This window comes from Tinamus guttatus, unplaced genomic scaffold (genome assembly GCF_059628265.1).
Source record: "Tinamus guttatus ecotype Peru unplaced genomic scaffold, ASM5962826v1 Tinamus_guttatus_pri_ptg000117l, whole genome shotgun sequence".
NCBI classification, from domain to species: domain Eukaryota; kingdom Metazoa; phylum Chordata; class Aves; order Tinamiformes; family Tinamidae; genus Tinamus; species Tinamus guttatus.
The window spans coordinates 1,421,199-1,489,604 of NW_028288651.1; the positions used below are offsets into that span (position 1 = coordinate 1,421,199).

At 50.1% G+C, this 68,406-nt stretch overlaps 4 protein-coding genes across 4 annotated transcripts; all 4 read right to left on the minus strand.

Annotated features, from left to right (window-relative positions):
* Window positions 1-32,453: 32,453 nt before the first annotated feature.
* On the minus strand, window positions 32,454-37,083 carry LOC148595322 (uncharacterized). The gene is made up of 11 exons (XM_088521341.1): window positions 37,005-37,083; window positions 36,666-36,727; window positions 35,979-36,135; window positions 35,503-35,759; window positions 35,013-35,098; window positions 34,381-34,734; window positions 33,918-34,050; window positions 33,309-33,446; window positions 33,064-33,134; window positions 32,730-32,855; window positions 32,454-32,553 (listed from the first exon to the last, which is right to left on the minus strand). The coding sequence occupies exons 1-11, from the start codon at window positions 37,081-37,083 to the stop codon at window positions 32,454-32,456; spliced, it is 1,563 nt and encodes a 520-aa protein (XP_088377467.1).
* A 2,161-nt stretch (window positions 37,084-39,244) lies between these two features.
* LOC148595323 (uncharacterized) lies at window positions 39,245-43,888 on the minus strand. The gene is made up of 10 exons (XM_088521342.1): window positions 43,810-43,888; window positions 43,471-43,532; window positions 42,784-42,940; window positions 42,308-42,564; window positions 41,818-41,903; window positions 41,197-41,539; window positions 40,100-40,237; window positions 39,855-39,925; window positions 39,521-39,646; window positions 39,245-39,344 (listed from the first exon to the last, which is right to left on the minus strand). Exons 1-10 carry the CDS (start codon window positions 43,886-43,888, stop codon window positions 39,245-39,247), a joined length of 1,419 nt encoding a protein of 472 aa, XP_088377468.1.
* A 2,161-nt stretch (window positions 43,889-46,049) lies between these two features.
* LOC148595324 (uncharacterized) lies at window positions 46,050-50,693 on the minus strand. The gene is made up of 10 exons (XM_088521343.1): window positions 50,615-50,693; window positions 50,276-50,337; window positions 49,589-49,745; window positions 49,113-49,369; window positions 48,623-48,708; window positions 48,002-48,344; window positions 46,905-47,042; window positions 46,660-46,730; window positions 46,326-46,451; window positions 46,050-46,149 (listed from the first exon to the last, which is right to left on the minus strand). The coding sequence occupies exons 1-10, from the start codon at window positions 50,691-50,693 to the stop codon at window positions 46,050-46,052; spliced, it is 1,419 nt and encodes a 472-aa protein (XP_088377469.1).
* Window positions 50,694-52,854: 2,161 nt separating this feature from the next.
* LOC148595325 (uncharacterized) lies at window positions 52,855-57,498 on the minus strand. Its single transcript, XM_088521344.1, has 10 exons — window positions 57,420-57,498; window positions 57,081-57,142; window positions 56,394-56,550; window positions 55,918-56,174; window positions 55,428-55,513; window positions 54,807-55,149; window positions 53,710-53,847; window positions 53,465-53,535; window positions 53,131-53,256; window positions 52,855-52,954 (listed from the first exon to the last, which is right to left on the minus strand). The coding sequence occupies exons 1-10, from the start codon at window positions 57,496-57,498 to the stop codon at window positions 52,855-52,857; spliced, it is 1,419 nt and encodes a 472-aa protein (XP_088377470.1).
* Between the last annotated feature and the right edge of the window lie 10,908 nt (window positions 57,499-68,406).

Consider the following 68,406-nt stretch of genomic DNA (forward strand, 5'->3'; position numbering starts at 1 on the left):
ACAAAGCTAGCTCAGTCTCCTTGATCCTAAGTGTTTCAAAATGGGAAACATCCCATCCAAGCCTGAGCACCATGCATACTCCATATAGAAATGATTCTTCAGAAAGCAGCACAGTCCTGACTTGGAAAGAATCCATATCCAGGAGAGCCCATGTTCGTATGCTGAACTTTAAGGACATGCCCAATCTGTTAAAGCCAGCCCCTGCTAAATAGGGATCCAGCTCACCTCAGTTGGTATCAGCACAGAGCTGGGTATAGAAAAACAGTTACCGGTACACAAATTCAGTCTGCACCTTTCTCACATGCCATCTCCAAACTGAAGGACATTTCTCAGTCACTGCCACTTCACTGCTTCAATGAACACAGAACACTGAACATCTTCTTCTGCTTCTTTTTTCTTTGCATATTTAGAAATGAATCAGCCCAGGGACTCTTTGAGGAGTTTGCAAAGCACAGTTTTCCTATTTCATCCTATTTAGCTACTCTAACCACATACAGTGAAAACACAATATATGGAGAAGATGTAATTATATTTATATTATTAGGATAATAGTTATTAATGTATTTTAATGCTCTCCATATATGACGGTTTGCATGTCTTCTTTATTTTTCTTTTTTAAATAATCAAGGAATGCAACTGAATCTCTCAATACTAGGACTACTTCAAAGCAGGATTTGGAAAGCAACAGATCAGATAGATAGACTCGAGGCCATTGGGATGATGGCAGAAATCTTAAGTTAAACTGTACAAAAATTAACTGTGAAGAAAACCATGGAGTAAAATAGTTAAAAATTAATTGGAGAGAAAGGAAAGGGGAAGAAAGTCATCAAAATATTAATATGCTGCAGGGATTCTAAGCTTTTGCTGTCACTTTCCCTGTGATTAGTACTTAGGTGGTCAGAGCTTCCAGGATTTCTTGCTTCCTCACTTCAAACTGAATTGCCTCATCCCACCTCAAGGCCCTTAACTTAAAATCCGTCCACACTTTTCTTTTATCTTTTCTTTCCTCCCCCCCCCGCCCCTGAAAATTACAAAATTACAACCCTTAAACCATCCAAATGTGTGAGGCATTTCTGGTTGATTAGATAGTAACTTTATGGTGTGTAGCTACTCAGTATATTCCTTCCCTTCTACTCAGTAACTGAACATGAGTGCTAAATAGGAGTATGCCCTACAGAGCATGAAATCTGTTTGGCTTTCTATGCGTATTCCAGGCATAGCATACTTTAATTGTTCCTATACACTAGTTCAGAGGTTACAAAGAGTACAGCTACCCCTTTTCTCATAGATCTTTACCAACGATCAATTCCCAGGAGCATCTGACTGAAGAAAATGAAAAATCAAACTAAACCCTAATAACAACCTTAAAGAAAATATAAAGACACAAAGAATAACTTTGTAGAAAGAATCATAGAATCCTTAAGGTTGGAAGGGACTTCCAGGGATCATCTAGTCCAACCCCCCCGGCAAAAATAGGGTCACCTAGAGCATGTGGCACAGGATTGCATCCAAGCAGGTTCTGAATACGTATATTGAAATATATATATATATATATATATATATATATATATATATATATATATATATATATAAAACCTAGTCTACTGAAATTTAAGATGTCCTGGAATAGTTTCCCTAGTCCTGAATATGGAAAATATACAGCACCACCTTGTGAGCTTCCCCTAAAAATGCTCTTGAAGGAACTAAAGATTCATTAGGAAGCATTCCAATCTGCTTTAGGCAAAACAGGACTAGTAAAATAAGTAAAAGCTCTGAGCTGCTCATTTAAAACACAGAGAGCACACGGGGTCACTCAAAAAAAAAGTGTTTTTTTGCTGTTGTTTTGAAAAGATAAGTGACAAAGATAATTATACAATGTACAAAACAATAACATACGTTAATATTCTATAATAATTATACACTCTATATCAGAGAGTTTTAATATTTTGTACAAGAGTGAAGTAATTTAGTATTCCCTATCTCTACTGCAATAGTGTTTAATATAGCCTAGAACTACATGTGCCTTTTTTCCCCCAAGTACTGTGTTCAAGTACTACACTTGAGTAATTCCTCAAGTAACTGTCCAGATGCATCTTACTTTTCCTTTCAGCAAAACCCAGTGCTGTGTTGCCCTTTACCCTTCTTGTAAGGCCCTTTTCTACCTCATATCCCCTGTAAATTAGCTAGTAACTCTTCATCATACCACATCCTTTATTGAAGTAATCATAAATTACATTTTCTCATTTGCTTTTTCTGCGTTAGTGGTTTTCTGAAACGAAGAAAAATAACAGAACCCCTGTGGTAAACTCAGACTTCTTTTATTCTGTTTTCCGTGTCTTTAATTGCTCTTTGGTTTAAAATTTGCTCTTAAACTTTGTGCCATTGAGGCCAGACTGAAAGGCCTTTAGTGGCGCAGAAAATATATCATCAATAACACTGTCACCCACTTTACCTTAAAGCGAGAAATGTATTTAGATGCATTCAAATTCACAGGACATAGAGGGTGCTGTTGCACTGAGCATTTAAGAGTGTTCTCAGTGCAGCTGTGTTAAAACTCAGAAGTTGTCTGCACATTTTTATTGGATTTTATGGCTGAAACTCAGGATATTTATTGTAATTTGCTAAAATCTAAATATAATTAAACAAACAAAAAAAAGCTCATTTTCAGTCCTGTAAAAGTCAAGACCAGTTGATGGCAGTTTTATGATGTTACTAGCAATTCAGTTTCTCTTTTATAAGCCCCCAAGTGAAACACTGATTTCACTGCCAAATAGCAATTGTAAGTTTTATGATTCCTTTGATACTAAAAAATCAAGTTGCATTGCTACAGAGGGTCTTGGCATGGAGAATTTTATTTTGGTTAGTCTCTTTTTTTTTCATGAAGTATAAGGGAAAAAAAAGGCATTTTCCATTTCTCTTATAGGCACTGATGTTTTTAATACTGCACTTAAACAGGGAAAAGTGGTGAGGAAAAGTAATCACATTCATAGCTGGATCAGTAAAGAGGAAAGAACAATTTAAAATATATTGAACCACTTTTCAAAAGAGCCTAATTTTAGCTTGAGTGTTACAAATATGCGAGTTACCTTTTGAGCTGTCTTACTCATGTTTCCAATATATTTTTTTCCTTATCAATGTATCACTGCAGACATACAAAGGGAGACGAGGACAAGCCTTGCTTTTGCAAGGCAAATTCTCCATTTTCTGTTTTTACGCTTTGTGGGCAGAAGATGGCTGAACCAACATCTTTCTTCTAGATGCTGTTTTTAGAAGGCCAGCACTTGGAAGCATTAGAAGCAATCTCTTCTTCTTCTTCTTTTTTTTTTTTTTTTTTTTTTTTGAGAATCTAAGTTCCTCTTATCTCCTCAACCCTAAGTAAACTTGGTGGGGAAGAAGCATCTGAAACCTATAGTTGGCAAATGTGAAAGGCTGTAAAAGGAGTAGCAAATCAAAAACTTGTCTGAATATGATGCCCCCCACCTTCTCCTCATGCAATTCTCAGGTTGGCTTTATGACAGGTAGGCAGGAAAAACTGCTCTCTGAATATTAGAGGAGACTGAAAATCCAACCCTCTCTCTACTGATGGACTTACTTTATTTTTATTTATATTTATTTATTTATTTACTTTATTAATACTTACTTTATTTTTTTCCGTCCTTCTTTTTAAAATCAAAACATTCCATTTCTTTCCATCATGGACATAATTCTAACCTCGTTCTTGAGACAGTGCATGCTCATATGTTAGTTTAGGTAGTTTAAATAACAGACTTTTGCTAGCTTCACCTACAAACTTGAGACAGGTGAGTTCACAAGCCACTCAAAGGGCGATCCGGATTAAGCAGAAGGATGTGGGATGAAGTCTCTGCCTCTTGAACAAAAATCTCACGGGAGGCCCAAGCCTTTTGTCCATGTCATTCTTAACAATAAGGTAGGGGATCAAACTGTTCTGGAACCTGAACTATAGAAACAGACCTCTCTTGGAGATGGACTTTCCTAGCCTGCAAAAAAGTCAGCACTCATTCTGTACGCTGTCTTTGCAGGAATCAGCGACTGCAGAACCCAGAGGCCAAACCCTGACATCAGCTATTAATCAGTTTTCTCTCACTGGGAAAGATGTGCTTTGATTATCTTAGCAAGCACAAAATTATACAAATGATTCCCTTGTTGAACTGACTGCTAATCTGCATTCAAATAACGTGGTTAAAAAATATGTATTTCCCACAGGAACAAAATTCTCTAAACAATTCCAAGTTTAATCTGTGGCATATATACAACAAGACTGAGACTTCTGTGATGTTAGCACCATATCAGCTTTGCCAGACTTCTACCACTGCACTCACTGCAGTGGTATTTTTTAGCTAAATGCCATGGCAGAAGAGTGTGGGCAGAAGGATCTCATCCCCGCATGCCAAGGGCTTCATCCGCATAGGTTTAATTAGGTAATACCAACATGTGAGAAATGTACATATACACATATGTGTGTATGTGTGTGTGTATAACATCTCAGAAGGCAGGGATATGACTGTTGTGCACTGTCACAAACTAATGACAAACAAGTCACTTCCCCCCCACGCACTATGCACTTTTTTTTTCTTTTTTGTTTTAATCTGACTCACCTGGCTTGTCTTTATGGCTTTTAGAAATATGCATTTAGAATAACAGAATTTTGCTCGTATGTCAGCACACTACTGATATATCCAGATGAAATTAAAATGAAAGCCCAATGTTATTTCCCAGACAAATGCTTAGAACAGTACCTAAGATGACTCATGTGTTTCTTATTTTGTTATGGATAATTCAGGCTCTGAAAAACAAACAAACAAACAAACAAAACAAAAGAGAACAAAACCTCTAAGACCTCTAGATGGATAAGGAGTAATTCTATAGAATGATCTGGCATATATATATGTTCAAAATGTGCATATCCTCAAAACATCAGATGTGAAACATTGTGAAAGCATCTAAGGAGCAATATGTAGAAGACATTGTTCTTGTACCAGCAGAAGATGATGTAGATGCTACAGAGGTTTACATCCTAAATGAAGATACGAAAGATAGCTTCTTATTCCTAGGGGTAGCTTATTTACAAAACATAAAACACACAAAGAAACCCTATTTCCCTGAAGAGCAGTGGTAACAAACCGTTCTGGTAGCTGGGATGAAGCACCTCAGCATCACTCAGGGTCCTGTGGGAAATAACAGCTCTCTCCTCTACACAAAAGCATACACACACACACACACACACACACACGCACACACCACCTCTAGGATTGATACTGAAACTTCATGCATCATGAGTTTTTTTTTTAAAAAAAAAACATTTCTGTATTATTTTTTCCTCCTTCAACTCCTTACCCAATCTCCTTTCACATGAAGGGACAATCTGGAAAAAAATCTTAACTTCTCCCAGGAGAGGAAACCAGAAAAAGCTTCAGGGAGTAAGAGTGGGAGAATGGATTGAATTGCACATTAATAACTGTCTTCAAATCTTACTGCTGGGAAAATTGAATCCGGAATGTTTCAACCACAAGCAATCTATTCACATCTTCATTATCAAATATAGCTTGCATCTAGCTAAGAAAGCTACTCAGCAGTATGATATTCACTTTATGTCCACTGTCTCTGGCTGTAGCTGAGGCTGAAGCTGTTGATGGGACCTAAAGCTATGCCAGAAGTAGAGATACAAAATCTAAAGAGGAGGAAGAAAATGACAAAACACAGATTAAAAAATCTAAAGAGGAGAATGGTCTTCACATCCTCTAAATTAAGAAAGTTCATACTACCACTGCGTGACCTTTTACAAGTTTTATTTTATTCTATTTTTATTTTGAAGATTTGTAGCATCAACACATGAATTCAAAGAAGGAAGGTAAAGATTGTGTACAATGTTTCTCATGGCTCCTCTGTCCACATTCTATTCATTCTCCTCTGAGTTAATATACACTGACGAGAAAGCCGAGAAGACTTCGACTGGATAAATGAACCAATGAAATGAACAATGAAATTGTCCTGTTGAATTACTTACTGAGTAGCACTTTTTTGCCTTCAAGACACTAGTTTTTGTTTGTTTGCTTTTAAAGGTAGATAAATGTCAAACTAAAAACAGATTTTAAAAAGATATTTTTGAAGCAATAATTTTCTCTTCCATGCTGTAATATATACAAGAAAACAGCAAAGCGTCCTAACTCTAACTGATGATAAGAAAGCTGAAGTACCTGCATCTAGCACACCAGGTGTTGAGGGACCTTCACAAACCTTTCTTAGACTACCTAGCATGATGTGAGAACATCAGGGAAGATTATCCTCTTTGGTACGCTTTTTAGTAGGCATATGCTCAGGGCTAAGCATTTTAGACTCATCTATATTTACCTCACTGTCTTGTTACTTAGATTATAAACTCTACAGGACATCAGTTTCACCATTTTGAGTCCCTTGCATAACATTCAACTGAATGATGGCAGAAACTAAGCTGCAAAAAAAATGAGTTAAGTACGAAAGATTCAATTCAGTGAATTCAGGGCCAACATAGTCATTGTATTAATGCAATGGCTAAAGTTCTAAGCAAATATTCTTAAAATGCTTGAAGTTTTTTTTTTTTTTTTTTTTTTTTTGACTAATCCCAACAGCAAGTTCAGCTTGCTGGAAGGAAAAAAAAAAAAAAAAAGGAAGTTCAGCACTATGGCTTTGCAAAGTCGACATTTTGAAGTCTGTTTGCTGGGGACAGGGGAAGTGGAAAGATGGCTCACTCTGCAGAACTAGTTGCTTATTAGTTTATTTGGGGAAAGCTGAGATGACAAGCCAAAAAGTCCAGAAAATTGAGGTTTGTCCATCAAGGCAAAGGATGGTTTTCAGGATAGTGGAAGAACACAGGCAGCCCTACAGATGACAATTTAGCAACACCTGGTTTCTGAGGAATCACAATTTAACACACTGAGACCAGCATTTATTAGTTTATAGATACTTTACTTGTAATAAGCTGACTCACTAGTAGCTACACATGCTTATCTACAACAAATCAGGAAACAAAGGTCAGTACTCTTCTTATGACAGAACTGTCATAAGAAGCCAAAAGGCTCTGTGAATATCCCCTTTCAGTCGTGCTAACTTCACCCCAGACAATTTTCTGAGGGTGAGTCAATCCAGCCAATATGCTCTTCTAGAGTTCAATTTGACCTGCATGAGAGAGGATCAGCTGAATCAGATCACTCATTTGCCTTGTGAAACATCCAGTCCTTCACCTCTTTTAACGTCAGAGTCCGCAAGCAAGGTTCACTTGTGGCCTCTTCATCTGGTCTCATCTGATGCACCAATAGGGATACGCAGCCTGAAACTCTCTCTTTCTGCTGTGCGTGTGCATGTGTATGTGGAAATTCTAGTTTCACCCACTTTCATAGCAGGGTTTCAGCTGGAGCCTCTTGGTTCTCCCCTATCAGCATTAACACAGCAGGCCTAGGTGGAGCTCCTCTTCTGAAATCTGGACTGCAAAACCAACTTATTTGAAATGCGCTGCTGTACCTTTTTTTTTTTCTTTTCTTTTTTTTTTTTAAAAAAAAACTAGAAACGCAGATTACACAGTGCCGAGATCTGAAAACTGGCAGGTTTTTTTTACCTCTATGGTTAGCACAGGCTTGGTTCATTGATCTGATCTGGGACAACAGCCAGCCTTGCTAGCCTTTCTCTCCCTCTTTGAAGACGTTCTCCCAGAATGGCAATTCCTCCCTAGACTTTAGCCCACAGATTATAGACCTAATTGGAAACAATGTCTGCTCTCAGAAAAATTCCCTTTCCTCCATTTCACTCCCAGGTCTGTGAAATTTTGTACACAGTGCTTCTGATCAAACACAATTTCAATAACTTATGCAAGCCACCGGATAGAAGTATATGAAACTGAAGCTCGTTTTTAATCACTAGGCTTCTGAAGAATGAGGTACAAAATGAATTCATGTATTAAGCACAGGAGGAGGAGATATACAGTACACAAGGTACAATTGCTACAGTGCTGAAGGTAAAAAATCTGCTAGTGTAAAAAGACAACTATTTCTGACAGTGAAGGCTGGTAAGCATGAAAACAGATTATGGTATCAGAATCCATTTTTATCATTACTTGAAAACTTTTTATTTGATAAGGATGTCATCCAAGACATATGCTGTAGCTCAACAGCACTGTAGTGAGCCCAAACTGAGTGAAATTTTATACTGGCTATGTTGAAGCAGATTTTCAAGATTTATTGTTATCTGTGAACCTTTCCTGAAATCATAGAATCATAGAACGCTTAAGGTTGGAAGGGACCTCTAGAGATCATCTAGTCCAACCCCCTGCATACACAGGGTCACCTAGAGCACGTGGCACAGGACTGCGTCCAAGCGGGTTTTGAAGATCTCCAGAGAAGGAGACTCCACAACCTCTCTGGGCAGCCTGTTCCAGTGCTCTGTCACCTGCACTGTTAAAAAGTTTTTCCTTAAGTTCCTGTGGATATTTCATGTTTTACCAACTGTAACAAAAACATCTCTGTCTAGAAAAAGTAGACTGTTTCCTCATCCCTTTCCCACTGCAGGAAGGGAAGCGAAAGCTCGAGATGATTAGCATCCTACCTAAATGGAATGTATTTTGTTTTTCTCAGTAATACTGCAGAAATAACTCCCTCCTAGCTTGCAGCAGGGAAAAGTCTAGGCTGTTTCCCTTGGAGATGTCACCCCTGTGAGCTTGTGCTGGAAGAGCACATCAGAGTCCATGTTTCCAAACACAGATGCCTACATCTGCTGCTGTTTCTCCCAGTGGCTGCAGCTCACTTGCCAGAGCAGGCAGATTTCATACTGCAGCATCCCCATGAGTGTTCCTAGCATAAGAATGGCCTGTGGATTTTTGTCTCTGTAGAATGAGATACATTTGTTTCCCTTCACTTAAGGGCAGCTCAGTAAAGCTGGAAACAATCTTTAGCGTTAAATGTATTCAAGTGACTCTAAGCATTCTTTAATTGTATATATTTTATCTAAACAGGAAAGGAAAGTAAACATAATTCCTCAGATTAAACTTTTCAGTGAATTTTGTTTTGAGTGCAACAACTGGAAACTGTTCTGGATAAAACAAAAGAAGGGAGGCAAGATATCAAGAGAAAAATGGAAAAGGAAGAGAGGAAGAAGAGATGAGAGGAGCAGAAAACTTACGTGGGAAAGAAAGACCATCTGCACTTCAAAACTGATGTTAATGAATTGATGACATCAGCTACCCAAAGCCATTCATATAAGAATGTTTCTGTCACTCAGAAACTCATATTTTTCTTTGTAGCACACCTCTATGGGGAAGGGCAGCTTGCTGGGGATGACCTGAAGAAATTCTGCTAAATAGAATGTTGCTTGCGAACTATTCAAGGGCAGCTTGGGAGCCAAGGATCGCGCACAACAGCATAAAATGTATGAAGAGCCGTATGGTGCAGGCAAGCTGTCCTTCTCTTATTTATTTATATAAGGCTTCATCTATTTTCAATCCAAAATTGAAATAGCATTGCATAAAGAAGTTCTCAGAAGCTAACAATAAGAATCCCTTTTTGTCATTGCCTCACACTTTGTTAACAACCTATCTTTTTAAGTCTTTACATAGGCTAAGTTTGAGACACAATAACTGCCCCACACCTACAGAGCATGCTGCAGTTTTCTGACCTGCTGGGAATGCTTCAGATTACCTGCTTCCTCCTCCTCATCACCCTTTTCCTCCTCCTCCTTCTCTACTCTGAGGTTGCAACTACTTTTTTGATTGAGATTCAGAGCAAACAAATAACTAAACCCAGTAAGTCTGGTGTAAAAAGAACACTACATTCAATAAATCACACATGTGTTAGGGATATCTGGCTTTTTAGTACAAAAAGCATGCATTCTTGCTGTAGACAGTTTGACTTCCCATCTGCATTACTATCCTGTCTATCAGAGCTAGCCACAAGAAGTCTTCTCACAGAAGCGCCTATCACTTCATCCTGCCTCTAGGTCTTCAGCTTTGCTATAAATAATGCTGATAAATCTTATCTAAATCAATACAGTTACATTTTAAGTGTGTTTCTGCAATTAAGAGAGCATCATTTTTTTTCCTGCTTCATTAGTTGATATCTTTGAGAAATGGCCCTAGAAGTTTTACTTCCTGACTGGAGAAAAACTCCTGCTACATTATATGCACAAAGAAGCAGAAAGAGGCTCTTCCTATATAGAAAACTGTTTAGGTTGCCAGTAGTGATCACAACAGTGAGCTGAAGTGCCTCAGTCTCCTCTTTATAGCCATCGGACAAGCCTACACTGTGGGTGCTCAGCAGGAACCACATGGCAGCACATGGTTAGTTATGGAAATGAAACACTCCGCCGAATGCTTCAACTTGCTGTCAGCTCTGGGAAGATTAAGTATAAGCAAAATTAGACTTTTAGTGGCACAAGTTAGTTAGCTATGAAGCTATTCCTTCTCAAATAGAAGTCTTATTATAGCTGTATTGGAGCCAGCAGGGTGTGAAGAGCAGCACAGCATTTTGGGGGTCACACGGAGCAGGCGACTGATATGCAGTTTATGCATGGCAACAAACATTCACAGCATTTTTTTCCAATGTGATAGAAAATTATTTACAACATGATTAACTCAGTTTATGAAGTTCAGTGAAATCTGCCACAAAACATTGGCAAACATTCGCCCCTCTGCAATTACAAAGCCTGCAATTTCAAGGCCAGAAAAGCAGGAGTCACGCTCTTTCCCTAGTCATGAAATGATTCCCTATTCCGTGCAGTCTTCAGAGAGCATCTTGCTTATTTTGCTGCCCTGTTGACCACTCCAGGTCAATGCCAAGGTCTTGCCTACGTTAGAAAGGCTCCAGATAGGGCACGTTTGCTCTTCAGTGAGCCTTAGGTCTCTGCCCTCGGTCTCCCTTACCACAGCCTTGATTTTTTCAATGTGGAAATGAGTGGAGAGAGTATGCAACGCCATCTAAATCTTTCTGCTTTCAGTCTTCAACTCCATAAAGCTTTGCTGTTGAGTCTCTTTCATTAGAGCATTCATTTGACAAATGATCCATTTTTTTATTTGTACCTGACATCAGACATCAGGATGTTTCACATGAATGAACTAGCCTATTTCTTTTCTTCAAAAATGTTACAAAAAGCTCTAATAATTTCATAACAGGAATAGGTTACTACTGACTTTTAAATCATTTCACGGGATTCTGCAGCATTAAAAACAAGAAATTAGCAAACTATTTTTCCAAAGTATTTGAACAGTTAAGTTTTGTTCCAGATAAGGAATTTGGACACAATGGCACATTTACATCTGGACACACTTAAATTAGAAGCAAGACTAATTATATTTCCTGAAGATTTAGAAGAAATGAGAAAAATATTTCATGCATGGGAATTGTCTTCCTTTGTATAAGAACACTAAGGTCCTAATATCTTGTGAAACAAACATATTTTTAGTAGTTAAGCCACCAAAGCTTTTTTAAATTCTGTGATAATGCAGTTTCCTTACTACTTATTTTTTTCACTGCTGTTTTAGACTGTATTAACAACTGTATTAACAACTGAGAAAGAGGCAGAAATTATTGACAAAATGACCTAAGTGGTCATAAAAAGGAAGCTTAATAGATTGCATACCTTAATTCCTCAAAGAGAAATCAAGGACTGATTTTAAGTACTCAGTATAGAATTCTACAGTAATAAAATAATAAAGAACATAGAATGCAAAATGTTAGTTTATACTTTTCCGAAAAACCTTTCGTTAAGCAAGCTGTTGCACTGAGCCCAACAGCGAATCACAACAGTCTTTGAGCCAAACCGCTCAGAGGTCAGTATCTGCTGTTTATTTTTGTGTACAAAAAGAACAGAGCATGGATTTCACTGGTTTTATTTCTGTTTTACTACCCAATTACAGTGGTACATGCTGAACTAACAGCTGGTTTCCTGTGTACCGGCTCTTACAATCAGCTCAGAGTGAACCAAACTTCTTTATTACAGTGGCTATTTGACAAAAACATATCAAATCTCTGCAACCACAGCTAACTTCAGCCTACTCTTGGATAGTAACTGTCTATACAATCAGAAAGATGGACCAAATAAACTAATACTCATTAAAATAGACACATACATGCAAAGAAAACAGGTCACATTACAATTAGTCTCCTTGGACTCTAAAAGAATTCCATGCTCAGGGTAACTTTGAGCTTGCTCTTGCAAGTTCAAACACAGATAGCAAATATCCAATGCAGTAACTTTCTTCTTAGAAAAAAAAATGAACACCTGATACTGCCTCCCACTGATGGCAGCTCTGAAAGAGTGTTTATTACTTGTCTTATTCTGACTTTTTCCCACTGGGCATACAACAGATTTTGGACAGAGTTCTCCTAAATATATGAGAAAGAATAATTTAGATTACTGATTCATTTGATGAAGTATTAAAGGGTTTCTTTCTCTATTTAGGCATAAGGAAAGTGAAAGAAATGCATTTAGAAATAGTTTACCCCAAAACTGGATCAGGTTTCTCATGAACCTGGTTCACATGAGGAAGGGGAAAGTGATTGGTGAAAAGAGAGAGGGGGAAGAAGAGAGAGAGAAGGAATACTGCATTTTCTGCACTCATAACTGTATTGATTTCAGCAAGATGAAAAAAACTCAAAAAACAAATTGTCTTTAGATTAATATATCTTTTTGTTGTTATTTGCCTGGTGTAGTGTATGTCTGAATCATTCTGAATGAAGGAAATGAGAACATCCTAGCAATTTAAAAAGCATCTTCTTTTGGCAGTTGTCTGAGGATCCCTCCCCCCAGCCTAAGGTCTGATAAATCACATGCAGACTGTAACAGATGTTCAGTTATAATCCCAAAGAAGAAGACGAAAGCAGAGAGTGGGCAACCACATGCACCAGTGTAGCTAAAACTGAGCCACAGGGATGCCCCTAGCAACCCATCCCAATCTCATGAACTTCATGTTAGATATTAGGAAGAATTTCTATATGGAAAGAGTAGTCAACCAGTGAAACAGGCTGCCCAGGGAAGCAGTGAAGTCACCGTCCCTGGCAGTGTTCAAGAAATATGTAGATGAGGCACTTATGGATATGGTTTAACAGGTATGGTGTTGACGGGCTTATGGTTGAACTAGATGATCTTGAAGATCTTTTACAACCATAATGATTCTATGATTCTGCTTCAAATCTCCCTTGTGAACTTTTTTTTTTTTTTTTTTTTAATGATTCGGGTGAGCTCAAATATATCTGCTGTTTGGTCAGAGTCCAGCAGCTGAGGTTGCTGCCCAGTCTCCCTGCTGCTCCTTATTGAAGATCCTTCCTGCAGGGAAGCAAGGACAGAGCTATAGAGCTGTTAAACCTAGTGAAATTTTTTTATGAAGTACAAGTCTGGCAGGTAGACAGCATTCAGAGATGGAAAAGTGACCTAAAGCACTTGAATTGTGGTTCTTACTCATGTGAATACTTAGGGGCAGTTTTTATACACTTAGGGTACGTTCTGCCAAACTCAACTGAAAGGAAGTGTTCCATTTCACTTCAGTAAATCCAAATGGGACATTTCAGCACCTGCTTTTCACAGTTTGAACTGCACATTTTCTGAAAATTTCCATTTCTTTCATGCTTTAGGTGTTTTCATTTCTTAAATCTCAATTTATGAATAAACACGGGAAAACCCTGGAAAATACTCTGGGGATTTAAATATTCAGTCAGTTCTCATAATTAGGATGATTTTACCCTGTGTTACATGGTCCAGTTTCATATCTGAAAAGGTATTCGTTCTGGATGCCATTCACACCCAGATGGAAAAAAAAGCAGAATACAGAATCAAATATGACCAAAGGTTAATAGAACTGCAAGCATTCAATCTACAGAAGAAGACAGACATGATAAGAAGGATGTTAACCACAGGTTATGGCCACTGCAGACAGAACAAAGCCAGGAACCAAAGATACTCCAACAAACACTCAAGCGAAATATCAGAGAGGGAAATTTACTCACTGCAATGGAGCTGTCAAATAAAATTGCAGACTTGCAATAATTTAAAATATTCTAGGCCATGCCAGACAACCGTGAGTAAATAAGGACAAAGGAAATCAACCTCACCACAAAACAGGAAGAAAAGAATAGACTATTTGCCACTTCAGAACAATAGAGTGAAGGCAAGAGACACATATGTTCTGCATTCCCCCATCTACCCCAAAACACTTGTATAAGCAAAGTAACTTTCATAGAGGAGTAAGGATGAGAGAGAGTATGTTGACTAGGCATGACTCATGTTCTGTGTTTACAGAAGACCCTGGTAGTGAAAGATGATTGTGTAGTTCCTCAATGAGGTATCAACCCTACTTCAATCTTACATCACTAACTTCAGAAGAACTTTGTTATTTACATTAACACAAAGTTTAAGCCTTTACTTTCTAATAGCTAAGTTACAGAGAGCGAACCACGCCGTTAAGCTTATGTAAGAAAAGAAAGAGATGCACAGGATGGCTAAAGTATCTCTCTGTATGTAGTTTCAATACTCAGAGTTTGATGAAAGACCTTCTTCTCTCCTCCCACAACCTTCTTGGAATCAGATGTGATTGATTAAATTTCATTCTTATTCAACACATAACAGAAAGCCCTTATTCTGTACAGACAATTCTTTTGTATACTTTGCAGCCAACATAATAATTTCTAGGTTTCATTTCTAGGTCATTGCTAGGTTTTAGAGAAAACTCATTTCTAGGTTTTAGAAAAAAATAAAATGAAAGCATATGGCAAAAGTTTCATAAGAAAAGAAGAAATCATCAGTGAATTCCATATAAATTGTTTTAATTAAGAGAGGATTGTTTAAAAAGTTTTCCATCAGCCTAGGAGTCAAATGTCATAGCTCACTCTCACTTTGAACAGCCTTTGTGCAAATCTGCAGCAATAAACTACTGCAATTCATTGTGGCAAAAGTTAGGTGGTTATTCACTTTTGCTGCAATACAGGTAATCTCTGATAAAGGGACAGCAATTTTTTGAATTGCTCTACCTAGTCTGAGAGCGTGAATGCCAAAGCTCTTATATAAAAGCTAACTATAATCATACTAATGAAGCTAGAGACATAGTTAGCATTAAAAAGGAAAATAAATACATATTCAGCTAAATCATTATAGACTTGTTTGACACGCTGAGTCTTTTTTTTTCTTTGGAGCTACTTTTACTATAAAAGATTTCAAACACAAGTTATGTTTTTTTTCGGATTCTAGATCATGATATTTTCTGGCATGCTAGAGACTTAAACATGGAAATAGAATATCCTGTTGCAAAAAGTAAGTTTTAGGTTTTGAAAACTTACATGTTGAAATAAAATCTCGCTTAAAAATGAAAACAAAAACAACAAAAAACCTCACAAGACTTGAAGTGATCAATTACTAGTTTCATCTACCTCCTCACAGCACCATAATCTATTACCATTATGATTCCACCACCTTTGTGTCACCAACACAATCTTACAGTACATCTTATAATTAAATTGAGATTAATATGGTCACTTCAATCTTTTATTTTTAGGCTATATCCCCGATTGTCTCCTTTAGCTGCTCTACTAACTAATAATTTAATCAGTTAATAAAACTCAAAGGTGTTTTTGTGTGCAAAATATTTCAAAATACCAGATAGATAATTTATTTCAAGTATATTTCTACAGTGATTGCAATCTCAAAAAATCTGAAACAGGCTTTTGGGATTTTTTTTTGTAGGTGTTTTGCCTGCATCGTAGGAACAAGGGCCTGTTTTCGTGGTAATTTTTCCATTTTGTTCATCTGCACATAAGATGCTATCATTGGATTCTTCCCTCTGCTCCTTCAGAATCTTTTCCAAACCCATCTCATGCTCTTGTCACTGCCAGACAACAATAAACTACTGTTTCCAGAATTGGATTGTCATGAATCTTTAACATATTATTCTCACTGCTGCATAGTGTAATAGACCTCTTGGACTCCTGTGGTCTGGCTGTCAAAATAAATTCAGGATGATTAGAGAGAGTTCTAGTCGACTACTGAAATCTGAATTCTAATTTAACATAAACCATTTAAGGCAGATCTAGACAGGCAGACACCTTTATCAGAGCTCTGGAATGTTTAGCCCTTGATATGACAGCTCTACTGACAGCAACTTTACAAGGGCCAAAGTTTAGGAGTTCCTGGATTTTGTGAGAAGAGCTATTGCAAGGACAGGGAAGGAGAGACTAACCTTTCCGAAAGAGAGCATGAATATATCAGTGTCCCAGTGGCAGCAGTTACTAGAGGGAACTTTACAAAGTACAAGGTAGAGATGCTGAGAACATTGGATCTCTCTGGACTTTAAAATACCAGTGCATGGTGTGCAAAATTTTACTTTCAGCCATTGATTGGAAATAAGAACAAGTTGTGTTTGCTTAGGAAAAATGCAGCATATGTGACTGTACATAAGGTTTGTTGTTTCAGAAACTGAGCTAGCCAGAAGAGGTTTTATGCTGTAGCATTCTTTTCTAAATTACCAAGATAGGAAAGAAAATTTCCAAGACCATATCTGGAAGAAAAAGGATGGCCGAAAATATATAAAGGACGTTTGTTCCTTATACAAGGGAGACACAGGGCGAATTTTGATAATGACATCCACAGGGGACTTTCTCATCACATCTGGAAGAGAGATGAAAAACCTATCCTAAATTCACACATCAAATAAAATTACCTTTTTCCTGAGGCAAAACACTGATGGAGGTAGATGGGTTTACCGCTTAGAGTTCACAGAAATAGCAAGGGGACACAGACAGTAATCCCCTGCAGTACAGCCTTATTCAGATCTCCTGTAGCTAATCTGGTGATTAGCCACATTGAATGAGTTCTCAACTCATAAAAGAGACCCGACACAGCAATGTGCTAATGTCAGTTGCAGCTTAGTGGGCAGGAGCTACGGTGCAGAGAATTTAGACGTATGACCTCAAGCATCCTGCTATAAGAGAAGTGGTGGAAAAGTCTCATAAATCATGGCACCCTACTGCATACACATAGAGAAACCAGGTTCCCCTTCCCCAGCTCTGCGGTGAGTACTGCCACAGTGCAGAAGAGAGCTAATGAAACATGGCTCTTGCTTTCTGCTGTTTGTTCAACTGAATAAAACTGAAACACTTCCAGAGCTAACAACTGATGAGGGAGCTGCTAGGGAAAAAAGAAAAGAAAAGAAAAAAGAAAAGAAAAGAAAAGAAAAGAAAAGAAAAGAAAAGAAAAGAAAAGAAAAGAAAAGAAAACTAAAACCCTCTTTGAGATGCCAAGATCCATGACATTCATGAAAATGCTGACACATGTTTCTATTGTGAGAGGAAAGAGGTAGAGAAAAACAAATAACCTGTAGTGTTGTCACTAAGGCAAACTAATATTAGCAAAAGAAGCAGTGTTGTTTTTTCCCCTAGTTTTGAACCTGAAAATACTTGAATTATACATTTCATTTAGCTTCTAAGCCTTAACTAGAACTTGAGTGTTTAAAAAATTGTGTGTGGGGGGGTTAATTTAATATTCTTATATTTAAAATATTTTTATATTTTGAAAGCTACTCTGGTGGGGGGTAAGATAAAATGTGCTAATTTATAAATAGCTATAAGCTATATAGATGAGCTTGATTGGCTCAGAAAATATTCTGAGGCAAGACATTGTCTAGATTACTGACCAGCACGTCTTTAATTTACTTTCTCGGTCATCCTGACACAGGAGGATGGAAATTAAATTCAGACAGGGAAATCTTGAGTCCTTACCAACCTATCTGGATTTCCAAGTGCCAGCTCACTACAATTACACTTGATTATACTCTGTGCAAGTCAAAGGGTCTGTGCAATAACCTTCGGTTTATTTATAAACAATATTTCCACTGGAGCTTATTACATACTGAGAGAAACTCGTGGATAGAAATCAATAAAAGCCTGAAAGGACTTCCTCAAATCTTACAGGAAAAGAAACAAATGAAAAAATGAAACAAACAAACAAACAAACAAACCCAAACACTCCTTTTCTTCTAATAGATATAGTCAGACCAGGGAATCATGATAAATAGACATCTCAGAGAGAGTCCTGAGGAATAAGCTGACTTTTCTTTGGCAGATAGCAGTAGAAATAATGAATCAACAATAATAATCAATGAAAATTTGCTCATCATCATGGAGAATGCTCATCCAAGCTAACTGAGCTCACAGTTCCCCTAGTTGTGATCACTTGGTAAAGCATCTGTACTGCTATTGCACTAAGGCCAGTGGTCCTGCAAGCTGTCTATGGGGCTGTCACAAAGATCAAAGATGAAGCACGATGCTGAAAACTAACAGGAACTTTGCTGCTTCATCAGCCAGCATTTTACAAAGGATCAAAAGAAGAGAATGAGAAAGACTAATTTTGCCATGAGCACATTGTGCAATGAGGTTTATGTCTGAAATAAGGAGAAATGGAAATAAAATTAAGAACAAAAGGAAACAATAAAGTGCTGTTCTTCATGAAAGAAATACAAAATGACAGGGAGTTCTAAAACCAAAACAATTCCTAGAGCCAATAAAGCTGGATTTTTATATCCTCTCACAGTGCACAACGGCAAAGGGCAATGTGTTTTTTTTTGTCACATGCTGCAGCTAGCACTTAGGGACTCACACACACACATACACACAAAGCAACAAAAAACTCTACATTTACAGACATTGGAGTTTCACATGGTGCGTATAAGACAATCAGGTAGACGCTACTTGTAGTTATTAGTCTTTTTATTAAAAAGTCTAGAGTTAGACTTCTCTGAAAAATAGCCTTTAACTTAAGACTGCTCAAGCAGCTTCCAGAATACAGCGATGTCTGCTAAGATGTGTTTATCTCACACCAAAACCTATGCTAGAGATGCAGAGTGAGGCATCTCTGACAGGAGATCAGCTATACTGATAACAGCTGAATGACATTAAAGGTTTCTCAGTAAAAATAGCTGAATATAGATGACTTGTGGCATTTGCTTCAAGTAATTCCAGAATCATAGAATCATAGAATGCTTAAGGTTGGAAGGGACCTCTAGAGGTCCAACCCCCCTGCACACGCAGGGTCACCTAGAGCACGTGGCACAGGACTGCATCCAAGTGGGTTTTGAAGATCTCCAGAGAAGGAGACTCCACAACCTCTCTGGGCAGCCTGTTCCAGCGCTTTGCCACCCACACTGTTAAGAAATTTTTCCTTAAGTTACTGTGGAACTTTTGGTGCTTCAGTTTGTGGCCATTACCTCTAGTTCTGTCGGTGGCCACCAGTGAAAAGAGGCCAGCCCCATCCTCCTCACTCCCTCCCTTAAGGTACTTATAGACACTGATTAGATCCCCTCTCAGCCCTCTCTTCTTCGGGCTGACCAGGCCCAGCTCTCTCAGCCTTAGTAGTCCCTTCTCATGTTCAGTTCTAACCAGGGTGAACTAAAAAGGAGAAAAAACTCTGCTAGGCAGTAATTCTTACGTAGGTATCTAAATTGAAGATGCAAATCCACTAGAAGAGCACAATGCTTGCACAGAGTTTCACTTAAACAAAGTATGAATGAAAATAGAAATGGTTTAGTCAGAAGTAAAAAGTAATGAGGACCAAAGTGCAATGTCACCGCTTCACAAAGTAAATCATAAGTTCTGGATAATTGTTAAGTCTGCAAAACCAAAAAGGTGTCTGGCTGAAGGAAATGATGGAACTGAAAGTGATGAGGCAATTCTTGATTTAACTCGAGCCATGTCTCTAAAAGAAACAAATATTAAAATACCAACAGTACTTTAGTACTAAAGCACTGACATTACTAAAGTTCTAAATAATGATATAAAACTGTGCAACAAGCTTTATCAAGATACAAACTACTGGAAACTCCAGCAAGGCACATGAAGACTGGAAGAACCCCAGATCAATCATTTCACTGTATACCTCCAGTAAGACAGAATGAATATTAGGAAAAAGATTCAGGTCAGTCAAACAAGTTGTCCGTCATAAAACTGTGCTCAGCAACATAAACACTTTGGGAACGTTCACACAGTTATAAATTTTAAAATAAATAGTAAGAAAGGTGAAGTTTGAAGAGCTGACATCTAAAAATCACAGCAATCAAAATGGAATGCAATTTTATTGTATTTTATAACCAAGAACAATACCACATGTATGTGGGATGGAAAGTTTGGGGGACCTCCTGAACAGAGTATTCTGTAGCCCACAATATAACAAAATTCAAATTGAAATGAGCCAAAATATGTATCAAACCAACTTCATATGTACCACAAGAAGCATTTTTTAAAATTCTAAGTAGACGTATATTACAGAATAATAAGACATCACATTCTCAGAGCTCGCATTAAGATGAAGGCAACAAGGAATGAGCCAAGGATTTTATCCAACAAAGCTACTGACAAGGCAGCCAGTGCATGTTGGAGAAAGGAAGCCCCAGGCAGGCATGAAATGGACAGTTGCTTATTTTGATTTTATGCTTTTTAAGCAGCTCTGCAGCATCTTGACTATGATTTTTTACAGGAAGGAATCTGGGGGGCATTCGTCCTTCAATACCCATTCTGAATATGCTCAGAGTTCGCCATCTCAGTCACGTACAGCAGAGCATGGAGCAGCCCAGGCTGAGTGACTGCCAAACGGCCTGCTAGTCAAGCACAACTCCCACTGGAGCTAAGCTTTGCCTAAGCAATAGGAGAAGACACAGAGAGTAATTTCATAGGTGCTTTTCATTTCATAACTTTAATCTATTGCGAGCCTGATCTTTCAATTGCCAATTTTAAAATTTAAATGTGGGTAGTAGCTAGCAAGCTTCTCAACTTATTCCTTTTTCCTTCTCCTTTAATTTCATGATCTAGCAGTTCCCTCTCCCACTTACGCCAATGACGCCCTGACTTTGTAATATGTTTCTCTGAGAAAACTTCTAAAACCTCCAAAAGCTTGTCTAACACACTGACTAATTCCTTCTTTTTGTCCCAAATCAAATGAATCACAGTTACTTAACTGAAAAGAGGAAAAGATGTGCAGCTGCTTCTTCAGAGTTTCCTACCTGCAGCTCTCACTGCCCCTAGCAAGATGCAAGCTGAGGTGTTATTCTTAAGGGCTAAATATCACTGGAGCTACACAAAGAGTTGCAGAAGTTTGCAGAACATTAAGCTGAACTTCACTGTTGCACCTTGTGAAGAGACAGACTCAGTCTAGGGTGCAGAGTGAGACAACTTTATTTTCAAACCAACTTCTTTTTATACTTTCTTAACACAAGTGTTGCAAAGCCTACAACCAATCAGCACCTTGCCACCTGCGTGGTTGTCTGGCTTTGTTTCTTTTCTTCTGACAAGACACTCCTCGCACGGGGCAGGGGGAGGTGTTCTGCAGTCCTCTTTTTTCGGCTCTGTTCCCCATCTGCTGTACCGTTGTCTTTGAATGAGCCTCCACACTTCACTATTCAGATCCTACCCAGGTTTCTTCTGTCATTCACTATGCTTTCAATCCTGTTTCACAAGTCACCTGGGGGATACACGACCTACAGCATTTATGTGTTGCACATAGGAAAGAATTTTTCCATTACTTTAGATATTAAGCACCTGGGTTCATCCTATTCACTGAAGATAGGATGAGATGTCATACCTTATAAAAGGGGTACATAGGTGAAAAAAAGATGCTGTTAAAAGGTTTTGAATTTTTTATTTTTAATATCTAGGTGGGTTTGCTAGTGCAGAGAGAGAAAAACAACTATTGACCTCTGTTTATTTGAAAGTAAATTATAATAGACTGTGATAAAAAAGCAGCAAGGACACATCATGAGCTATTTTTCCTCAACATTAAATTCAATCAATAAGAAATGATGTTTATATTAGCAGAAACAAAAGCCTATGGAAAGAACATAAATATATAGAAGCAGCACAGATGAAATAGCAGTAAGTTCTTTTCCATTTCGAGTAAGCAGACAGAGACATAGTGTTCTCAGAGTCACAGATAAAAAAACATTTCCCAGAAGTCACTATTACAGCCTGACACAGCATGAGTCTGTGTTCAAGGATCCATGAGAAGAAAAAAAAAAAAAAAAAAAAAAGGATCCTCACAGAAGTTCCATCTTTTCGAAAAAGAGATGTTGGTCCTCAGTAATCTACCTGCAATCAAAAGCGAGGCTAAACGGCCTTCAGAAAGCCACTGGGGATGCAGGCAAATGGCCAGTCTGCACTCTTGACTCTTGCACAGCTGCAGAGATGTATTTTGTTATTTTTTCTAAACTGTTTCAAAGCTTGCTTTATTTTCTCTTTAAATTATTTCTTTTCAGAAAGTCGATAAAAATAAAATTTTGGTAAATATCCTTCATTTTTAGTTCTTGTTATGCTGAAAAATAATAAAAGTAATTATGTTTTTTGTGTAAATCCCAATTGAAAATCTTTCTGAATTGGTTTCCAGTTTAACAAGCCAAACAGAAATTGTACGTGTACTTATTATGAGTAAATGCAAAGCTAGGCTTATCAAAATAAAGCGATATAAAACTCAAAGCACTTAAGCTTATGCTGAACTTTATTTTTTTTTCTGTGTTCTCGTGCACTCCAGGTCCTTCAACATAATTAAGGACTTAACTGACTAACTTCTCATAAAACACAGATACAATATGTCTCATTTTCAAAATTCAAGAATTCTTTGGAAGTGGTATCTTAAAGTTACTGTCATTTCAAATGCACTATTTATCAGAAACTAGCTTTCTCCCCCACCACCACCACCACTAGAACATTTAGAGAATTTAGTATAGTCAAGAGCACTTATTCGTCCCTGACTTGAGACCTTGTACGTGATCAGGCTTAATTGACATCCCTAATGGCCTTCCAAGCTTCAGATATATTTTGTCATATACCTCTCAGTAACATTTTCATGAGAAAAAACAGTATTTTGATGTCTAAATGACAAATTGCTTGTGTCTTTTACAGACAAACAGAAAAAAAAATGATGGCAGGAAACTTTTTTTTTTTTTAAATTCACCTTTCAATTTCTGCAAGCAGTATTATAAAAGCTGGTATTATAGGAAAATTTGGCCATGCCCACTGAAATGAGATAACAGCAGGATAAGTTAGCATGAAATTAGGCCTGTAGGGCTGCAGTAAATACAACAATCACATAAGCATAACTCATTTTCTGTTGCCTTTGACAGTCTCTGGTATTGAGCCGAGTTTAATAGATAGGATTGTCTGATAATATTTCAAGTGTACCCACATTAAGACATCAGTTTCTTATTCATATTTAAGTAGCTATGTAATGTCTCTATATCCATCATTTTCATCCTTTACATTATCCGTTATGTTCCTGACAGAGATTTTGTAAAAAAGAGAGATCTAAAATGAGATTAATAGTAGCCCAAGACTAGCCTTGGAGAGCTACAAAAGTCTAATATGATTTTCGCTACTGGCCAAAGGCAAGATAACAAAGATTGGGGTTTACCTATTGGTTGGAGATAATTCATGCACAACAGCAGATATGCAACTAAAATAGTCCCGATGCACCAAGATGATGCAGGAAGAGGAATCAGGCTTACTGCATCTCCGAAGATCAGGCAGCTAGAAAGTAGATACGTGTTATAAGAGCCCACAGCTAGCAGACAGGTGGACTCCCATGAGTTATATCTTGTTAACACACTCAAGGACAACCAGGGGTCAAAGCCACCACAAGGGGCTGCTGCAATTTGGCTTCCACAGTGTCTTTTATGGACACCTACACCCAAGTCATGGTTCCCACTTGACACATGTCCTGAAGAAAAAAAAAAAAAACACAGGGTAAATCACAGGGGCAAACTGAGCTCTGGAAGATTAATTGTAAGTAGAGTCCGGAGCAGTGATTTACAGTCAGTCAACAGTGGTGGGTCAGAGGAGCAGTGCCCTGGAGCAGCACAATGGGAAAGGCACATTTTGAAAGCAGTCTTCATCAAATAGTGCATTGCCATTCCCTTTAGAACAACAGCAAAAAATCAGTTGGAAGGAAGCCATATACTCAGAAATATAATATAGGAGCAGTGAAAGTTCCAAAAGATGGATTTGTTCTTTTCACTGAGTCCAAAAATAGCCCAACAACAATCCTCCCTCAGGAAAAAATCAACAGAAAACAGTTGCACTGGAACCTCTCCAAGCTGGAGAGGAGAATGGAGAACCTGTGTCATTCACTTTGACGTGAAATGTGGAATGCATGAGCCTCTAGCACAAAGCAAGCCAGGCCAATTGCCATATGTGACTGTGTCTCATTCACCTTTGCCTAGGACTACTGGTTCTTCAAAGCCTTGTTCATAATTCCAGTGACACTCCTAAGAGAATGCTTTCTAATTGCTGTCCCATCTGGAGAGAAGCTCATTTTACTAACAGAATAAAAGAAGTAAAGGTAATTGATACATCTCTCAACAGTGTGACAAAAATCTTCTCATAAATCCTAAATAATTGTTTGCATTTCTTTTTCCCTCTAAACAAAGGCGAAACAAACCCAAAACCATCTAGTTACATGGTAAAGTGCCCATTTTTCTTGTAGCCATTGCTGAACGTCTTGTCTTATTCTAAAGAGCTTATATATTTATCTTTGAAAGCAATTAAGTGCAAAATCATCTCCAAATATAAGGAGTTTCATGAGAGCTGTTAGATAATGTAATCAGTTATTAAAGCTGTAACACAGACTTATACAGTACCATTTATTTTCAAGTTCTTTTGCATATATTCTAAAAATAGTCTTAACAAAAATCTTGAGATTAAAAAATGAAAATTATAATTTATTTGGTGAAGGATTTTCTCGAATGCAAGGAACCATATATTAATATTAAAAAAACAAAACAAAAAAGCAGAAATATTGTGTTAAAGAAAAAAGAGGAGCATAACACTGGACTACAATTTTCAGTGATAAAGACTTTTGTTTACCAAGTGGCAGTGACTTACAAAAGATGCTAGGAGTTGCTTTTCGTTTTGGCTGATGCAATGTGTGTCTGAACCCAGAAGTATACAACAACAATAAAATTAGAAAAAAAAAATCTTTCCAAAGATATTTTGCTCCCACTAATTACATCTGGGATTTTTTTCTATGTACAGAGCTGCTTTCTGATTCTTCTGTTCTGTTACTCTATATGGAATATTATCAATTAAATTTTCCTCACAATAAAGCTGATGAAGCTCAGGCTGTGTTCAACAGATAATTAAATTCAGCAGGCCCTTAGTGCTTCATACAGTAGAGACTGTAGTCCCTTACTTTATGGTGCCTGACCTCTAATACAAAATCCCAAGCCCAAAAGTCAGATTCTTTGGCTCCCTACATGGCTCATTGGGAGACAGGGGGCATGTTAAACGTAACTGTTCTGCATTCAGATAAACATTGCAACACATGGCTTGTGGCTGCTCCAGCACACAACCTATCCTATTTATCAGAACAAAGAAAAAGTCATGATCTTCTCAGCTTTTAGGCAAATTGGCTATAGAGGGAGCCTGAGACAGAGTAATGAAGAGAGACAGATTTCTAGATAACATCTGCAATGCTTCTCAGAAATCTCTGTGAAAATGGGATCAATTATTTGTCAGAGGCGCCTTTCTGTCCTTTCTTTTGGCCTGGAGAGGGAACTTCAGATGAGTAATTTAGTCGAGAGAGCTAACTTTTAAAGGTCTAGAGAGAGGAGAGCCGAACCTCCACCATTAGTTTTGCACATTGTGCAAAGTGTCCTCTATGTTTTTTTTTTTTTTTTTTTTTCTTTCCTTAAGTATGGAGCAGGCACCTAAAAAATCCAGCAGACTAAGTGCTTATTTTGATAAAAGATTTTTTTTTTTAAGAATTAAGCTAGATATGTATTTGAGCTTCACTGCCTTAATAACTATGTTTTACAAGATTTTCTAGTATCTCAGTCCTTTTTGTAGGAATTGAGTATTAAGACATTACCCACTATCTTTTCTCTCTAAGATATTGTACAATATATTCAGCAAATGTTTCAAAGTTTCTTCTTCAAAATTCTCTTCGCCCCGCAATTCCTCCAGTCATTTTTTTTTTCCTCTGTCCAACACTCCAGTCACTGCCAGTGACTTCCTGCATGCTGTTGCATTTTCATGAATTACTAAGCCTCCTCAGAGTAAAAGACAACAGCTGTTCTCTTGGCATCAAAAGTTTTGTGAAAGATAACATGCAAACATATTTGGAAGTTACAGACAAGAAAAGCTTTGATTAAAGAATAAATAATATGTAGAGGATCCAACTTTATCACAAGGAAAACAAACAGAACCCTAAGAACAGTTTCAGTGAAATCCTGAGTTTGAGTAAGGAGGACCAAAATAAACTTCTCAGTTTGTTTAAAGTCATTCAGAAGCACTAACAGCAGAAACAAGATCCAGTTCCTGTGTGCATGCAGTCTGTTCTGCACAGAAAACAACTATGGGATCTCTACAGTAAGTTAGGAAAGCGGTAGCAAGCTAGAAGGTTAATTAGCACCAGAAACAAACACACCTCCAACGTCTTGATAACACTGGCACAAACCGCAGTCAGTCCTAAGCTCTAGTTACACACTGTAAAGTTACAAAGCTTTCTCATTTGATACTGATGTAGCAAAAAAATATTGCTATCATAACAAGAACAGAATCATCTCTGGCATTTCACTTACTAGAGCTATATTCATTTTCAAGGTATAAACTAAATCTTTCAGCCATCTCTATGAATTTCATCTCCTCCCTGATTTCTTTTGAAGCTAGAGACTTCAGAGCATGATTCTTTAATTTGTAGTAAGTAAAACTTTACATAGAAGAGAAATCCATCTAAAACACAAGTTGCTTATAATTCCCAAGTAATCTATTACCAAAAGTGTTTTTATTTCACTTTTATGTTAAGGTCAGCAGGATTATAGACAAATACACCTTCTTTTAATAAGCACTGGAAAAGTATCGCAGGAAAAAAAATCCTAATAGAATTTGACAAAAAATACATTTTTTTTAACTGGAAAACAAGAATCCATAAAATTTCAGCCAACTATAACCATGCCTATTTTCCTCACTTTTGAGCTCACATGGCTATAAATAGACATTAATGGACAGCCTTGAGTGAACACAGAGCTATGAAGAAAAGGTAGTTGCACCTTTCCTTGTAGGAAGTCCTTGGAAATACTAATGAAGCTTTCTTTCTCTAAAGCCTGGTTCACTTGATCACACACAGGAACAATGAACTTTTGACACAGAGAACATAGAACTCTACTGGACAAGACACATTGAAGTTATATATATAAAGCAAATACCATCAACCTGCTCACTGTGCCTTTGCAAAACGATGTTTTTTTTCCCGTGGTTGCTCTTATGCCAGCAACTTTCAATAGCTTCTTGAGCTACAACACTGTTTATACTACTCCCTCTGCAAAAGAAAAAAGACTAAAAACAACCACAAAACGTCTTTCCACCACATCTGAACTGCATCTGCAATCTTCATCAGACTCCTCTCCCTTCTTCTGACCCTACAAAGCTTTAGGTTCTCCTCCCTGCACTGTCTCTCTTCTGCCCACATTTGAGAAAATAAAGAGGAAGAGGGGATGAAATTTAGAGAAAGAATTACTGAGGAAAGAAAAATATACAACGTAAGCTATTGGGGAAGAATAAATTATGTGAAGAAGAAAAAAAAAAAGATAACTAAAGGTTAAGAAAGAGATTTCTGATATGTATCTAGAGTCTGAATTTTATATCCATGTAGAAACTTCTGCAAATAGTGCCTGGACCTTTGGGGTCTCTCGAATGGTCATTCCGATATTAAAAAAAATAAGATGAGATATTGTCATATTGCCAGTGGGATAACAACCTTGGTAGTGTAAAGGTTATTTTCATTTCATAATGTGTCCTCTGTAATCCTAGTAACTATACTTGAATGACCTTGGCATTTAAATGTCAAAGGTGAAACACAGACTTTGCCTTTTTCAGACTATCCTCCTCAAAGGAACCAAATTTGTACTAGAGAGTTCCACAAGGAAGTTGCTGCAAATGCTAAATAGCAGTAAAAAATTAGATCTCTAAATATGTATTTGTATTCCTACTACTGTTTCTAAATTAATATTACTTAAATGTTCTTCAAAAAGTAAAGATAGGCAGAGGGTGATAGTTCCTCTCATCAGTTTCCACAGTGCATTGGAATGAACAGATAAGCCACTCTAACTCTTAATGCGAAAAAAAGGGAATATTATGTTTTCCCACCAATGAACACTACCCCCAGCCAAAGAACTACATATTCCTGAAACAGGATGAGAGTGAGTAAGAAGGAGGGATGAGAAAAAGAGACTGAGATAGAGTTCTTTACCTTTCGGAAATGTTGCATTCGTTGTCCAGGAAATGATTGCAATGACATAATTGCATGCAAAAAAAATTCAACTTCCACTGCTTCAGCAACTGTAATAGTGACTGGTTTGCATTTATATAGAATATTTCACTAATAACCCAGGCATTATTTAGACTAGAAACTCACTGAGGTGGTGCCTGACTATTATACATTTGTAAAGTGTTTAGTACACTGGAATCCAATACGGTTGCAGGATTTAGGAGCTAATATAACATCCTTGCTTTTTAAACTGAAATCAAGTAATAGAAAATTATTAATAGTCATAAAATAAGTTAGTTGTATTTAGTTCTGTTTTACAGGCAAGGAAGCAGAATACGAATTGTTGTGTTCTTCTATGCAAAACTTTACTACTGATACATCAAATTCCTTAAATGTTCCTACTAAATCATGACGACTTCTGTCAAGAGACTCTAAGTTTTGCATAGTTCTCAGGCCTCTGAGGATAGAGAGGGGAGGAAAAGTTTATATCAAACTAAAATTAACTCAGATGTACTTGAAAATTGTCAGATACTTCAAGATCCCCAAATAGTATAAGATTTAAGCTGATGAAGCTTTGCAGACAATTCAAGCTTCATGCAATCTCCTGCAGAATTGGTCAGCTAACGACAAAGGGTTCCTGTAGCAAAAGCCTGAATTGTCTAGTTTCCTGGGGAAAAAAAAAATCCAAGAATAAAGCACATGCTTGAGAATTGAAATGCATTTCCTACTTTTGTACTCCTGACTCTGCTCGTATTCTTGTGTTTAGCAGCAGGGAGTACATTGGGAAGGTTTTATGATAAAATACATATACAAGATTTCTACTCTGAAGTGCTGCAAACACAAAACAAGAGTAACAAAGAGAATATAGACACTAATGAGAGGCAGCTGAATTAATCAGTAAAATCAGTGCCAATTACATCCTAAAAAAGGGTACAGCTTCATGAATCAAATGGCATTATAATCTTTCTCCTGAAATTCATATTGAGGGCAGATTTCAGTTGTAATTAGAAGCCAGATTCTGATTAGAAGCAATCATTAAGGTATTGGTAACTAGAAATGTTGATGCTTTCCTGTTTTTTTTTTTTTTTTTCTTTTTCTAATGTGGTGTTGGCCTGTACTTTTCAAAGTTAGTGCCTGTTACATATAAGTACTGTTTTAATAATAAATTCTAAATAAATTAAATCTCCATTGCTAGCATCAGAAATTAAACTCTCCCTGTCATACTGCCTTCATTGTTTAACATATTTATGCACTACCCCTTTCAGAAGTTGAAATTGTTACCAATTTCAGGTAATTTAATCTTAGAATTCACTTTGAAACTAATTTTTCTGTTCCTTATTTTAATGCAACAATAAATGGAAGCTCCAAAGTTCATATTAAGCTATTTGGGCTGGTAATGTCAAAGCATTACGTGAAGTCTGAAGCATAATAGCCTGAAAGGTCCCTCAGGAGATAATAAACCTATCCAACTTCAGAGACAAATGCCTGAGGTATTATAGTTCCTGGGATAGGAAGCTGTGAACCTTTTTCATTGCCTACATCACCATACTGCAGTTGCATTCAATCACTTAAAGGGTTACCTGCTGAGACTGCCAAAAGGAGGAAATGCATAGTGTCTTCTGGAAGGATTGCTTTAGAGTGAGTTTGTTTCTCTGGCTATTGTGCTGTGCAAGAGGAAGAAACCTCACAACCTCTCATTCTCAAATTTGTCTTAAAAATGAGCTTCTTGCATCACACACTATGAAGTGCTGCTAGTTATCATTATTTCATTTGGATCGCACAGGCTTAACTGAAGATGCAATTTAACCACCAGCCTAAACTGCGCATTTAATAAACTACTACTGTTTCTGTGGCATATAAAAAATATCTATAGCTATTTTGGGAATCAAGCGTCACACACAAGAATTTTTCCATTTTCAGTGTTCAGCAGGAACACACACTGTTTCCAGCACTACCTACTGGGGAGGTGGCCACCCTTCCTTTTCAAAGTAGCTAGAGAGCGATACATATATAGCATGGAGAGAGGAAAACAATCTGAATGATGGAAGAGTTTGGAGATATGACCAAGAAATTAAGCATGTGAACCAAAGGAAACACTGTCTCTGTAAGGACTTCTCTAAGGAACTAAAGTACCTTTTAGAAATGCAGATGATCAATATTACCAGAATGAAGCTCTTCATCTAGCTATAGGAAGTGCCTTCCCTCCTCTGGCATTACTAATGCTCCTCTGGCATTAGTACCTCTTGCTAATTAAAATGCTGAAGTTGCAAGGCAAAAGATTGCCGCAGCAATGTGCGTGTGCGAGAGGCAGCACTGGTTTTGTTTGTGTTCCCTTAGGAGGTCTTACGTGTTAGCCTTTAGATGGAGGTATTGCAGAGCTTTATAATTGTACAGTCAAAGAGCTAGTTTTCCATTAGGCTGTGTCAGCTGCTGAGCTTCTGCTCCTGGATATCCTTCACCAACCACTTCATATTCAGCTGCCTCACGGGTACACTATATGTTGCAGTTAACATCAAACACCAAAATGTGCAACTTTCTTAAATCATTGCCTCCCTCTGAGGTTTCAGTTACTGACCCCAGTGCTCCTGAACACTCATTCTGAAACAGTGACCAGAAGAATTCATTATTAGGAAAGATTTATCAGGCACAAATATTTTCTCCTCAGCACTATGGGAGGTGCAAAGTAAAGCTACCTGACCTACAAAGATACTTCCCTTTCAAGACTGTCTTTGCCCTTCTAAGCCTAATATCTAGAATACTTTATTTAATGCCTTTCAAGAATTTGGGCTAAGAAAAGAGAAAAACAAAGAAAAACAAATGCAACAGATGCCCAACCTGTATTCTGCAGTTCTAGTAGCAAATACGAGTTTCTCTGTTTTGAAACATATGCCAAGTATTACATCCCTATGTCTCCTATAGCTCTTGTGTCATGAAATAATATCACAGAGTGCCAAAAAGCAGGAGTTGGAGCCATCTGGTCGATACCTACTGTACAACAAACAGTTCACTTTGAGCCTGAGTAGCTGTCAGATTTACTTGCACAGTATTATCTTGTAGAGTAGGGGGTTAATTGATTATTTATCCCCCTCAGTTGCATATGATCTTTTTGAAGATGAGATTTGGTTACAAAAGAAGCTGCAAAACCTGGATGACAAGATGTATGATACACATAAAGCAGAAAATGAGAGAAAAACCATGTACAAATGAGTCTTTTCTTGTCAGTGTAGTACTCAATAGAAAATTAATGTTTACACTTGAGGTCCCCTGCCATCAGTAAAAGCACTGCAGCGGAACAGAGGCCTGTCAAAGGCACATCATACTTTCCACTGCATTTTTAAAATCCTACATTAGAGAGGAGATACACCAAATAAGTAAATTCACCTTTTTTAACTTCTTTAGAGCAATAAGGGTAAGATGTCCTGAGGACAACACTAACATTAAGATAAGAGAGCTAAATTTCACTGCACATGAAATATAACGAAAGAGGTGATCAAAGAAAGTATGCTTTAAATCTAGTCTTACCTGCCTTGACACAAGGAAAGCAGAGAGAAGGCAGGTTAGAGGAGAGGACACTCTCTGCCATTAGCAGCTTGTGGCCACTCCCTTAGAGAAAAAGTATGGACTGGGATTGGAAACACTGTCTGTCACTATTTCAGGCACTATGGAGGCACTATGGTCTGCTTGCAGCCTGGGAATTGTTAAAAACTCTTGGTCAGTAGCAAGGCACAAAGGAGCAGAGAGACCATACTGCTCTTCCCCATAAGGTCTCCAGCTGAGTTAAGCAAGGCCAATATTGTGCATTTGTGGAGCGTCTACTCCAGCTAAGCCCCTGGCATGATAAGGGAGTGGAAGAAAAGCCAGAGATGCTCTGGTACTGCACACCTCTGGCTTTCTCCTCTGTATGGGCCTGAGGTGCATTTAAGAGGTGCATTTCTCCTCCTAAAGAGCTTTTCAGAGCACGAAGATTTGTCCTGGGCTCAGAGGCTTGTGGCCGGCTAAAGTCCCGTCCTTTCTAGCACCCTACCTCAGGGTGGTGGCCAAGCCCATTCTGCCCAGTAAATATATACTATACATATATTATATAATATATGTATATAATATTCAATATATATAATATCCTATATATATAGGATATATATAAAATATTCAATATAATAAATAAGGACAGGCTCACACCAAGTCAGAGAGACCATTTATTTGCGTAGGAAGAGGCCGTTGGAGTTTTTCCTGATGGTCCTGCGCAGCTGGCGGTCCTGCAGCTCTTGGCTGCGGAGATTGCCCAGCACCAGCATCCTGTGGGGATCAGGAGAAAGATATTGAAGCACTTGGGAGGCACACGGGATAGTTAGGTGTTTTCCGGGAGTCCAACGGTGCATCCCGGCCCCCCACGCCATCTCGGTGGAAGGCTGTGTGAGCCCGAGGGCAAGCTGCAAAGCCACTTGAGTGCCCTGGGGCTGGGTTCTATTTACCGGCGAGCCTCTTCCTCCTCCTTCATCCTCTGGCGGTTCAACTCCACCTTGTCCTTCCAGCCATCCCGGAGAACTTTGTAGGAGGCCGAGAGCTGCACGTTCTGCTTGGCTCTCGGCGACAGGTCCCTGCAAGGGGAGTGACCAAATCTCTCTGCCGCTCTGCTGGGAGCCTTGTGGCTTCTTCCCTCCCCAGGCGCTGTCCCCTCACAGCAGAGGAAACCCGGGGCTTTGGCATGCCGTGTGCGGAGCGGAGGCGTTTTGGGAGCCAAGATCTGCCAGCCGTCCTCGTCCAGCATGGCCATTGGCTTGGAGCCCGCACCCCCTGCACACTCACGGTTTGTGTGGCTGGCCTGGGGCTGGGAAGCAGCGCTGGTCCAGGTGGAGCTGCTTCTTCAGCATGTGCATCTGTTTGGCAAGGGCGAGAAGAGCAGAAGGTTTGAGGAGCCCTGACACCCTCGCAGGGGAGGCGCCAGGTCCTCCCAGGCAGCATCTGCCTGGGCCCTGGCTGCCTGCGAGGCCCTGCCCCCCTGCGGGTGGGACATGGCCCTTTCTCCCAGGGCTGTCCAACGCATCCCGTACCTTTTTGTGCAGCCGGGCACGCCTGTCCGCCCTTGCCTGCAGCTCCTCCTGGGCTTCGCGCTGCGCCTTAGCCTTCTCTTCAAAGAGGGAGAGGCGGGCGGCTCTCGCAGGGCGCTGCGTTGGAGGGCGGGCTGTTTCCTGGGGGAGCACACGAACGGACACCATTAGGTTTCTCCATCTGGGGAGGGACCTCTTGGCAGGGGGCCTGCTTGATTTGCGCTCTTCAGCTTCTCTCCTGTCCCAGCTCTTGAGCCTCCCTGGCAGCTGGGCCCCTGTCAGCGTGGTGGAAAGCTGCTCTTTTATGCCCTGAGTGAGCAGCATCCAGCAAAGCAGCCCCACATCTCCTAGCCCCTCCAAGACACCCAGGCCCCCGTCTTGTGAAGGGCAAAACCCCACAAGAGTCTCTGCAGGCATTTGGTGAGAAGCCGCCGGCAGAGCTGCCGTGCAAAAGCAGAGCCGTGCTTGCAGTCTCTGGGGAGGATTCCCAATGAGGCTGCTAAACGTCCTAGTGACCACATGCTGCAGGCCGGTGGCAGAAGCAGTCTCACCAAAGCGAGCTTGGCCACTGGTGGGAGAGATGCAAGCGTCGCCTGGGGCCCCATCACGTACCTGCACTACAGCTCTGGGAGCAGCAACGGCAGGGCCAGTGCGAGGTGCAGTGGGTGGATGGGGCATGTGCTGCACCTTGGCCTCCTTCTCCCGGGAGGGCACAATGAGGCGGCCCGACCTGTCCGCGGAGGTCCTGAGAAGACACGGTGGGTTGCATAAGGAGGAGGGCAGGAGGCGTTTGCTCCCACAAGCCTCACCATGGGCTTCCCTGAAAGCTCCCGGGACTCGTTGCTGGGAAAGAAGCTCTGCCCTGAGCACTGTCATTCAGCTCCCGCAAAGCTCCCCCTGACGCTGGAGGAACAGGGAGGAGATGGGAGGCTCCTGGGCAAAGCGGTGCAAGCTGGTGGTCCAGCGAGTCAGTGGCCGTGGCTGAGAGCCCTGTGTCAGGAGGTGGTGGGAGGCCCTGGGACCAGCATGTCGCAAGGGGCCCTCTCTGTGGAACAGCTCCAAGCTGTTCCCTCACCTCTCTCTCACCTGGCAGGAGGCAGCTTCTCTGCACTTTGCTCCCTGCCGCGTGTCCCCCAGCTTGGCAGCAAGGGGAGGCAAACCTGCCTGCCGTGCTGCAGGAGCTTGCCAGGACGCTGCTCTGTAAGCAAGAGACGCCGGAGCTCTTGAGTGCGCCTGCCGAGCAGCACCCTTGAACCTGGCTGGCGTCAGGCAGCGCGGCGGCAGAGGGCCCCAAAGTGGTGAGGAGGCAGCTTTGCTCTTACCCTTGGTGGACGCGATGCGCCCAAGCTCTTCCCCCTTTTTCTTGCCGCTGGGGAAGCCAGCGGGGGCAGCCCTGGCTTCTGGGCTGCCTTTGACCCTGACCTGAACCCTGAAAAGCAGAGAGAAGGCAGGTTGCAGGAGAAGACCCCCTCTGCCCCTGGCAGCTTGTGCACGCTACTGTTCCTGGCTGCCCACGGAGACCTCCTCGCTGGTCATGGCTTGGTGTCCCCGCCGCTTCCTTGGGGAGTTTTGGCAGCCTCCGTGCAAGGGCCCCACACCTGGCTTGGGTGGTGCTGATTTCTTGCCAGCTCCGTGCTGAGCACAGAGCCCCAGCAGTGCGTGCTCCCGAGCAGGAATGGGGAGGCCGTGCTCTGGGCGCACACTCACCTCGGGAAGACATAGAAGCGGCGCGACGGGATCACTGGGCACGTGGTGTCGGGAGTGGGGACCACCAGCTCCTTGAGCCACGGCGTCTGCAATGTGAACAGACAGGGTGGGAGAGGGGCAAGGCAGCTTGGTGCCTGCTGCCCAAGGCAGCAGCCCCTGCTCCTACTGCAAGGGGGGACTGCAGCTCCAGGCCTTTCTTGCCAGCCTTCTGCTGTGCTCCTTAGCCCCTGGTTGTGCTGTGCACAGGCTGCCCAGGAAGGATGGCAGAGCGCGCAATAGTTGTGCCAGGCGTGCTGCATGTAGAGAGAGGGCTCAGGGAGTTTGGGGCATCTCTCTTCCTGAGTGGAGAATGTGGCGGGGCCAAGCTCCGTGGCAGGTGCTGGATTAGCTCGCCAGCCTCTGGAGGGCGTGCTGAGAGAGGTAAGGTGGCCCCTTTCTTGACACGATCTGCACGGAAAGGGCGGTGTGCCTGGCAAGGTGAGCGGCTTACACTGCGCAGGGCCGCAATGAGGCTCGCCGTGGTCTCCAGCTGCTCGATGCAGCTGCCAAAAAACTGCATTTGCAGAACGCCTTCCTGGCGACCCAGCACCCCGACGTCCTTAAAAAGGAAGCAGATGTTCTCCATGTCCCGCAGGTGGGATGAGAACAGGACAACGCTCTCATCCACGCAATCTTCCACCACAGGGCGTGGCAGTGAGGTGGCCCGGGTCAAGTGCCCAAAGTTCAAGGGCTCGATCTTGATGTTCTCTGCAAGCAAGAGGAACGGTGTGAGTGCTGCAGCTGGCCAAGGTCCCGTCACGGGACCTTCAGGTAAAATGGGTGGCCGGAGGCAGATGTTAGGGCAGCTCCGGGAAGAGAGCCCGCCTCCCTGCCGACTTTGCAACCCCATCCCGCAGAGGAGCAACACCCACGCGCCACCCCCCATAGGTGTCAAGGGGAAGCGGAGGGTGGTCGCTGCCATCTCACCGGGGAGAGTCACTTTGGGGTGTTTGAGCCACTGTTGGCAGGCTGTGTTCATGGCCAGCTTGAAGACTGGTCTTCGGACCATGAGCACCTCTTCTGCCCCAAGGCGCAGTGGCTCTTGCACCACCGCAAAGATGCCCAGCCCCCTGATCAGCACACCCTGCAGAGGGAAAAGACAAGAAGGAGGAGGCGTAAGCCTACTGCACATGGCCCAAGTGAGGAGCGTCAGTGTGTGGGGCTGTGACTCTGCGCCCTCTCTCCTGTGGCTGCGGCCGCGGCTGCGGCTGCTGCTGAGGTACCATGGGGCAAGAGGGATCCCTTGGGAGAGCTGTGGAGAAGGGCCCCTCTCTAGTGATGTTGCCCTGTCCCTAGGCTTTCTCAACACCCCAGAGCGAGAGAACGTGTGAGGGCTTGCTGAGGGCACAGAAGCAGGGAAATGCCTCCATCTCCCTGCTTGTTCTCCTCCCTGTTCTCTCCTTTGGGCAAAGAGCAGGATCCCCAGGTCCCCAGCACTTTCCCCGAGGAGAGCTGCGCACGGCCTCTCCGCCAGCCTGCCGAGGAGCTGCTCTGCAGCCTGCGCCTGGTGGCAGGGTGCTGCTGTGGCGTGGCGGGGCAGGATTGCTCCCTGGGTGCCCAGACCCAGACCAACTGAGAGCGCTGGAAGGGGAGGGGAGCAGGACAGCAGCCCACCTTGTCCAGCATCATCTGCTGCAGGATGTAATGGGAGACGGCATCCCAAATGGTCACAATCTCTGCAGAGCGAGGGAAAGAGGCATCAATGAGGTCCTGGGCGAAGCCGCGCATGGCCAATCCGCAAGCTGCTCAGCCCAGGGGGACACAGGCAGGCGTACGCAAACCCTCCGAGGAGCCCCAGTGTCAGCTCTGCAGCGGACCCTAGCCCCCGTGTGAGGCTGCCAGGACTCCACTGAGCCCAGGCCTGGTGTGGAGCTGGAAGAGGGACAGGGGGAGGAGTAGGGACAAGGGCTGTGGGCGCCTGCCCACTGCGGAAGCAGCTCCCCAAGGCCTCACCCTCCATGGAGAGCTTGAGGAGAGTAGGATAGAGGAGCCTCAGCTCCGGCCTGAGGGTCTCAGTCCAGGAGCCCTGCATCTTGCTTGGCCCCTCGCTCTCGCCTCTCCTCTCCAGCAGGGCACACAGGTCGCTCTTGCGGCCTCTTGGCCCCACACTCCTCCGCACTGTGCTCGCGTCGCCTCCCGTTCACGCTCCTCGCCGCACAGAGGCCGCGCAGGGTCGCAGTGGGGAGCACCACGAGCAGTGACCAGCAACAGCCAGGTCTCGCAGAGAAGTGCCGTTGCTGCAGCACTGACGGCGACACCCCCTTGGACGCCTCCTTGTGATGCGTCAGGGCCCACTGTGAGTCCAGCGCGTGTCATGGGGCTCATGTGTCCCAACGGCACTGTGAGGCAGCGGCTTGGGCCAGGAAGGACAACGTGGGGCAGCTTTCCCCTTACCCAACAGATGGTCCTGTGTTCCCTACCCATGAGAAAGAAACGGTGCCTGTCTGTTAGAGCAGAGAGCGTCCCTGTGCTCGGCCATAGGTGCTCAACACGGAAGACATCCCTGCTCTCACTGTGTTGAGATCCTGTTGCAAGAACCATTCCTCCTTTGCCCAGCTAAAGAACCGGCTGTAGTTTTGCGTGGCTCACAACTGATTTTGCAGCAGCTCTCGGGGCAGCTTCCCGATGCAACCCACTCGCCTTGACATCAGATGAGAGATTTGTGCCTCGAGAGACCTGGGGAAAGGAATGTCCCTGTTGCCTAGAGCCAGATGAAGGCCTTCATTGGAGGTTGTTTGCTGCTGAACCTGCGCTGCCAGCATCGTGGCGTAGCAGCGCGGTGAAAGGTCTTTAGGCCTTGTCTTCATTTCAGCCTTATGGGAAAGGCAGAGAAAGTCTCCTCCTGAAAGTGGCTGTGGTGCCCTGGCCCTGCCTGGAAGCAGGACCCGCAGCCTGAGGGAGAGACCTTCTCCTTGGCCATCAACCCCCGGGTGCCTTGGGTGGCCTTCTCCCCAAAGATCTGTGCCAGGAGCATTTAGCAGCGCACGCACCGCACAGGCTGCTGTAAGGTGGTTGTGGCTGGCCTGGAAGCCAGCTGTCCCCCAAGAAAACTCTCATGTCCCAGGACACGGCTATCCCCTCGCACACAGAGCATGCACAGCCTCTCAGCCCTGCATGCACGCGTCCACACGTGGACTGGACCGCTGCCAGAGACAGCCCAGGCAGCAGTCCCCTTCTGCCTGCCAAGTGGCAAGATGTGGTTAAGATGCTTGTCCTCATGCCATTTGGGAGCCTGTTAATCCTCTAGGGTTTTTAGGGTTTTTTCCTAACACTGAGAGCAATGGTCCATCTGCGAGTGAGTCTGTATCAGGCGTGGCGCTCCCTTGGAAAAGAAATACGGATTGGGGCAGGAATCGTTGTCTGTGTCATTATTTCTTATGTGCCGTGAAGGGTCTGCTTGCAGCCTGGGGGTTGTTCAAACCTCTTGCTCAATGGCAAGGCCCTAAGGAGCAGAGAGGACACCCTGTTCTTCCCCAGAAGGCCTGAGTGTCCACACGGAAGAGGCCTGAGGCTCACGGTGTGCCTTTATGCACCTTGTGCTCCCTCTGAGCCCCTTGCAGGACAAGGGAGTTGAAGAAAAGCCAAGGGGCTCTGGAACTCCAGAGCTCTGCTTTTCTCCTCCATATGGGCCTGAGCTGCAATCCAGAGCCCAAAGATTTGTCCTGGGCTCAGAGGCTTGTGGCTGGCTCAGGTCCCGTCCTCTCCAGGCTGCCTACCTCAGGGTGCTGGCCAAGCACCACACTGCCCGCCAAACAGCCCAGGAAATATTGTCAAGGGAACACCAGCCTCCTGGTGAGGATGGCATGAATGAGGAGGCAGCGGGCACATGCTCTTCCCATTTGTCCTGAAGAATGGCAGAATGGCAGTAGTTTTCCACTCTGCAGGATATGACGTGATTCAGGGAGGATTTGGGCCGTGACATGCCCGTGCTGTGATCTTCCCTAGCTGGGAAGAATGCTACGTTGCGGAAGGTAGCGGCAAGCAGTGCCGCTGTGCCCAGGTCACCTCCAGAACATGTGTCTTGGAGACCTTTCCAATGCAGTCACTACATGCACGGCCCAAAGCAAAGGAGTTCATGGATAGCAGCTAGACGCTCTCTCACGGGGCCCATTCCAGCCCCTCCGCTAGTGCCCTGTGTCCCTTGCAGTCTCAGTCCCACCAAGTACAGGCTCACACCAAGTCAGAGAGACCATTTATTTGCGCAGGAAGAGGCCGTTGGAGTTTTTCCTGATGGTCCTGCGCAGCTGGCGGTCCTGCAGCTCTTGGCTGCGGAGATTGCCCAGCACCAGCATCCTGTGGGGATCAGGAGAAAGATATTGAAGCACTTGGGAGGCACACGGGATAGTTAGGTGTTTTCCGGGAGTCCAACGGTGCATCCCGGCCCCCCACGCCATCTTGGTGGAAGGCTGTGTGAGCCCGAGGGCAAGCTGCAAAGCCACTTGAGTGCCCTGAGGCTGGGCTCTATTTACCGGCGAGCCTCTTCCTCCTCCTTCATCCTCTGGCGGTTCAGCTCCACCTTGTCCTTCCAGCCATCCCGGAGAACTTTGTAGGAGGCCGAGAGCTGCACGTTCTGCTTGGCTCTCGGCGACAGGTCCCTGCAAGGGGAGTGACCAAATCTCTCTGCCGCTCTGCTGGGAGCCTTGTGGCTTCTTCCCTCCCCAGGCGCTGTCCCCTCACAGCAGAGGAAACCCGGGGCTTTGGCATGCCGTGTGCGGAGCGGAGGCGTTTTGGGAGCCAAGATCTGCCAGCCGTCCTCGTCCAGCATGGCCATTGGCTTGGAGCCCGCACCCCCTGCACACTCACGGTTTGTGTGGCTGGCCTGGGGCTGGGAAGCAGCGCTGGTCCAGGTGGAGCTGCTTCTTCAGCATGTGCATCTGTTTGGCAAGGGCGAGAAGAGCAGAAGGTTTGAGGAGCCCTGACACCCTCGCAGGGGAGGCGCCAGGTCCTCCCAGGCAGCATCTGCCTGGGCCCTGGCTGCCTGCGAGGCCCTGCCCCCCTGCGGGTGGGACATGGCCCTTTCTCCCAGGGCTGTCCAACGCATCCCGTACCTTTTTGTGCAGCCGGGCACGCCTGTCCGCCCTTGCCTGCAGCTCCTCCTGGGCTTCGCGCTGCGCCTTAGCCTTCTCTTCAAAGAGGGAGAGGCGGGCGGCTCTCGCAGGGCGCTGCGTTGGAGGGCGGGCTGTTTCCTGGGGGAGCACACGAACGGACACCATTAGGTTTCTCCATCTGGGGAGGGACCTCTTGGCAGGGGGCCTGCTTGATTTGCGCTCTTCAGCTTCTCTCCTGTCCCAGCTCTTGAGCCTCCCTGGCAGCTGGGCCCCTGTCAGCGTGGTGGAAAGCTGCTCTTTTATGCCCTGAGTGAGCAGCATCCAGCAAAGCAGCCCCACATCTCCTAGCCCCTCCAAGACACCCAGGCCCCCGTCTTGTGAAGGGCAAAACCCCACAAGAGTCTCTGCAGGCATTTGGTGAGAAGCCGCCGGCAGAGCTGCCGTGCAAAAGCAGAGCCGTGCTTGCAGTCTCTGGGGAGGATTCCCAATGAGGCTGCTAAACGTCCTAGTGACCACATGCTGCAGGCCGGTGGCAGAGGCAGTCTCACCAAAGCGAGCTTGGCCACTGGTGGGAGAGATGCAAGCGTCACCTGGGGCCCCATCACGTACCTGCACTACAGCTCTGGGAGCAGCAACGGCAGGGCCAGTGCGAGGTGCAGTGGGTGGATGGGGCATGTGCTGCACCTTGGCCTCCTTCTCCCGGGAGGGCACAATGAGGCGGCCCGACCTGTCCGCGGAGGTCCTGAGAAGACACGGTGGGTTGCATAAGGAGGAGGGCAGGAGGCGTTTGCTCCCACAAGCCTCACCATGGGCTTCCCTGAAAGCTCCCGGGACTCGTTGCTGGGAAAGAAGCTCTGCCCTGAGCACTGTCATTCAGCTCCCGCAAAGCTCCCCCTGACGCTGGAGGAACAGGGAGGAGATGGGAGGCTCCTGGGCAAAGCGGTGCAAGCTGGTGGTCCAGCGAGTCAGTGGCCGTGGCTGAGAGCCCTGTGTCAGGAGGTGGTGGGAGGCCCTGGGACCAGCATGTCGCAAGGGGCCCTCTCTGTGGAACAGCTCCAAGGGTGGCCCTCAGCCCTCCCGCCCAGGCTCTCTCTCACCTGGCAGGAGGCAGCTTCTCTGCACTTTGCTCCCTGCCGCGTGTCCCCCAGCTTGGCAGCAAGGGGAGGCAAACCTGCCTGCCGTGCTGCAGGAGCTTGCCAGGACGCTGCTCTGTAAGCAAGAGACGCCGGAGCTCTTGAGTGCGCCTGCCGAGCAGCACCCTTGAACCTGGCTGGCGTCAGGCAGCGCGGCGGCAGAGGGCCCCAAAGTGGTGAGGAGGCAGCTTTGCTCTTACCCTTGGTGGACGCGATGCGCCCAAGCTCTTCCCCCTTTTTCTTGCCGCTGGGGAAGCCAGCGGGGGCAGCCCTGGCTTCTGGGCTGCCTTTGACCCTGACCTGAACCCTGAAAAGCAGAGAGAAGGCAGGTTGCAGGAGAAGACCCCCTCTGCCCCTGGCAGCTTGTGCACGCTACTGTTCCTGGCTGCCCACGGAGACCTCCTCGCTGGTCATGGCTTGGTGTCCCCGCCGCTTCCTTGGGGAGTTTTGGCAGCCTCCGTGCAAGGGCCCCACACCTGGCTTGGGTGGTGCTGATTTCTTGCCAGCTCCGTGCTGAGCACAGAGCCCCAGCAGTGCGTGCTCCCGAGCAGGAATGGGGAGGCCGTGCTCTGGGCGCACACTCACCTCGGGAAGACATAGAAGCGGCGCGACGGGATCACTGGGCACGTGGTGTCGGGAGTGGGGACCACCAGCTCCTTGAGCCACGGCGTCTGCAATGTGAACAGACAGGGTGGGAGAGGGGCAAGGCAGCTTGGTGCCTGCTGCCCAAGGCAGCAGCCCCTGCTCCTACTGCAAGGGGGGACTGCAGCTCCAGGCCTTTCTTGCCAGCCTTCTGCTGTGCTCCTTAGCCCCTGGTTGTGCTGTGCACAGGCTGCCCAGGAAGGATGGCAGAGCGCGCAATAGTTGTGCCAGGCGTGCTGCATGTAGAGAGAGGGCTCAGGGAGTTTGGGGCATCTCTCTTCCTGAGTGGAGAATGTGGCGGGGCCAAGCTCCGTGGCAGGTGCTGGATTAGCTCGCCAGCCTCTGGAGGGCGTGCTGAGAGAGGTAAGGTGGCCCCTTTCTTGACACGATCTGCACGGAAAGGGCGGTGTGCCTGGCAAGGTGAGCGGCTTACACTGCGCAGGGCCGCAATGAGGCTCGCCGTGGTCTCCAGCTGCTCGATGCAGCTGCCAAAAAACTGCATTTGCAGAACGCCTTCCTGGCGACCCAGCACCCCGACATCCTTAAAAAGGAAGCAGATGTTCTCCATGTCCCGCAGGTGGGATGAGAACAGGACAACGCTCTCATCCACGCAATCTTCCACCACAGGGCGTGGCAGTGAGGTGGCCCGGGTCAAGTGCCCAAAGTTCAAGGGCTCGATCTTGATGTTCTCTGCAAGCAAGAGGAACGGTGTGAGTGCTGCAGCTGGCCAAGGTCCCGTCACGGGACCTTCAGGTAAAATGGGTGGCCGGAGGCAGATGTTAGGGCAGCTCCGGGAAGAGAGCCCGCCTCCCTGCCGACTTTGCAACCCCATCCCGCAGAGGAGCAACACCCACGCGCCACCCCCCATAGGTGTCAAGGGGAAGCGGAGGGTGGTCGCTGCCATCTCACCGGGGAGAGTCACTTTGGGGTGTTTGAGCCACTGTTGGCAGGCTGTGTTCATGGCCAGCTTGAAGACTGGTCTTCGGACCATGAGCACCTCTTCTGCCCCAAGGCGCAGTGGCTCTTGCACCACCGCAAAGATGCCCAGCCCCCTGATCAGCACACCCTGCAGAGGGAAAAGACAAGAAGGAGGAGGCGTAAGCCTACTGCACATGGCCCAAGTGAGGAGCGTCAGTGTGTGGGGCTGTGACTCTGCGCCCTCTCTCCTGTGGCTGCGGCCGCGGCTGCGGCTGCTGCTGAGGTACCATGGGGCAAGAGGGATCCCTTGGGAGAGCTGTGGAGAAGGGCCCCTCTCTAGTGATGTTGCCCTGTCCCTAGGCTTTCTCAACACCCCAGAGCGAGAGAACGTGTGAGGGCTTGCTGAGGGCACAGAAGCAGGGAAATGCCTCCATCTCCCTGCTTGTTCTCCTCCCTGTTCTCTCCTTTGGGCAAAGAGCAGGATCCCCAGGTCCCCAGCACTTTCCCCGAGGAGAGCTGCGCACGGCCTCTCCGCCAGCCTGCCGAGGAGCTGCTCTGCAGCCTGCGCCTGGTGGCAGGGTGCTGCTGTGGCGTGGCGGGGCAGGATTGCTCCCTGGGTGCCCAGACCCAGACCAACTGAGAGCGCTGGAAGGGGAGGGGAGCAGGACAGCAGCCCACCTTGTCCAGCATCATCTGCTGCAGGATGTAATGGGAGACGGCATCCCAAATGGTCACAATCTCTGCAGAGCGAGGGAAAGAGGCATCAATGAGGTCCTGGGCGAAGCCGCGCATGGCCAATCCGCAAGCTGCTCAGCCCAGGGGGACACAGGCAGGCGTACGCAAACCCTCCGAGGAGCCCCAGTGTCAGCTCTGCAGCGGACCCTAGCCCCCGTGTGAGGCTGCCAGGACTCCACTGAGCCCAGGCCTGGTGTGGAGCTGGAAGAGGGACAGGGGGAGGAGTAGGGACAAGGGCTGTGGGCGCCTGCCCACTGCGGAAGCAGCTCCCCAAGGCCTCACCCTCCATGGAGAGCTTGAGGAGAGTAGGATAGAGGAGCCTCAGCTCCGGCCTGAGGGTCTCAGTCCAGGAGCCCTGCATCTTGCTTGGCCCCTCGCTCTCGCCTCTCCTCTCCAGCAGGGCACACAGGTCGCTCTTGCGGCCTCTTGGCCCCACACTCCTCCGCACTGTGCTCGCGTCGCCTCCCGTTCACGCTCCTCGCCGCACAGAGGCCGCGCAGGGTCGCAGTGGGGAGCACCACGAGCAGTGACCAGCAACAGCCAGGTCTCGCAGAGAAGTGCCGTTGCTGCAGCACTGACGGCGACACCCCCTTGGACGCCTCCTTGTGATGCGTCAGGGCCCACTGTGAGTCCAGCGCGTGTCATGGGGCTCATGTGTCCCAACGGCACTGTGAGGCAGCGGCTTGGGCCAGGAAGGACAACGTGGGGCAGCTTTCCCCTTACCCAACAGATGGTCCTGTGTTCCCTACCCATGAGAAAGAAACGGTGCCTGTCTGTTAGAGCAGAGAGCGTCCCTGTGCTCGGCCATAGGTGCTCAACACGGAAGACATCCCTGCTCTCACTGTGTTGAGATCCTGTTGCAAGAACCATTCCTCCTTTGCCCAGCTAAAGAACCGGCTGTAGTTTTGCGTGGCTCACAACTGATTTTGCAGCAGCTCTCGGGGCAGCTTCCCGATGCAACCCACTCGCCTTGACATCAGATGAGAGATTTGTGCCTCGAGAGACCTGGGGAAAGGAATGTCCCTGTTGCCTAGAGCCAGATGAAGGCCTTCATTGGAGGTTGTTTGCTGCTGAACCTGCGCTGCCAGCATCGTGGCGTAGCAGCGCGGTGAAAGGTCTTTAGGCCTTGTCTTCATTTCAGCCTTATGGGAAAGGCAGAGAAAGTCTCCTCCTGAAAGTGGCTGTGGTGCCCTGGCCCTGCCTGGAAGCAGGACCCGCAGCCTGAGGGAGAGACCTTCTCCTTGGCCATCAACCCCCGGGTGCCTTGGGTGGCCTTCTCCCCAAAGATCTGTGCCAGGAGCATTTAGCAGCGCACGCACCGCACAGGCTGCTGTAAGGTGGTTGTGGCTGGCCTGGAAGCCAGCTGTCCCCCAAGAAAACTCTCATGTCCCAGGACACGGCTATCCCCTCGCACACAGAGCATGCACAGCCTCTCAGCCCTGCATGCACGCGTCCACACGTGGACTGGACCGCTGCCAGAGACAGCCCAGGCAGCAGTCCCCTTCTGCCTGCCAAGTGGCAAGATGTGGTTAAGATGCTTGTCCTCATGCCATTTGGGAGCCTGTTAATCCTCTAGGGTTTTTAGGGTTTTTTCCTAACACTGAGAGCAATGGTCCATCTGCGAGTGAGTCTGTATCAGGCGTGGCGCTCCCTTGGAAAAGAAATACGGATTGGGGCAGGAATCGTTGTCTGTGTCATTATTTCTTATGTGCCGTGAAGGGTCTGCTTGCAGCCTGGGGGTTGTTCAAACCTCTTGCTCAATGGCAAGGCCCTAAGGAGCAGAGAGGACACCCTGTTCTTCCCCAGAAGGCCTGAGTGTCCACACGGAAGAGGCCTGAGGCTCACGGTGTGCCTTTATGCACCTTGTGCTCCCTCTGAGCCCCTTGCAGGACAAGGGAGTTGAAGAAAAGCCAAGGGGCTCTGGAACTCCAGAGCTCTGCTTTTCTCCTCCATATGGGCCTGAGCTGCAATCCAGAGCCCAAAGATTTGTCCTGGGCTCAGAGGCTTGTGGCTGGCTCAGGTCCCGTCCTCTCCAGGCTGCCTACCTCAGGGTGCTGGCCAAGCACCACACTGCCCGCCAAACAGCCCAGGAAATATTGTCAAGGGAACACCAGCCTCCTGGTGAGGATGGCATGAATGAGGAGGCAGCGGGCACATGCTCTTCCCATTTGTCCTGAAGAATGGCAGAATGGCAGTAGTTTTCCACTCTGCAGGATATGACGTGATTCAGGGAGGATTTGGGCCGTGACATGCCCGTGCTGTGATCTTCCCTAGCTGGGAAGAATGCTACGTTGCGGAAGGTAGCGGCAAGCAGTGCCGCTGTGCCCAGGTCACCTCCAGAACATGTGTCTTGGAGACCTTTCCAATGCAGTCACTACATGCACGGCCCAAAGCAAAGGAGTTCATGGATAGCAGCTAGACGCTCTCTCACGGGGCCCATTCCAGCCCCTCCGCTAGTGCCCTGTGTCCCTTGCAGTCTCAGTCCCACCAAGTACAGGCTCACACCAAGTCAGAGAGACCATTTATTTGCGCAGGAAGAGGCCGTTGGAGTTTTTCCTGATGGTCCTGCGCAGCTGGCGGTCCTGCAGCTCTTGGCTGCGGAGATTGCCCAGCACCAGCATCCTGTGGGGATCAGGAGAAAGATATTGAAGCACTTGGGAGGCACACGGGATAGTTAGGTGTTTTCCGGGAGTCCAACGGTGCATCCCGGCCCCCCACGCCATCTTGGTGGAAGGCTGTGTGAGCCCGAGGGCAAGCTGCAAAGCCACTTGAGTGCCCTGAGGCTGGGCTCTATTTACCGGCGAGCCTCTTCCTCCTCCTTCATCCTCTGGCGGTTCAGCTCCACCTTGTCCTTCCAGCCATCCCGGAGAACTTTGTAGGAGGCCGAGAGCTGCACGTTCTGCTTGGCTCTCGGCGACAGGTCCCTGCAAGGGGAGTGACCAAATCTCTCTGCCGCTCTGCTGGGAGCCTTGTGGCTTCTTCCCTCCCCAGGCGCTGTCCTCTCACAGCAGAGGAAACCCGGGGCTTTGGCATGCCGTGTGCGGAGCGGAGGCGTTTTGGGAGCCAAGATCTGCCAGCCGTCCTCGTCCAGCATGGCCATTGGCTTGGAGCCCGCACCCCCTGCACACTCACGGTTTGTGTGGCTGGCCTGGGGCTGGGAAGCAGCGCTGGTCCAGGTGGAGCTGCTTCTTCAGCATGTGCATCTGTTTGGCAAGGGCGAGAAGAGCAGAAGGTTTGAGGAGCCCTGACACCCTCGCAGGGGAGGCGCCAGGTCCTCCCAGGCAGCATCTGCCTGGGCCCTGGCTGCCTGCGAGGCCCTGCCCCCCTGCGGGTGGGACATGGCCCTTTCTCCCAGGGCTGTCCAACGCATCCCGTACCTTTTTGTGCAGCCGGGCACGCCTGTCCGCCCTTGCCTGCAGCTCCTCCTGGGCTTCGCGCTGCGCCTTAGCCTTCTCTTCAAAGAGGGAGAGGCGGGCGGCTCTCGCAGGGCGCTGCGTTGGAGGGCGGGCTGTTTCCTGGGGGAGCACACGAAGGGACACCATTAGGTTTCTCCATCTGGGGAGGGACCTCTTGGCAGGGGGCCTGCTTGATTTGCGCTCTTCAGCTTCTCTCCTGCCCCAGCTCTTGAGCCTCCCTGGCAGCTGGGCCCCTGTCAGCGTGGTGGAAAGCTGCTCTTTTATGCCCTGAGTGAGCAGCATCCAGCAAAGCAGCCCCACATCTCCTAGCCCCTCCAAGACACCCAGGCCCCCGTCTTGTGAAGGGCAAAACCCCACAAGAGTCTCTGCAGGCATTTGGTGAGAAGCCGCCGGCAGAGCTGCCGTGCAAAAGCAGAGCCGTGCTTGCAGTCTCTGGGGAGGATTCCCAATGAGGCTGCTAAACGTCCTAGTGACCACATGCTGCAGGCCGGTGGCAGAGGCAGTCTCACCAAAGCGAGCTTGGCCACTGGTGGGAGAGATGCAAGCGTCACCTGGGGCCCCATCACGTACCTGCACTACAGCTCTGGGAGCAGCAACGGCAGGGCCAGTGCGAGGTGCAGTGGGTGGATGGGGCATGTGCTGCACCTTGGCCTCCTTCTCCCGGGAGGGCACAATGAGGCGGCCCGACCTGTCCGCGGAGGTCCTGAGAAGACACGGTGGGTTGCATAAGGAGGAGGGCAGGAGGCGTTTGCTCCCACAAGCCTCACCATGGGCTTCCCTGAAAGCTCCCGGGACTCGTTGCTGGGAAAGAAGCTCTGCCCTGAGCACTGTCATTCAGCTCCCGCAAAGCTCCCCCTGACGCTGGAGGAACAGGGAGGAGATGGGAGGCTCCTGGGCAAAGCGGTGCAAGCTGGTGGTCCAGCGAGTCAGTGGCCGTGGCTGAGAGCCCTGTGTCAGGAGGTGGTGGGAGGCCCTGGGACCAGCATGTCGCAAGGGGCCCTCTCTGTGGAACAGCTCCAAGGGTGGCCCTCAGCCCTCCCGCCCAGGCTCTCTCTCACCTGGCAGGAGGCAGCTTCTCTGCACTTTGCTCCCTGCCGCGTGTCCCCCAGCTTGGCAGCAAGGGGAGGCAAACCTGCCTGCCGTGCTGCAGGAGCTTGCCAGGACGCTGCTCTGTAAGCAAGAGACGCCGGAGCTCTTGAGTGCGCCTGCCGAGCAGCACCCTTGAACCTGGCTGGCGTCAGGCAGCGCGGCGGCAGAGGGCCCCAAAGTGGTGAGGAGGCAGCTTTGCTCTTACCCTTGGTGGACGCGATGCGCCCAAGCTCTTCCCCCTTTTTCTTGCCGCTGGGGAAGCCAGCGGGGGCAGCCCTGGCTTCTGGGCTGCCTTTGACCCTGACCTGAACCCTGAAAAGCAGAGAGAAGGCAGGTTGCAGGAGAAGACCCCCTCTGCCCCTGGCAGCTTGTGCACGCTACTGTTCCTGGCTGCCCACGGAGACCTCCTCGCTGGTCATGGCTTGGTGTCCCCGCCGCTTCCTTGGGGAGTTTTGGCAGCCTCCGTGCAAGGGCCCCACACCTGGCTTGGGTGGTGCTGATTTCTTGCCAGCTCCGTGCTGAGCACAGAGCCCCAGCAGTGCGTGCTCCCGAGCAGGAATGGGGAGGCCGTGCTCTGGGCGCACACTCACCTCGGGAAGACATAGAAGCGGCGCGACGGGATCACTGGGCACGTGGTGTCGGGAGTGGGGACCACCAGCTCCTTGAGCCACGGCGTCTGCAATGTGAACAGACAGGGTGGGAGAGGGGCAAGGCAGCTTGGTGCCTGCTGCCCAAGGCAGCAGCCCCTGCTCCTACTGCAAGGGGGGACTGCAGCTCCAGGCCTTTCTTGCCAGCCTTCTGCTGTGCTCCTTAGCCCCTGGTTGTGCTGTGCACAGGCTGCCCAGGAAGGATGGCAGAGCGCGCAATAGTTGTGCCAGGCGTGCTGCATGTAGAGAGAGGGCTCAGGGAGTTTGGGGCATCTCTCTTCCTGAGTGGAGAATGTGGCGGGGCCAAGCTCCGTGGCAGGTGCTGGATTAGCTCGCCAGCCTCTGGAGGGCGTGCTGAGAGAGGTAAGGTGGCCCCTTTCTTGACACGATCTGCACGGAAAGGGCGGTGTGCCTGGCAAGGTGAGCGGCTTACACTGCGCAGGGCCGCAATGAGGCTCGCCGTGGTCTCCAGCTGCTCGATGCAGCTGCCAAAAAACTGCATTTGCAGAACGCCTTCCTGGCGACCCAGCACCCCGACGTCCTTAAAAAGGAAGCAGATGTTCTCCATGTCCCGCAGGTGGGATGAGAACAGGACAACGCTCTCATCCACGCAATCTTCCACCACAGGGCGTGGCAGTGAGGTGGCCCGGGTCAAGTGCCCAAAGTTCAAGGGCTCGATCTTGATGTTCTCTGCAAGCAAGAGGAACGGTGTGAGTGCTGCAGCTGGCCAAGGTCCCGTCACGGGACCTTCAGGTAAAATGGGTGGCCGGAGGCAGATGTTAGGGCAGCTCCGGGAAGAGAGCCCGCCTCCCTGCCGACTTTGCAACCCCATCCCGCAGAGGAGCAACACCCACGCGCCACCCCCCATAGGTGTCAAGGGGAAGCGGAGGGTGGTCGCTGCCATCTCACCGGGGAGAGTCACTTTGGGGTGTTTGAGCCACTGTTGGCAGGCTGTGTTCATGGCCAGCTTGAAGACTGGTCTTCGGACCATGAGCACCTCTTCTGCCCCAAGGCGCAGTGGCTCTTGCACCACCGCAAAGATGCCCAGCCCCCTGATCAGCACACCCTGCAGAGGGAAAAGACAAGAAGGAGGAGGCGTAAGCCTACTGCACATGGCCCAAGTGAGGAGCGTCAGTGTGTGGGGCTGTGACTCTGCGCCCTCTCTCCTGTGGCTGCGGCCGCGGCTGCGGCTGCTGCTGAGGTACCATGGGGCAAGAGGGATCCCTTGGGAGAGCTGTGGAGAAGGGCCCCTCTCTAGTGATGTTGCCCTGTCCCTAGGCTTTCTCAACACCCCAGAGCGAGAGAACGTGTGAGGGCTTGCTGAGGGCACAGAAGCAGGGAAATGCCTCCATCTCCCTGCTTGTTCTCCTCCCTGTTCTCTCCTTTGGGCAAAGAGCAGGATCCCCAGGTCCCCAGCACTTTCCCCGAGGAGAGCTGCGCACGGCCTCTCCGCCAGCCTGCCGAGGAGCTGCTCTGCAGCCTGCGCCTGGTGGCAGGGTGCTGCTGTGGCGTGGCGGGGCAGGATTGCTCCCTGGGTGCCCAGACCCAGACCAACTGAGAGCGCTGGAAGGGGAGGGGAGCAGGACAGCAGCCCACCTTGTCCAGCATCATCTGCTGCAGGATGTAATGGGAGACGGCATCCCAAATGGTCACAATCTCTGCAGAGCGAGGGAAAGAGGCATCAATGAGGTCCTGGGCGAAGCCGCGCATGGCCAATCCGCAAGCTGCTCAGCCCAGGGGGACACAGGCAGGCGTACGCAAACCCTCCGAGGAGCCCCAGTGTCAGCTCTGCAGCGGACCCTAGCCCCCGTGTGAGGCTGCCAGGACTCCACTGAGCCCAGGCCTGGTGTGGAGCTGGAAGAGGGACAGGGGGAGGAGTAGGGACAAGGGCTGTGGGCGCCTGCCCACTGCGGAAGCAGCTCCCCAAGGCCTCACCCTCCATGGAGAGCTTGAGGAGAGTAGGATAGAGGAGCCTCAGCTCCGGCCTGAGGGTCTCAGTCCAGGAGCCCTGCATCTTGCTTGGCCCCTCGCTCTCGCCTCTCCTCTCCAGCAGGGCACACAGGTCGCTCTTGCGGCCTCTTGGCCCCACACTCCTCCGCACTGTGCTCGCGTCGCCTCCCGTTCACGCTCCTCGCCGCACAGAGGCCGCGCAGGGTCGCAGTGGGGAGCACCACGAGCAGTGACCAGCAACAGCCAGGTCTCGCAGAGAAGTGCCGTTGCTGCAGCACTGACGGCGACACCCCCTTGGACGCCTCCTTGTGATGCGTCAGGGCCCACTGTGAGTCCAGCGCGTGTCATGGGGCTCATGTGTCCCAACGGCACTGTGAGGCAGCGGCTTGGGCCAGGAAGGACAACGTGGGGCAGCTTTCCCCTTACCCAACAGATGGTCCTGTGTTCCCTACCCATGAGAAAGAAACGGTGCCTGTCTGTTAGAGCAGAGAGCGTCCCTGTGCTCGGCCATAGGTGCTCAACACGGAAGACATCCCTGCTCTCACTGTGTTGAGATCCTGTTGCAAGAACCATTCCTCCTTTGCCCAGCTAAAGAACCGGCTGTAGTTTTGCGTGGCTCGCAACTGATTTTGCAGCAGCTCTCGGGGCAGCTTCCCGATGCAACCCACTCGCCTTGACATCAGATGAGAGATTTGTGCCTCGAGAGACCTGGGGAAAGGAATGTCCCTGTTGCCTAGAGCCAGATGAAGGCCTTCATTGGAGGTTGTTTGCTGCTGAACCTGCGCTGCCAGCATCGTGGCGTAGCAGCGCGGTGAAAGGTCTTTAGGCCTTGTCTTCATTTCAGCCTTATGGGAAAGGCAGAGAAAGTCTCCTCCTGAAAGTGGCTGTGGTGCCCTGGCCCTGCCTGGAAGCAGGACCCGCAGCCTGAGGGAGAGACCTTCTCCTTGGCCATCAACCCCCGGGTGCCTTGGGTGGCCTTCTCCCCAAAGATCTGTGCCAGGAGCATTTAGCAGCGCACGCACCGCACAGGCTGCTGTAAGGTGGTTGTGGCTGGCCTGGAAGCCAGCTGTCCCCCAAGAAAACTCTCATGTCCCAGGACACGGCTATCCCCTCGCACACAGAGCATGCACAGCCTCTCAGCCCTGCATGCACGCGTCCACACGTGGACTGGACCGCTGCCAGAGACAGCCCAGGCAGCAGTCCCCTTCTGCCTGCCAAGTGGCAAGATGTGGTTAAGATGCTTGTCCTCATGCCATTTGGGAGCCTGTTAATCCTCTAGGGTTTTTAGGGTTTTTTCCTAACACTGAGAGCAATGGTCCATCTGCGAGTGAGTCTGTATCAGGCGTGGCGCTCCCTTGGAAAAGAAATACGGATTGGGGCAGGAATCGTTGTCTGTGTCATTATTTCTTATGTGCCGTGAAGGGTCTGCTTGCAGCCTGGGGGTTGTTCAAACCTCTTGCTCAATGGCAAGGCCCTAAGGAGCAGAGAGGACACCCTGTTCTTCCCCAGAAGGCCTGAGTGTCCACACGGAAGAGGCCTGAGGCTCACGGTGTGCCTTTATGCACCTTGTGCTCCCTCTGAGCCCCTTGCAGGACAAGGGAGTTGAAGAAAAGCCAAGGGGCTCTGGAACTCCAGAGCTCTGCTTTTCTCCTCCATATGGGCCTGAGCTGCAATCCAGAGCCCAAAGATTTGTCCTGGGCTCAGAGGCTTGTGGCTGGCTCAGGTCCCGTCCTCTCCAGGCTGCCTACCTCAGGGTGCTGGCCAAGCACCACACTGCCCGCCAAACAGCCCAGGAAATATTGTCAAGGGAACACCAGCCTCCTGGTGAGGATGGCATGAATGAGGAGGCAGCGGGCACATGCTCTTCCCATTTGTCCTGAAGAATGGCAGAATGGCAGTAGTTTTCCACTCTGCAGGATATGACGTGATTCAGGGAGGATTTGGGCCGTGACATGCCCGTGCTGTGATCTTCCCTAGCTGGGAAGAATGCTACGTTGCGGAAGGTAGCGGCAAGCAGTGCCGCTGTGCCCAGGTCACCTCCAGAACATGTGTCTTGGAGACCTTTCCAATGCAGTCACTACATGCACGGCCCAAAGCAAAGGAGTTCATGGATAGCAGCTAGACGCTCTCTCACGGGGCCCATTCCAGCCCCTCCGCTAGTGCCCTGTGTCCCTTGCAGTCTCAGTCCCACCAAGTACAGGCTCACACCAAGTCAGAGAGACCATTTATTTGCGCAGGAAGAGGCCGTTGGAGTTTTTCCTGATGGTCCTGCGCAGCTGGCGGTCCTGCAGCTCTTGGCTGCGGAGATTGCCCAGCACCAGCATCCTGTGGGGATCAGGAGAAAGATATTGAAGCACTTGGGAGGCACACGGGATAGTTAGGTGTTTTCCGGGAGTCCAACGGTGCATCCCGGCCCCCCACGCCATCTTGGTGGAAGGCTGTGTGAGCCCGAGGGCAAGCTGCAAAGCCACTTGAGTGCCCTGAGGCTGGGCTCTATTTACCGGCGAGCCTCTTCCTCCTCCTTCATCCTCTGGCGGTTCAGCTCCACCTTGTCCTTCCAGCCATCCCGGAGAACTTTGTAGGAGGCCGAGAGCTGCACGTTCTGCTTGGCTCTCGGCGACAGGTCCCTGCAAGGGGAGTGACCAAATCTCTCTGCCGCTCTGCTGGGAGCCTTGTGGCTTCTTCCCTCCCCAGGCGCTGTCCTCTCACAGCAGAGGAAACCCGGGGCTTTGGCATGCCGTGTGCGGAGCGGAGGCGTTTTGGGAGCCAAGATCTGCCAGCCGTCCTCGTCCAGCATGGCCATTGGCTTGGAGCCCGCACCCCCTGCACACTCACGGTTTGTGTGGCTGGCCTGGGGCTGGGAAGCAGCGCTGGTCCAGGTGGAGCTGCTTCTTCAGCATGTGCATCTGTTTGGCAAGGGCGAGAAGAGCAGAAGGTTTGAGGAGCCCTGACACCCTCGCAGGGGAGGCGCCAGGTCCTCCCAGGCAGCATCTGCCTGGGCCCTGGCTGCCTGCGAGGCCCTGCCCCCCTGCGGGTGGGACATGGCCCTTTCTCCCAGGGCTGTCCAACGCATCCCGTACCTTTTTGTGCAGCCGGGCACGCCTGTCCGCCCTTGCCTGCAGCTCCTCCTGGGCTTCGCGCTGCGCCTTAGCCTTCTCTTCAAAGAGGGAGAGGCGGGCGGCTCTCGCAGGGCGCTGCGTTGGAGGGCGGGCTGTTTCCTGGGGGAGCACACGAAGGGACACCATTAGGTTTCTCCATCTGGGGAGGGACCTCTTGGCAGGGGGCCTGCTTGATTTGCGCTCTTCAGCTTCTCTCCTGCCCCAGCTCTTGAGCCTCCCTGGCAGCTGGGCCCCTGTCAGCGTGGTGGAAAGCTGCTCTTTTATGCCCTGAGTGAGCAGCATCCAGCAAAGCAGCCCCACATCTCCTAGCCCCTCCAAGACACCCAGGCCCCCGTCTTGTGAAGGGCAAAACCCCACAAGAGTCTCTGCAGGCATTTGGTGAGAAGCCGCCGGCAGAGCTGCCGTGCAAAAGCAGAGCCGTGCTTGCAGTCTCTGGGGAGGATTCCCAATGAGGCTGCTAAACGTCCTAGTGACCACATGCTGCAGGCCGGTGGCAGAGGCAGTCTCACCAAAGCGAGCTTGGCCACTGGTGGGAGAGATGCAAGCGTCACCTGGGGCCCCATCACGTACCTGCACTACAGCTCTGGGAGCAGCAACGGCAGGGCCAGTGCGAGGTGCAGTGGGTGGATGGGGCATGTGCTGCACCTTGGCCTCCTTCTCCCGGGAGGGCACAATGAGGCGGCCCGACCTGTCCGCGGAGGTCCTGAGAAGACACGGTGGGTTGCATAAGGAGGAGGGCAGGAGGCGTTTGCTCCCACAAGCCTCACCATGGGCTTCCCTGAAAGCTCCCGGGACTCGTTGCTGGGAAAGAAGCTCTGCCCTGAGCACTGTCATTCAGCTCCCGCAAAGCTCCCCCTGACGCTGGAGGAACAGGGAGGAGATGGGAGGCTCCTGGGCAAAGCGGTGCAAGCTGGTGGTCCAGCGAGTCAGTGGCCGTGGCTGAGAGCCCTGTGTCAGGAGGTGGTGGGAGGCCCTGGGACCAGCATGTCGCAAGGGGCCCTCTCTGTGGAACAGCTCCAAGGGTGGCCCTCAGCCCTCCCGCCCAGGCTCTCTCTCACCTGGCAGGAGGCAGCTTCTCTGCACTTTGCTCCCTGCCGCGTGTCCCCCAGCTTGGCAGCAAGGGGAGGCAAACCTGCCTGCCGTGCTGCAGGAGCTTGCCAGGACGCTGCTCTGTAAGCAAGAGACGCCGGAGCTCTTGAGTGCGCCTGCCGAGCAGCACCCTTGAACCTGGCTGGCGTCAGGCAGCGCGGCGGCAGAGGGCCCCAAAGTGGTGAGGAGGCAGCTTTGCTCTTACCCTTGGTGGACGCGATGCGCCCAAGCTCTTCCCCCTTTTTCTTGCCGCTGGGGAAGCCAGCGGGGGCAGCCCTGGCTTCTGGGCTGCCTTTGACCCTGACCTGAACCCTGAAAAGCAGAGAGAAGGCAGGTTGCAGGAGAAGACCCCCTCTGCCCCTGGCAGCTTGTGCACGCTACTGTTCCTGGCTGCCCACGGAGACCTCCTCGCTGGTCATGGCTTGGTGTCCCCGCCGCTTCCTTGGGGAGTTTTGGCAGCCTCCGTGCAAGGGCCCCACACCTGGCTTGGGTGGTGCTGATTTCTTGCCAGCTCCGTGCTGAGCACAGAGCCCCAGCAGTGCGTGCTCCCGAGCAGGAATGGGGAGGCCGTGCTCTGGGCGCACACTCACCTCGGGAAGACATAGAAGCGGCGCGACGGGATCACTGGGCACGTGGTGTCGGGAGTGGGGACCACCAGCTCCTTGAGCCACGGCGTCTGCAATGTGAACAGACAGGGTGGGAGAGGGGCAAGGCAGCTTGGTGCCTGCTGCCCAAGGCAGCAGCCCCTGCTCCTACTGCAAGGGGGGACTGCAGCTCCAGGCCTTTCTTGCCAGCCTTCTGCTGTGCTCCTTAGCCCCTGGTTGTGCTGTGCACAGGCTGCCCAGGAAGGATGGCAGAGCGCGCAATAGTTGTGCCAGGCGTGCTGCATGTAGAGAGAGGGCTCAGGGAGTTTGGGGCATCTCTCTTCCTGAGTGGAGAATGTGGCGGGGCCAAGCTCCGTGGCAGGTGCTGGATTAGCTCGCCAGCCTCTGGAGGGCGTGCTGAGAGAGGTAAGGTGGCCCCTTTCTTGACACGATCTGCACGGAAAGGGCGGTGTGCCTGGCAAGGTGAGCGGCTTACACTGCGCAGGGCCGCAATGAGGCTCGCCGTGGTCTCCAGCTGCTCGATGCAGCTGCCAAAAAACTGCATTTGCAGAACGCCTTCCTGGCGACCCAGCACCCCGACGTCCTTAAAAAGGAAGCAGATGTTCTCCATGTCCCGCAGGTGGGATGAGAACAGGACAACGCTCTCATCCACGCAATCTTCCACCACAGGGCGTGGCAGTGAGGTGGCCCGGGTCAAGTGCCCAAAGTTCAAGGGCTCGATCTTGATGTTCTCTGCAAGCAAGAGGAACGGTGTGAGTGCTGCAGCTGGCCAAGGTCCCGTCACGGGACCTTCAGGTAAAATGGGTGGCCGGAGGCAGATGTTAGGGCAGCTCCGGGAAGAGAGCCCGCCTCCCTGCCGACTTTGCAACCCCATCCCGCAGAGGAGCAACACCCACGCGCCACCCCCCATAGGTGTCAAGGGGAAGCGGAGGGTGGTCGCTGCCATCTCACCGGGGAGAGTCACTTTGGGGTGTTTGAGCCACTGTTGGCAGGCTGTGTTCATGGCCAGCTTGAAGACTGGTCTTCGGACCATGAGCACCTCTTCTGCCCCAAGGCGCAGTGGCTCTTGCACCACCGCAAAGATGCCCAGCCCCCTGATCAGCACACCCTGCAGAGGGAAAAGACAAGAAGGAGGAGGCGTAAGCCTACTGCACATGGCCCAAGTGAGGAGCGTCAGTGTGTGGGGCTGTGACTCTGCGCCCTCTCTCCTGTGGCTGCGGCCGCGGCTGCGGCTGCTGCTGAGGTACCATGGGGCAAGAGGGATCCCTTGGGAGAGCTGTGGAGAAGGGCCCCTCTCTAGTGATGTTGCCCTGTCCCTAGGCTTTCTCAACACCCCAGAGCGAGAGAACGTGTGAGGGCTTGCTGAGGGCACAGAAGCAGGGAAATGCCTCCATCTCCCTGCTTGTTCTCCTCCCTGTTCTCTCCTTTGGGCAAAGAGCAGGATCCCCAGGTCCCCAGCACTTTCCCCGAGGAGAGCTGCGCACGGCCTCTCCGCCAGCCTGCCGAGGAGCTGCTCTGCAGCCTGCGCCTGGTGGCAGGGTGCTGCTGTGGCGTGGCGGGGCAGGATTGCTCCCTGGGTGCCCAGACCCAGACCAACTGAGAGCGCTGGAAGGGGAGGGGAGCAGGACAGCAGCCCACCTTGTCCAGCATCATCTGCTGCAGGATGTAATGGGAGACGGCATCCCAAATGGTCACAATCTCTGCAGAGCGAGGGAAAGAGGCATCAATGAGGTCCTGGGCGAAGCCGCGCATGGCCAATCCGCAAGCTGCTCAGCCCAGGGGGACACAGGCAGGCGTACGCAAACCCTCCGAGGAGCCCCAGTGTCAGCTCTGCAGCGGACCCTAGCCCCCGTGTGAGGCTGCCAGGACTCCACTGAGCCCAGGCCTGGTGTGGAGCTGGAAGAGGGACAGGGGGAGGAGTAGGGACAAGGGCTGTGGGCGCCTGCCCACTGCGGAAGCAGCTCCCCAAGGCCTCACCCTCCATGGAGAGCTTGAGGAGAGTAGGATAGAGGAGCCTCAGCTCCGGCCTGAGGGTCTCAGTCCAGGAGCCCTGCATCTTGCTTGGCCCCTCGCTCTCGCCTCTCCTCTCCAGCAGGGCACACAGGTCGCTCTTGCGGCCTCTTGGCCCCACACTCCTCCGCACTGTGCTCGCGTCGCCTCCCGTTCACGCTCCTCGCCGCACAGAGGCCGCGCAGGGTCGCAGTGGGGAGCACCACGAGCAGTGACCAGCAACAGCCAGGTCTCGCAGAGAAGTGCCGTTGCTGCAGCACTGACGGCGACACCCCCTTGGACGCCTCCTTGTGATGCGTCAGGGCCCACTGTGAGTCCAGCGCGTGTCATGGGGCTCATGTGTCCCAACGGCACTGTGAGGCAGCGGCTTGGGCCAGGAAGGACAACGTGGGGCAGCTTTCCCCTTACCCAACAGATGGTCCTGTGTTCCCTACCCATGAGAAAGAAACGGTGCCTGTCTGTTAGAGCAGAGAGCGTCCCTGTGCTCGGCCATAGGTGCTCAACACGGAAGACATCCCTGCTCTCACTGTGTTGAGATCCTGTTGCAAGAACCATTCCTCCTTTGCCCAGCTAAAGAACCGGCTGTAGTTTTGCGTGGCTCGCAACTGATTTTGCAGCAGCTCTCGGGGCAGCTTCCCGATGCAACCCACTCGCCTTGACATCAGATGAGAGATTTGTGCCTCGAGAGACCTGGGGAAAGGAATGTCCCTGTTGCCTAGAGCCAGATGAAGGCCTTCATTGGAGGTTGTTTGCTGCTGAACCTGCGCTGCCAGCATCGTGGCGTAGCAGCGCGGTGAAAGGTCTTTAGGCCTTGTCTTCATTTCAGCCTTATGGGAAAGGCAGAGAAAGTCTCCTCCTGAAAGTGGCTGTGGTGCCCTGGCCCTGCCTGGAAGCAGGACCCGCAGCCTGAGGGAGAGACCTTCTCCTTGGCCATCAACCCCCGGGTGCCTTGGGTGGCCTTCTCCCCAAAGATCTGTGCCAGGAGCATTTAGCAGCGCACGCACCGCACAGGCTGCTGTAAGGTGGTTGTGGCTGGCCTGGAAGCCAGCTGTCCCCCAAGAAAACTCTCATGTCCCAGGACACGGCTATCCCCTCGCACACAGAGCATGCACAGCCTCTCAGCCCTGCATGCACGCGTCCACACGTGGACTGGACCGCTGCCAGAGACAGCCCAGGCAGCAGTCCCCTTCTGCCTGCCAAGTGGCAAGATGTGGTTAAGATGCTTGTCCTCATGCCATTTGGGAGCCTGTTAATCCTCTAGGGTTTTTAGGGTTTTTTCCTAACACTGAGAGCAATGGTCCATCTGCGAGTGAGTCTGTATCAGGCGTGGCGCTCCCTTGGAAAAGAAATACGGATTGGGGCAGGAATCGTTGTCTGTGTCATTATTTCTTATGTGCCGTGAAGGGTCTGCTTGCAGCCTGGGGGTTGTTCAAACCTCTTGCTCAATGGCAAGGCCCTAAGGAGCAGAGAGGACACCCTGTTCTTCCCCAGAAGGCCTGAGTGTCCACACGGAAGAGGCCTGAGGCTCACGGTGTGCCTTTATGCACCTTGTGCTCCCTCTGAGCCCCTTGCAGGACAAGGGAGTTGAAGAAAAGCCAAGGGGCTCTGGAACTCCAGAGCTCTGCTTTTCTCCTCCATATGGGCCTGAGCTGCAATCCAGAGCCCAAAGATTTGTCCTGGGCTCAGAGGCTTGTGGCTGGCTCAGGTCCCGTCCTCTCCAGGCTGCCTACCTCAGGGTGCTGGCCAAGCACCACACTGCCCGCCAAACAGCCCAGGAAATATTGTCAAGGGAACACCAGCCTCCTGGTGAGGATGGCATGAATGAGGAGGCAGCGGGCACATGCTCTTCCCATTTGTCCTGAAGAATGGCAGAATGGCAGTAGTTTTCCACTCTGCAGGATATGACGTGATTCAGGGAGGATTTGGGCCGTGACATGCCCGTGCTGTGATCTTCCCTAGCTGGGAAGAATGCTACGTTGCGGAAGGTAGCGGCAAGCAGTGCCGCTGTGCCCAGGTCACCTCCAGAACATGTGTCTTGGAGACCTTTCCAATGCAGTCACTACATGCACGGCCCAAAGCAAAGGAGTTCATGGATAGCAGCTAGACGCTCTCTCACGGGGCCCATTCCAGCCCCTCCGCTAGTGCCCTGTGTCCCTTGCAGTCTCAGTCCCACCAAGTACAGGCTCACACCAAGTCAGAGAGACCATTTATTTGCGCAGGAAGAGGCCGTTGGAGTTTTTCCTGATGGTCCTGCGCAGCTGGCGGTCCTGCAGCTCTTGGCTGCGGAGATTGCCCAGCACCAGCATCCTGTGGGGATCAGGAGAAAGATATTGAAGCACTTGGGAGGCACACGGGATAGTTAGGTGTTTTCCGGGAGTCCAACGGTGCATCCCGGCCCCCCACGCCATCTTGGTGGAAGGCTGTGTGAGCCCGAGGGCAAGCTGCAAAGCCACTTGAGTGCCCTGAGGCTGGGCTCTATTTACCGGCGAGCCTCTTCCTCCTCCTTCATCCTCTGGCGGTTCAGCTCCACCTTGTCCTTCCAGCCATCCCGGAGAACTTTGTAGGAGGCCGAGAGCTGCACGTTCTGCTTGGCTCTCGGCGACAGGTCCCTGCAAGGGGAGTGACCAAATCTCTCTGCCGCTCTGCTGGGAGCCTTGTGGCTTCTTCCCTCCCCAGGCGCTGTCCTCTCACAGCAGAGGAAACCCGGGGCTTTGGCATGCCGTGTGCGGAGCGGAGGCGTTTTGGGAGCCAAGATCTGCCAGCCGTCCTCGTCCAGCATGGCCATTGGCTTGGAGCCCGCACCCCCTGCACACTCACGGTTTGTGTGGCTGGCCTGGGGCTGGGAAGCAGCGCTGGTCCAGGTGGAGCTGCTTCTTCAGCATGTGCATCTGTTTGGCAAGGGCGAGAAGAGCAGAAGGTTTGAGGAGCCCTGACACCCTCGCAGGGGAGGCGCCAGGTCCTCCCAGGCAGCATCTGCCTGGGCCCTGGCTGCCTGCGAGGCCCTGCCCCCCTGCGGGTGGGACATGGCCCTTTCTCCCAGGGCTGTCCAACGCATCCCGTACCTTTTTGTGCAGCCGGGCACGCCTGTCCGCCCTTGCCTGCAGCTCCTCCTGGGCTTCGCGCTGCGCCTTAGCCTTCTCTTCAAAGAGGGAGAGGCGGGCGGCTCTCGCAGGGCGCTGCGTTGGAGGGCGGGCTGTTTCCTGGGGGAGCACACGAAGGGACACCATTAGGTTTCTCCATCTGGGGAGGGACCTCTTGGCAGGGGGCCTGCTTGATTTGCGCTCTTCAGCTTCTCTCCTGCCCCAGCTCTTGAGCCTCCCTGGCAGCTGGGCCCCTGTCAGCGTGGTGGAAAGCTGCTCTTTTATGCCCTGAGTGAGCAGCATCCAGCAAAGCAGCCCCACATCTCCTAGCCCCTCCAAGACACCCAGGCCCCCGTCTTGTGAAGGGCAAAACCCCACAAGAGTCTCTGCAGGCATTTGGTGAGAAGCCGCCGGCAGAGCTGCCGTGCAAAAGCAGAGCCGTGCTTGCAGTCTCTGGGGAGGATTCCCAATGAGGCTGCTAAACGTCCTAGTGACCACATGCTGCAGGCCGGTGGCAGAGGCAGTCTCACCAAAGCGAGCTTGGCCACTGGTGGGAGAGATGCAAGCGTCACCTGGGGCCCCATCACGTACCTGCACTACAGCTCTGGGAGCAGCAACGGCAGGGCCAGTGCGAGGTGCAGTGGGTGGATGGGGCATGTGCTGCACCTTGGCCTCCTTCTCCCGGGAGGGCACAATGAGGCGGCCCGACCTGTCCGCGGAGGTCCTGAGAAGACACGGTGGGTTGCATAAGGAGGAGGGCAGGAGGCGTTTGCTCCCACAAGCCTCACCATGGGCTTCCCTGAAAGCTCCCGGGACTCGTTGCTGGGAAAGAAGCTCTGCCCTGAGCACTGTCATTCAGCTCCCGCAAAGCTCCCCCTGACGCTGGAGGAACAGGGAGGAGATGGGAGGCTCCTGGGCAAAGCGGTGCAAGCTGGTGGTCCAGCGAGTCAGTGGCCGTGGCTGAGAGCCCTGTGTCAGGAGGTGGTGGGAGGCCCTGGGACCAGCATGTCGCAAGGGGCCCTCTCTGTGGAACAGCTCCAAGGGTGGCCCTCAGCCCTCCCGCCCAGGCTCTCTCTCACCTGGCAGGAGGCAGCTTCTCTGCACTTTGCTCCCTGCCGCGTGTCCCCCAGCTTGGCAGCAAGGGGAGGCAAACCTGCCTGCCGTGCTGCAGGAGCTTGCCAGGACGCTGCTCTGTAAGCAAGAGACGCCGGAGCTCTTGAGTGCGCCTGCCGAGCAGCACCCTTGAACCTGGCTGGCGTCAGGCAGCGCGGCGGCAGAGGGCCCCAAAGTGGTGAGGAGGCAGCTTTGCTCTTACCCTTGGTGGACGCGATGCGCCCAAGCTCTTCCCCCTTTTTCTTGCCGCTGGGGAAGCCAGCGGGGGCAGCCCTGGCTTCTGGGCTGCCTTTGACCCTGACCTGAACCCTGAAAAGCAGAGAGAAGGCAGGTTGCAGGAGAAGACCCCCTCTGCCCCTGGCAGCTTGTGCACGCTACTGTTCCTGGCTGCCCACGGAGACCTCCTCGCTGGTCATGGCTTGGTGTCCCCGCCGCTTCCTTGGGGAGTTTTGGCAGCCTCCGTGCAAGGGCCCCACACCTGGCTTGGGTGGTGCTGATTTCTTGCCAGCTCCGTGCTGAGCACAGAGCCCCAGCAGTGCGTGCTCCCGAGCAGGAATGGGGAGGCCGTGCTCTGGGCGCACACTCACCTCGGGAAGACATAGAAGCGGCGCGACGGGATCACTGGGCACGTGGTGTCGGGAGTGGGGACCACCAGCTCCTTGAGCCACGGCGTCTGCAATGTGAACAGACAGGGTGGGAGAGGGGCAAGGCAGCTTGGTGCCTGCTGCCCAAGGCAGCAGCCCCTGCTCCTACTGCAAGGGGGGACTGCAGCTCCAGGCCTTTCTTGCCAGCCTTCTGCTGTGCTCCTTAGCCCCTGGTTGTGCTGTGCACAGGCTGCCCAGGAAGGATGGCAGAGCGCGCAATAGTTGTGCCAGGCGTGCTGCATGTAGAGAGAGGGCTCAGGGAGTTTGGGGCATCTCTCTTCCTGAGTGGAGAATGTGGCGGGGCCAAGCTCCGTGGCAGGTGCTGGATTAGCTCGCCAGCCTCTGGAGGGCGTGCTGAGAGAGGTAAGGTGGCCCCTTTCTTGACACGATCTGCACGGAAAGGGCGGTGTGCCTGGCAAGGTGAGCGGCTTACACTGCGCAGGGCCGCAATGAGGCTCGCCGTGGTCTCCAGCTGCTCGATGCAGCTGCCAAAAAACTGCATTTGCAGAACGCCTTCCTGGCGACCCAGCACCCCGACGTCCTTAAAAAGGAAGCAGATGTTCTCCATGTCCCGCAGGTGGGATGAGAACAGGACAACGCTCTCATCCACGCAATCTTCCACCACAGGGCGTGGCAGTGAGGTGGCCCGGGTCAAGTGCCCAAAGTTCAAGGGCTCGATCTTGATGTTCTCTGCAAGCAAGAGGAACGGTGTGAGTGCTGCAGCTGGCCAAGGTCCCGTCACGGGACCTTCAGGTAAAATGGGTGGCCGGAGGCAGATGTTAGGGCAGCTCCGGGAAGAGAGCCCGCCTCCCTGCCGACTTTGCAACCCCATCCCGCAGAGGAGCAACACCCACGCGCCACCCCCCATAGGTGTCAAGGGGAAGCGGAGGGTGGTCGCTGCCATCTCACCGGGGAGAGTCACTTTGGGGTGTTTGAGCCACTGTTGGCAGGCTGTGTTCATGGCCAGCTTGAAGACTGGTCTTCGGACCATGAGCACCTCTTCTGCCCCAAGGCGCAGTGGCTCTTGCACCACCGCAAAGATGCCCAGCCCCCTGATCAGCACACCCTGCAGAGGGAAAAGACAAGAAGGAGGAGGCGTAAGCCTACTGCACATGGCCCAAGTGAGGAGCGTCAGTGTGTGGGGCTGTGACTCTGCGCCCTCTCTCCTGTGGCTGCGGCCGCGGCTGCGGCTGCTGCTGAGGTACCATGGGGCAAGAGGGATCCCTTGGGAGAGCTGTGGAGAAGGGCCCCTCTCTAGTGATGTTGCCCTGTCCCTAGGCTTTCTCAACACCCCAGAGCGAGAGAACGTGTGAGGGCTTGCTGAGGGCACAGAAGCAGGGAAATGCCTCCATCTCCCTGCTTGTTCTCCTCCCTGTTCTCTCCTTTGGGCAAAGAGCAGGATCCCCAGGTCCCCAGCACTTTCCCCGAGGAGAGCTGCGCACGGCCTCTCCGCCAGCCTGCCGAGGAGCTGCTCTGCAGCCTGCGCCTGGTGGCAGGGTGCTGCTGTGGCGTGGCGGGGCAGGATTGCTCCCTGGGTGCCCAGACCCAGACCAACTGAGAGCGCTGGAAGGGGAGGGGAGCAGGACAGCAGCCCACCTTGTCCAGCATCATCTGCTGCAGGATGTAATGGGAGACGGCATCCCAAATGGTCACAATCTCTGCAGAGCGAGGGAAAGAGGCATCAATGAGGTCCTGGGCGAAGCCGCGCATGGCCAATCCGCAAGCTGCTCAGCCCAGGGGGACACAGGCAGGCGTACGCAAACCCTCCGAGGAGCCCCAGTGTCAGCTCTGCAGCGGACCCTAGCCCCCGTGTGAGGCTGCCAGGACTCCACTGAGCCCAGGCCTGGTGTGGAGCTGGAAGAGGGACAGGGGGAGGAGTAGGGACAAGGGCTGTGGGCGCCTGCCCACTGCGGAAGCAGCTCCCCAAGGCCTCACCCTCCATGGAGAGCTTGAGGAGAGTAGGATAGAGGAGCCTCAGCTCCAGCCTGAGGGTCTCAGTCCAGGAGCCCTGCATCTTGCTTGGCCCCTCGCTCTCGCCTCTCCTCTCCAGCAGGGCACACAGGTCGCTCTTGCGGCCTCTTGGCCCCACACTCCTCCGCACTGTGCTCGCGTCGCCTCCCGTTCACGCTCCTCGCCGCACAGAGGCCGCGCAGGGTCGCAGTGGGGAGCACCACGAGCAGTGACCAGCAACAGCCAGGTCTCGCAGAGAAGTGCCGTTGCTGCAGCACTGACGGCGACACCCCCTTGGACGCCTCCTTGTGATGCATCAGGGCCCACTGTGAGTCCAGCGCGTGTCATGGGGCTCATGTGTCCCAACGGCACTGTGAGGCAGCGGCTTGGGCCAGGAAGGACAACGTGGGGCAGCTTTCCCCTTACCCAACAGATGGTCCTGTGTTCCCTACCCATGAGAAAGAAACGGTGCCTGTCTGTTAGAGCAGAGAGCGTCCCTGTGCTCGGCCATAGGTGCTCAACACGGAAGACATCCCTGCTCTCACTGTGTTGAGATCCTGTTGCAAGAACCATTCCTCCTTTGCCCAGCTAAAGAACCGGCTGTAGTTTTGCGTGGCTCACAACTGATTTTGCAGCAGCTCTCGGGGCAGCTTCCCGATGCAACCCACTCGCCTTGACATCAGATGAGAGATTTGTGCCTCGAGAGACCTGGGGAAAGGAATGTCCCTGTTGCCTAGAGCCAGATGAAGGCCTTCATTGGAGGTTGTTTGCTGCTGAACCTGCGCTGCCAGCATCGTGGCGTAGCAGCGCGGTGAAAGGTCTTTAGGCCTTGTCTTCATTTCAGCCTTATGGGAAAGGCAGAGAAAGTCTCCTCCTGAAAGTGGCTGTGGTGCCCTGGCCCTGCCTGGAAGCAGGACCCGCAGCCTGAGGGAGAGACCTTCTCCTTGGCCATCAACCCCCGGGTGCCTTGGGTGGCCTTCTCCCCAAAGATCTGTGCCAGGAGCATTTAGCAGCGCACGCACCGCACAGGCTGCTGTAAGGTGGTTGTGGCTGGCCTGGAAGCCAGCTGTCCCCCAAGAAAACTCTCATGTCCCAGGACACGGCTATCCCCTCGCACACAGAGCATGCACAGCCTCTCAGCCCTGCATGCACGCGTCCACACGTGGACTGGACCGCTGCCAGAGACAGCCCAGGCAGCAGTCCCCTTCTGCCTGCCAAGTGGCAAGATGTGGTTAAGATGCTTGTCCTCATGCCATTTGGGAGCCTGTTAATCCTCTAGGGTTTTTAGGGTTTTTTCCTAACACTGAGAGCAATGGTCCATCTGCGAGTGAGTCTGTATCAGGCGTGGCGCTCCCTTGGAAAAGAAATACGGATTGGGGCAGGAATCGTTGTCTGTGTCATTATTTCTTATGTGCCGTGAAGGGTCTGCTTGCAGCCTGGGGGTTGTTCAAACCTCTTGCTCAATGGCAAGGCCCTAAGGAGCAGAGAGGACACCCTGTTCTTCCCCAGAAGGCCTGAGTGTCCACACGGAAGAGGCCTGAGGCTCACGGTGTGCCTTTATGCACCTTGTGCTCCCTCTGAGCCCCTTGCAGGACAAGGGAGTTGAAGAAAAGCCAAGGGGCTCTGGAACTCCAGAGCTCTGCTTTTCTCCTCCATATGGGCCTGAGCTGCAATCCAGAGCCCAAAGATTTGTCCTGGGCTCAGAGGCTTGTGGCTGGCTCAGGTCCCGTCCTCTCCAGGCTGCCTACCTCAGGGTGCTGGCCAAGCACCACACTGCCCGCCAAACAGCCCAGGAAATATTGTCAAGGGAACACCAGCCTCCTGGTGAGGATGGCATGAATGAGGAGGCAGCGGGCACATGCTCTTCCCATTTGTCCTGAAGAATGGCAGAATGGCAGTAGTTTTCCACTCTGCAGGATATGACGTGATTCAGGGAGGATTTGGGCCGTGACATGCCCGTGCTGTGATCTTCCCTAGCTGGGAAGAATGCTACGTTGCGGAAGGTAGCGGCAAGCAGTGCCGCTGTGCCCAGGTCACCTCCAGAACATGTGTCTTGGAGACCTTTCCAATGCAGTCACTACATGCACGGCCCAAAGCAAAGGAGTTCATGGATAGCAGCTAGACGCTCTCTCACGGGGCCCATTCCAGCCCCTCCGCTAGTGCCCTGTGTCCCTTGCAGTCTCAGTCCCACCAAGTACAGGCTCACACCAAGTCAGAGAGACCATTTATTTGCGCAGGAAGAGGCCGTTGGAGTTTTTCCTGATGGTCCTGCGCAGCTGGCGGTCCTGCAGCTCTTGGCTGCGGAGATTGCCCAGCACCAGCATCCTGTGGGGATCAGGAGAAAGATATTGAAGCACTTGGGAGGCACACGGGATAGTTAGGTGTTTTCCGGGAGTCCAACGGTGCATCCCGGCCCCCCACGCCATCTTGGTGGAAGGCTGTGTGAGCCCGAGGGCAAGCTGCAAAGCCACTTGAGTGCCCTGAGGCTGGGCTCTATTTACCGGCGAGCCTCTTCCTCCTCCTTCATCCTCTGGCGGTTCAGCTCCACCTTGTCCTTCCAGCCATCCCGGAGAACTTTGTAGGAGGCCGAGAGCTGCACGTTCTGCTTGGCTCTCGGCGACAGGTCCCTGCAAGGGGAGTGACCAAATCTCTCTGCCGCTCTGCTGGGAGCCTTGTGGCTTCTTCCCTCCCCAGGCGCTGTCCTCTCACAGCAGAGGAAACCCGGGGCTTTGGCATGCCGTGTGCGGAGCGGAGGCGTTTTGGGAGCCAAGATCTGCCAGCCGTCCTCGTCCAGCATGGCCATTGGCTTGGAGCCCGCACCCCCTGCACACTCACGGTTTGTGTGGCTGGCCTGGGGCTGGGAAGCAGCGCTGGTCCAGGTGGAGCTGCTTCTTCAGCATGTGCATCTGTTTGGCAAGGGCGAGAAGAGCAGAAGGTTTGAGGAGCCCTGACACCCTCGCAGGGGAGGCGCCAGGTCCTCCCAGGCAGCATCTGCCTGGGCCCTGGCTGCCTGCGAGGCCCTGCCCCCCTGCGGGTGGGACATGGCCCTTTCTCCCAGGGCTGTCCAACGCATCCCGTACCTTTTTGTGCAGCCGGGCACGCCTGTCCGCCCTTGCCTGCAGCTCCTCCTGGGCTTCGCGCTGCGCCTTAGCCTTCTCTTCAAAGAGGGAGAGGCGGGCGGCTCTCGCAGGGCGCTGCGTTGGAGGGCGGGCTGTTTCCTGGGGGAGCACACGAAGGGACACCATTAGGTTTCTCCATCTGGGGAGGGACCTCTTGGCAGGGGGCCTGCTTGATTTGCGCTCTTCAGCTTCTCTCCTGCCCCAGCTCTTGAGCCTCCCTGGCAGCTGGGCCCCTGTCAGCGTGGTGGAAAGCTGCTCTTTTATGCCCTGAGTGAGCAGCATCCAGCAAAGCAGCCCCACATCTCCTAGCCCCTCCAAGACACCCAGGCCCCCGTCTTGTGAAGGGCAAAACCCCACAAGAGTCTCTGCAGGCATTTGGTGAGAAGCCGCCGGCAGAGCTGCCGTGCAAAAGCAGAGCCGTGCTTGCAGTCTCTGGGGAGGATTCCCAATGAGGCTGCTAAACGTCCTAGTGACCACATGCTGCAGGCCGGTGGCAGAGGCAGTCTCACCAAAGCGAGCTTGGCCACTGGTGGGAGAGATGCAAGCGTCACCTGGGGCCCCATCACGTACCTGCACTACAGCTCTGGGAGCAGCAACGGCAGGGCCAGTGCGAGGTGCAGTGGGTGGATGGGGCATGTGCTGCACCTTGGCCTCCTTCTCCCGGGAGGGCACAATGAGGCGGCCCGACCTGTCCGCGGAGGTCCTGAGAAGACACGGTGGGTTGCATAAGGAGGAGGGCAGGAGGCGTTTGCTCCCACAAGCCTCACCATGGGCTTCCCTGAAAGCTCCCGGGACTCGTTGCTGGGAAAGAAGCTCTGCCCTGAGCACTGTCATTCAGCTCCCGCAAAGCTCCCCCTGACGCTGGAGGAACAGGGAGGAGATGGGAGGCTCCTGGGCAAAGCGGTGCAAGCTGGTGGTCCAGCGAGTCAGTGGCCGTGGCTGAGAGCCCTGTGTCAGGAGGTGGTGGGAGGCCCTGGGACCAGCATGTCGCAAGGGGCCCTCTCTGTGGAACAGCTCCAAGGGTGGCCCTCAGCCCTCCCGCCCAGGC

Bases quoted from the DNA above. Each gene is read 5' to 3' on its own strand.
- LOC148595324 (XM_088521343.1), bottom strand. From the start codon at position 50,693: ATGCAGGGCTCCTGGACTGAGACCCTCAGGCCGGAGCTGAGGCTCCTC. The intron at 48,345-48,622 runs GTGAGTGTGCGC...TCTGCTTTTCAG, and splicing joins CGCTTCTATGTCTTCCCGAG to GGTTCAGGTCAGGGTCAAAG. The intron at 47,043-48,001 runs GTGAGAGAGAGC...GTGCTCCCCCAG, and splicing joins GAGAAGCTGCCTCCTGCCAG to GAAACAGCCCGCCCTCCAAC.
- LOC148595322 (XM_088521341.1), bottom strand. From the start codon at position 37,083: ATGCAGGGCTCCTGGACTGAGACCCTCAGGCCGGAGCTGAGGCTCCTC. The intron at 33,135-33,308 runs GTACGGGATGCG...CTTGCCAAACAG, and splicing joins GTGCCCGGCTGCACAAAAAG to ATGCACATGCTGAAGAAGCA. The intron at 32,554-32,729 runs GTAAATAGAACC...TGATCCCCACAG, and splicing joins GAGGAGGAAGAGGCTCGCCG to GATGCTGGTGCTGGGCAATC.
- LOC148595325 (XM_088521344.1), bottom strand. From the start codon at position 57,498: ATGCAGGGCTCCTGGACTGAGACCCTCAGGCCGGAGCTGAGGCTCCTC. The intron at 55,514-55,917 runs GTAAGCCGCTCA...TTCACATTGCAG, and splicing joins TCATTGCGGCCCTGCGCAGT to ACGCCGTGGCTCAAGGAGCT. The intron at 52,955-53,130 runs GTAAATAGAGCC...TGATCCCCACAG, and splicing joins GAGGAGGAAGAGGCTCGCCG to GATGCTGGTGCTGGGCAATC.
- LOC148595323 (XM_088521342.1), bottom strand. From the start codon at position 43,888: ATGCAGGGCTCCTGGACTGAGACCCTCAGGCCGGAGCTGAGGCTCCTC. The intron at 42,941-43,470 runs GTGGGCTGCTGT...TTCCCTCTGCAG, and splicing joins AGCAGATGATGCTGGACAAG to GGTGTGCTGATCAGGGGGCT. The intron at 40,238-41,196 runs GTGAGAGAGAGC...GTGCTCCCCCAG, and splicing joins GAGAAGCTGCCTCCTGCCAG to GAAACAGCCCGCCCTCCAAC.